The sequence below is a fragment of the Andrographis paniculata genome, unplaced genomic scaffold (genome assembly GCF_009805555.1).
Source record: "Andrographis paniculata isolate CXL003 unplaced genomic scaffold, ASM980555v1 Contig78END, whole genome shotgun sequence".
Classification (NCBI taxonomy): domain Eukaryota; kingdom Viridiplantae; phylum Streptophyta; class Magnoliopsida; order Lamiales; family Acanthaceae; genus Andrographis; species Andrographis paniculata.
In genome coordinates this window covers 1205822-1277910 of record NW_026137615.1, presented here as the reverse complement: position 1 = coordinate 1277910, position 72089 = coordinate 1205822, and the positions used below count along the sequence as shown (strand labels likewise).

The 72089-nt window shown below is 30.2% G+C and overlaps 3 protein-coding genes across 6 annotated transcripts; 1 reads left to right on the top strand and 2 right to left on the bottom strand.

Moving 5' to 3' along the window:
• The first annotated feature begins 21090 nt into the window (after positions 1-21090).
• LOC127239789 (palmitoyl-acyl carrier protein thioesterase, chloroplastic) lies at positions 21091-25374 on the top strand. Its single transcript, XM_051258108.1, has 7 exons — positions 21091-21343; positions 21980-22619; positions 22717-22850; positions 22974-23087; positions 23254-23425; positions 23514-23582; positions 24706-25374. The coding sequence occupies exons 2-7, from the start codon at positions 22104-22106 to the stop codon at positions 24952-24954; spliced, it is 1254 nt and encodes a 417-aa protein (XP_051114065.1). The 5' UTR covers positions 21091-21343; positions 21980-22103; the 3' UTR covers positions 24955-25374.
• Positions 25375-45299: 19925 nt separating this feature from the next.
• LOC127239712 (sm-like protein LSM7) lies at positions 45300-49576 on the bottom strand. 2 transcript variants are annotated; one of them, XR_007836218.1, is made up of 6 exons: positions 49430-49576; positions 49233-49314; positions 46998-47069; positions 46808-46860; positions 46532-46692; positions 45300-45836 (listed from the first exon to the last, which is right to left on the bottom strand). XR_007836218.1 is itself a non-coding variant. In XM_051257991.1 (5 exons), exons 1-5 carry the CDS (start codon positions 49430-49432, stop codon positions 46606-46608), a joined length of 297 nt encoding a protein of 98 aa, XP_051113948.1. In that variant the 5' UTR covers positions 49433-49575; the 3' UTR covers positions 46469-46605. The 2 variants fall into 2 exon arrangements, 1 of the variants encoding a protein (XP_051113948.1); XM_051257991.1 differs by lacking the exon at positions 45300-45836 and having other exon boundaries at positions 46469-46692; positions 49430-49575.
• Positions 49577-49607: 31 nt separating this feature from the next.
• LOC127239711 (arogenate dehydrogenase 2, chloroplastic-like) lies at positions 49608-64496 on the bottom strand. 3 transcript variants are annotated; one of them, XM_051257990.1, is made up of 2 exons: positions 63248-64496; positions 49608-49720 (listed from the first exon to the last, which is right to left on the bottom strand). In XM_051257990.1, exon 1 carries the CDS (start codon positions 64393-64395, stop codon positions 63286-63288), a length of 1110 nt encoding a protein of 369 aa, XP_051113947.1. In that variant the 5' UTR covers positions 64396-64496; the 3' UTR covers positions 49608-49720; positions 63248-63285. The 3 variants fall into 3 exon arrangements, with proteins under 3 accessions (XP_051113947.1, XP_051113945.1, XP_051113946.1); XM_051257988.1 differs by lacking the exon at positions 49608-49720 and adding an exon at positions 60128-60423 and having other exon boundaries at positions 63248-64495; XM_051257989.1 differs by lacking the exon at positions 49608-49720 and adding an exon at positions 62349-62566.
• Between the last annotated feature and the right edge of the window lie 7593 nt (positions 64497-72089).

Sequence of the window (72089 nt, the reverse complement as noted above, 5' to 3'; positions counted from 1 at the left end):
TGTATAAAACTTATAGATTTGTATTTACACTCAAATATCAGTTTTGAACGAAAAAAATATTTTGTGCAAACTTTAATATAATTGTTGTATACGGAAATCTGTATATTCAAGTTTTACAACAACTTTGATGAAGCTGGTTGGAGTACTGCCAAAGGGTTCCCTGGGGTACTAAAAAAAATTCCTAAGGTGATCTTTTTGTGTATACGAAATGGTTATCAGCAGAAAATCTGCCGATTGAAATTGAAAGAAAAAAAAAAAGGATTTAAAAATGAATTTTCATTAAAAATTGGAAAGAAAATACAACCTAAATCGAAAGAAAGCGATAAAGAAAACTGATAAACTTGCCGAAAGATAAATTGCAAGGAATGCTTTTGGAAAGAAAATAATAACAAAAAAGTTCTCAAAAGTCCAACTATAAAGACTCAAACTAGTAAGACACCATTAACTCTACAAAGTAAGATAACAGTTCATGAAGACCCAGAGACTCCTCAAACAAAATATACTGAAGTTTATGGAGATGCTAAATTATTTTTTTTCAAATCATGAAATTTATCACTCAATATAACAAGAATAATGTTACTTAACTGAAGAATTATTATAATATCTAGGTCCTATTTACCACTTAATAATATAATATATTAAATAAGGGCTCAACTTTCCACCTAAATAAAATATTATATATATAGATATATCTATCTCCAGCTACCACCATATATTATTACAATATTAGTATTACTAGATCCATTAGTCTATAAGGAGAAGTAATCTTTCACATTGGTTACGTGGTTATCTTGATTCATTTTAGTATAGTCTTGTTCATTATTGTTTTTAGATATTTTCTCTCACTAGAAGATCAAAATTCCAGTTTGTTCATTATTATTCATCAAAGTCTATCATAGTTCATACTCATCTTCGAGAAGTTCAATTAAAATTTTACATTAAAATTAGTTTATTGTTCATTTCTTATATACTTATTTGAAATTTTTTCTTATATTTTCGGGTTGGCATTGTCATCTAGCTCCTTTTATCTACTCCTCCATCCTCTCTCTAATTTTTGGATCGGCTTCGCTGCCTAATTCTATTGCTTAACTTCTAGGCTACTGTCTAGTCTTATCAATTAACTTCTAGACCACATTCTACTTATATTACTTACATTTTAAATTATTGCCTAGTCCAATTCACTAACATTTGGGTCGGTTTTGCCACATAATTTTTAATATTATTTGCACTAATTCCTGGGATGGCTCCGCCGCCTGGACCATCATTAACTTTATTCCAATTTTAATTTATAATTTAAATTTTATATAATTATAAATTATATAAATAATATTATATATAAGGTGGTGTGGGTCTATTCCAGTAATTTATAATTTATTCATTTTTCTATTTCGAGGATCTTTTAAACCTATTTCTCATTATTTTATTAATCTCATTATTTTCTTAAAAATTATCTTCAATTTGATTAATATTTTATGATAATTGTGATTCTAATTCAGTTTCTTTTGAAGATAATGAATTAGTTTCTTATTTTCTATTACATTAATCTAAACAACCAATTTTAGGTAATGAATTATTAGATGAACTAGATAAATTAGCTTCTATTTTATTTAGACTTTGATTAATTCTATTTAAAATCGTATTATTTGAAGATAATTGTATTGATTCTTTTATTTCTTTTTTTCTTTACAAATATATTTGTTTTAATATTTTCCATATTTCTGAGTTCATTACTATCTTTGCCCTTTTAAATGGAGAGCCTTTAATTTCACCTTATTGAGTATCGATTTGAATAAATTGAAGAAATGGATAAACATTAGTTACAGTAGTACCATTAGTTAAATTTCATTCTTTATATAAATTTGTTTGTACATTAATTTGAGGAGTTTCGTAAGGATTATGAATACCTAGTTTACTAATCTAATATGAAAACTATTGAAAAATGTCATATTAACCTTTCTAATATTCATTTTTGTAATCCATTAATTTCTTATTTGTTCTTTACAAAATGAATCAAGTTTTGAAAAGCATTTTCTTTGTCTTTATTTTTTAAACTATTTAATCCTTCTACTAAATCTTATAATTGGATTTAAAATTTAAATCTTATAACTACATTTATTTCACTTTTTTTTTTTTTTTTTTATCAGATACATTTATTTCACTTTTCATTTTAGAAAAAGTTGGTGAAGTAGAAGGTGAATTAATTGGTTCTGAAATAGGGATTTTATAATTAAATTTTAATGAATTTTCTAATTGAATTGATATTGTACTTCTGAAAATGAAAACCTAGATGGTTCTTATACTCTATTGTGAAGTTATAAATGTTGAATATGAAGGTGTTTATGTAAATGAATTAAATCTAAATAATATTGACACATTTGGTTCTTTTATAATTTTTTCTATTTTTCTTCTTTCAAATTTTTTAGGAATTTGAGGGTTTGATATTTAAAATTCATCTGATATTTTAATTTCATTTCATTTTAATCTTTTATGAGCAAATACAAAAAGATTGTTCAGCTTATATTTGTAATAATATTGTTTCTTCTTTATCAGTAGAATTTAAACTAAATTTGAGATTTAATTCAGAAGTCATTAATCTAAAATAAATTTTATATATTATTACAAAATTTTTACTTAATTTTTCAAATTCATCACTCTTTAAATGAATATTTAATACTAATGAATCTAATTTTAAAGGATCTATTAAATCAATTGAAAATTTTGGCGAACAATTAAAATATATTGAACCATTACAAATATTAGTTTGAATCATTATTAGTAATGAACTTTTATATCGTTTTAATCTTTTATCTCTTTTATTAATATATTTTTGTACGTTGATAATAAAGAGATTGTTTGATATTGTTTTTAAACAGAATGAATTTCTTCATGAGCTTTTTATAGAAAAAATAATTTTAAAATCAAATGAGTTTATAGAATAAATAATTTCTATATTTTGTTGAAGAATTTTTCGGTTGAAGTAATTAATGGGAATATGAATTTCTCTACTTTGATTTCACACTATCATTTTTTGTACCAGAGAAATGGGAACATGTTTTTTTTTTTTTTAAAAAAAATAAATTTGCAGTTAATTATGCTAGCATAGATGAGAAAAACACTAAAATCTCAATGGAACCACCTTATCACTTGGTAATGGGTGTAACTTTCAAGTATTCAATGATATACTTTTTTAATAGTCGAAATTGTCACTTTCGGACATAAATATGTCGGTTTTTAGCTTTTCCTCCACAAAAATGGGTTTCATAATTCACACTTGGGTAACCCTTTCTTTCTTGGGCTTTAACCGAAATAAGATAATTTCTTTTTCGTGAGCTTTTTCTTCGAAACTTGCTTTAGCCCAACATATGGTTTTCTACTTCCTCCTTTTGGACTAGCATCCACCTCCTTTGGACTTTAATTAACTTGGGTCATCTCACTCTTGCATTTGTACTATATAACATTTTTTTCGAGTCGGGATCCGCAACTTTAGTTATCATTTCCATCCGTTTAAATTCTATTTCTGCAACCACCACTAGTTTTTCACAGAATTGTCGAATTTTTCCACAGTAGGTTGACCTTCTTCCACCGGGCCAAATTCTGGATTGTTTGCTCTCTTCCTAGGCCTTCGCTCGATTTGGGCTTACTCCAATCAAATTTTTGCTAGACTTTATTACTCCGTAATTCTTTCGAAATCTTGCGAATTTCGGTATAATATAAAAAAAAATTTCACACAATAAATAAAATATGAAGTATTTTGTACATTTTTATTAAAATACAATGTGGTGTTATATTTTATCATATATTATTTGAATGATAATATATTATAATATTGCAAATATAGTTTAATATATACTCCATCCGTTCCAAAAAATTAGAATATTTGGGTCCGATACGAAGATTAAAAAAAATATTTTATTTAAAAGGTGATAAAAGTAAAAATATAGTTTAATGTATTTTTGAAAAGTAAGTTAGAAATTAAAAAAAGTTAGGGGAGATAATATAATAAAGGTAATGAGTAAATCAGTGTTGAATGAAGAATAATAGTTAAAATATTAAATTGTTAACTTTGCTAAAATTGATAATAAAACTAAAAAAAAAAAATGAGAGTAAATTTATTGGATGTAGGAAATATTAAATTAAAAAAATAATGATCATGGCCCGCATTGCAACGAAAAAGAAGGGAAAAAAATATATGTTCAGGGATGACCGGTTACTCTGTCAGATCAATTCTTTCTCTTTCCTATTTTAAATTGCAATTGGCTTAGTACGTTATGTTTGAATTTGAAAAGATTTACATGAATTATGATTTACTTCCTCCGTCCAGGTACCACGTTCATGTCGCAGTTTCTGTCCGTCCCACATACCATGTCACTTTCATGGTTTGGAAAATAATTATACACTTTAATCTCATTTTAAATTTTTAAATTTTATTTTTTTAATTTTAATTAAACTAATTAATTATCTTAATTTTAATTTATAATTATTTATATTATAGGATAATTATTTTGACTAATACATTCTTAATTATCTACTAATTACATCCCTTCTAAAATACCGTATCTACAATGTAGAAGACACGGTATCCGGGACAAAGGGAATAATAAATAATGATTAGTTTGATTTGAATTTATAATTTAATAAAAAATAATTTAGATTAAATAGAAAAAGAAATAATAATGGAATATTGTGATTGTAAATATTTTTTTTATATAAATTTAATAAATATTAAATTTAATTTTAAATTAAAGTAAACAAAATACATTATTAATGATATTGATATAACAGTTTAATTAAATATAATATAGAATAAAAAATTATAAAAATTAAAATATCAATATATAAAATAATATTATATTATTAATAATTATTTATAATCTATTAATATTGTGTTATTTTTTATTTTTATAAATATATGTTATAATTTTTTCAATTATAACAAGAATTCAAAAAATAAGACAGTATACATCCATAGTGCCCGCGCCTGCTACCTCTTTCTTCTTCTTCTGCCGGCCATAGTGTGACTTTTCGGTTAGGCCTGGTTTGCAGGGTATTAGGTTCGGTCGGGGTTTATTCAGTACGCACTTTCGGGTAGCGACTGCGGATTCTCACGTTATAAAAAAAAAATAAAAAAATAAAAAAAAAATAGAAGAGGCAAGTGATTGTAGGCATGGGCTTTATTCGGTGTCCTCACCCAAAACTTCAATGTACAATATTTCAGCAGTGGATTTTACAAAATCATGGCTAAAGAAACACACTTATAGGTTTTTTTTTTACAAATTGAACAATAATTGGGTTGAACATGCTAAATTTATTAAAAATTTGAATAGTATAACAATTTAAATATAAACAATAGTATATTAAATAAAATAATTCTAGAGGTTGATGATAACAATAATTTTTATTTAGATATTTATGATGGTAGAAATTAGAATAATCTAAATAATAATAAAAAATAATAATTGAAAATGAATTTAGAAGACAATTAGGTCTTATTTTACCATTAGATAAGAATTTTAGACATTTTTTTATATTTTTATTATTTTAGAAAATTAAATAATAGAGACATTAGTGATAGAAGAATGTGGCTAATTTATTCTAAATATGAAAATAAAATATAATATCTCCGTTGTTCAATTATATGTTTTTTTTTTTTTTTTTTTTTTTAATTTAAAAATTTCTCATTTCTTATTTAGTAAAAAAAAAGTACATCAACCCTTCTTAACTTTTATCCCCAATATTTTCATATATTTATAAAAATATCATTAATTAAACACTACTAATTACAAATCCTAAAATACATCTTAAAAATTAATAATCCAAAATTAAATTTGACCCTACCCATCCAATTACTCAATAACTCACTCATCACTCATTTTTTTTATTTCTCTCATGGTTGTCGACTCCCATCCTTCACTAATAATGTAGGAACCCACAGTAGCTACTCATTGAGTGTGCTATAGGTAAAATTTTTGACCGAATTTAATAACCTGCAAATTAGGTCTGACAAAGTAAGTCACATTAGGCGAACTATTTGTGGCAAACAAGATTTGAAGGGATTGCGAGGGTTTGAATTCATGATTTCACGAACATAAATTTACCTCTACACCACCAGGTCATAATTTACTGGACAACAATAACTATTTTTTTTTTTTTTTTTTTTTTTTTTTTTTTCTTGTGATTTTTGTTGGAAGGTCTTGAGGCCTATGGATTTTGCCTCTCTCCAATTGACGGGATTTGGATGAAGTGGTGACGGAAAGTTTAGAAAATATGGTTCATCACAATATTGATACTCCTTATGTTGGTATAATTTCTTTACCTATTACTAATCGTCAAGTTGATGTTGTTGCTTTCATGCTTGATAGTTCTCTGTATTCTGATCATTTCTTGAGAATTTGAGGCTGTTTTAGAGGGCAAATGCACTTGATTTGGGTGCCTAGTGCCACAACTCTACTTACTGATGTGGGGTATATTTAATTAACATATATCCCTATGTACTACCCATCGATCTAGTTATTCTGAGATAAAGCCTTTTTTGTGTATTTGTTTATATGTTTTTGTTTTTTTTTTTTTTGTGTGTATTTGTTTATATGTTTTCTGCAATTTGTTGGTGATAAATGAAGTTTCTGTCAGATGTTTGAAAATATAGTACCCTATGATGATTAGCGCCCATCGAATCTAAAGATTTTTTTGATTATTTATGATATATCCCCATCTGTTGTCCACAAATAAAAAAGTGTTGTAGATAGCTCTCGGCCTTTGTTTATTATTGACGAACATATTTTTTTTAAGTTCTTTACTAAAGTGGCATTTTACCTTAAAAGAAAAGACCAAGAGAAAAAGATTCGATGGTGAGAACTTCCAAGGAAGAACATTATCGTTTATGATTTCAACCACCCTGCCCTTTATTACATTGGCCTAATTTATTTTTCACTCTTGAGCCCCAAATAGGCCAAAATATATGTTCATTTTCCCACAATTCTCTATCTCAAATTCTTGTATCTTAAAACATCAACTAAGTATAAAATAAATTTTAGCCCAAAAACAATTGTCCGAGTCTGTCAAATTATGACGAACTTTCAAAAATTTATTTTACAGGATATTTACATAAATTGTTAAACTTTGTTGTGGAACGCTATTGTAGTCTATCGCTCTATTATTAAGCTGTTTTTGTTATCCAATATTTATATGGTGCAGACAATTGTTTCACAACAAGTCGTGATTTTTTCCAAAACTAAAATAGAAAACAAATGTAAATTAATGATCTGTTTAGCATGGAAAGTACTTTTATACATCATAGATATTCTTTTTGTAAGATTCCACTCACTCTTCTAACATACAAAAATAAAACATATATAGAGTTTAGATTACATAAACTACATGTATACAAATCCTCTTTGTAATAGAGCATGACAAAATCCTTCGTAGACTGCAATATTTTGGATGGAGTTATCATGTAATAAAACCTGTAAAAAGCAAGTCAATACATTCAAGATTATTGATACATCTATAATGGCAACAAGCAAAACTTAATTACCTAATATAAAAGAGCAAGATCAATTATCCTAAAGATTATATATATATATATATGTATGTCCTGCATGTTGTGGATTGATGCATGCCTCAATCTTGATTTATACTGTTAATTGTATATGAATTATATCGCGAAAATAACCAAACAATTATTGAAAATTTTATTATTACATCGAGTTGTGAATAAAACCTTTCTCCGCAAAACGAATTTGTCTCGGTAGTGTCTTCAGTTAGTGTTGTTACATTTTAAAAATAAAACGATGTATCGTTTTTGAATTAAGTAAAACCTCGATATTCTAAAACTCTGACTAACTAAAAAATGAGGAATAAAGTTGTGTTGGAAGGGAATGATGGAAGTATTAAATTAAAAATTTATGGTTAAATGTAACTATTTGGGCTATCAGTGATCTATTAATTTATTTGGATGAGATGTATTTAGTAAATGCGGGTCTTCTATGTGCAAAACTTATTAATTAGGTAATAAAGTCAATTAATAATAAGAGATATAAATTAGAGTTGTGATTTCAGGCCTAGGCGCAACGTCCATTTTTATATTTTAGATTAACTGAAAAAACCGTGGTTTTCTTACGAGGGGTTGCGCCATAAACTTGAAGAACACAATACCCCAATTAATTTGCAGATCCGAATCCGACACCGCTAATGGAATCAGGTTAGATTTACTAGCTTTATTTTATTATCTCAATTTTTACAATACGACAGATCCTGAACTTAGGATTTAAATGCTAATAAATTCTAACATCAGGAAGAGAAGAAGAGTAACCGAAATATTGACCGAAAATTCGCCAGAAAATATGATCAAGAAAAGAACAAGAGAAGAAGAGAGGGAGAAGGGTTGCTTTTATATTATGTTTCAAATGGACGATTGCTTGTTAGACATTAGGCAATTTGCACGACCAGGAATTCAAACGTATACATCAATATAACATGCACTTTGAATTATAAATTGCATTCATCAGGCATGCAGTTACACTTTGAGTCGTGCATGAAATGTATATACAGTAACACATGCAATTTACATGTCATTGTACCATCGGACGGGATCGTCTGTCCCATACAAAATCCTGTCCCGCTGTTCCATACACACATTGTGTATATACATATACACGTTTGTATGTATAAAATGTTACTTTATATATACATATGTGTGTATATATACACACTATGTATGTGGGGATAGAGGGATAGAGTTTATTTTGGGACAGGTGATCCAATGGGCTGTACCATGTATGTGCATGAAATGTGTGTACACTCGGGGGCTGATCTACATGCCAGATAGGGTAGTTGATCCCCTAGTCCCCAATATATATATATTTTTAGTGTAGAAATAATAAAATTTTGTATTTTTTAGTAATTTTATCCCTTCTATTTTTTTATTTTATAATGTAAAAAATCATAAAATTTTTATCCGTTTGTTGATCGATTTACACTTTTAGTCTTTAAATTTTATTTTTTTATAATAAAAAATACTTAATGTTATGTAGTTTTGTTGAAATTTTTTCTAAAATATTTAAATTTTTCCAATTTTTTGTTTGCCCGGGTGTTTTATGAATTAAAAAAACAACATTGAATCGATAAAAAAAAATCGATATTTTTGCCCTTCGAACTTTTATTGCTGGTTCTGTCACTGTGTACACTAATGCATGCAATTCTATGCAATTGTATTTGGGCAAACAGTTTTATTATCTCGGAATTCAATTTTGATTTTCTTTCTCTTTTCTTGATTAGGCTCCAAAGCAAAATGAATCTAGTCAATCCAAACATTAACCAAGTCCAAGACCAAGACCACGACCTCGGCCTTTGAGTCCGAGCCAATTCTCATGCTCATGTATTTGTCTAGTTAGCAACTGGTCAGGTGGACGGCGCACGTTTGTGATTTATCGGTATTCATATGACTAAACTATACTATTAAAAATCACTACACAATCGTATGTATTTCAACTCTTGAATAATTGGTTTAAAAAATTTCAAATTTAATTTATATAAAGAATTAAATTATATACTGATTAAATAATAACTACCATATATATGGATGTGATCAGGGCCGGCTTGGCCTGGACGAAAGGGGCGCCCGCTCAGCCCAATCTATTAGGTCCGTTATTTATTTATATTATATATAAAATAATTATATATAAAAATTATTTGATCATAATGTATTAATAGAAAAATATGTGTCGGTGGTTAATTGTTTTAATTATTTATATTTTATTAGAGGTAAAAAAAAATAAATAAAATTATTTATACATATTTGGGGAACCTAATTTTTGTTTTAAAATTGTTTAGACAAAATTAATATTAATATTATTATTGATATTTTATCTAAAATTACTAGAAAATGTTAATTTATTTCATTATCTATATTCTATTATAGGTTAAAAAAAGAAGAAGAGAGTATCATTTATATATATTTAGGAATAATTTATTTTTGTTTTTATTTTTTATTTTTGCATTAAAAAAATTATTAGACAAAATTATTATTATTATTAGGCAAAATTGTCAATAACTTCAATGTAGTTTCGAAACTTAGCATAAATTTCTATATACTTTAAAAATTGCATGACGCCCCCATATATTTTCAAAAATGTTGTAATGATACATTTTTTTATATTATTTGAGTAATGAGAAGATGATGTCTCATCTATATTTTGTATATGACGAGAGTTTTTTCATATAATGTTTGTTAAAGTATAAGGAAGGTTCCACACAATTTTTAAAATACATGAGAAATTTATGCTAAATTTTGAAACTACTTGAAAATTATGAGCAATTTTACCTTATTATTGATAATTTTTTAATAAAAAATACTATAATTTTTATTATTATTATTCATATATTATTATAGGTAAAAGAAATATTATATATATATATTTAAGGGCCCTGATATTTATTTCGCCCTGGACTCTTCAAAAGTTCGGACCACACTAAACGTGATTATAAGCTTTCTCAAATGACAAGCACAAAAATCACATAAAAGTATAGGAAAATAAAATTGATGACGAGCACCATACGAATCCATACCACATTTGATATCATATTTTACTGCACCATATTAATCCATATTCATGAATGCATTCATTTTGCATTTATTCTTCGTTAAAAAGATAAACAAATGACACCCAAATTTGGCATTAGATACACATGTTTGAATTCATTGGATTGACTGAAGCCAACCCAGGATCTTCCCAGAATCACCAATATGGTTGCTGGCTCAATTAATCGATATAAACCCCCATCATACATGTTGGATTTTTGGGTTCTAAGTGAGTCCACCCCAATTTAATCACACTACATACTCACTATGCAGCCCAAATTGACACCTTGGCCCTGACCCACTTCTCAAGCCCACGACCCGACCCCGCAATCCTGACCAGGTTGAGATTCGCGTCTCTTTGCGAGGAGAAGCGTTTGTCATCCGATGTAAGGGTTTAATCTCGGCCGTCCGTTGCTGTTTGACCTAAATATATATAGAGAGTGAGAGAGGGGACACAATTATAACATACGCTTTCACTTCCTCTCTCTAGATTCACCCTCTCTCTAGCATATCCCTCTCTCACTCTCACGTGACTTTTTCCGGCGATTTTCCGGTGTTTCCACGGTGGTGGCTTCCTCCTACCCTTGTGTGGAGTTTCCTTAGCACAATTACCCCTTGTTTTGTTGTTCGTATTCGCAAGGGGCTTGTTCAACTTGGTAGGCTTATGGTGTTGTTTCTGTAAGCCTTGTTTCGGTCTGTGGGGGTTGTTTTAATTTTGTCTTGTTTTGTGGGTCTTGGGCCGGTATTCATTTGTATAGTCGCTAGTTTGTGTGTTTATGTCGATTTTGTGATTTCGAGTTGGTTTGGGGATGAGCCTTTAAAAACCAAAATTAGTTCAATATTTTTACTCGATTTCGTTAATAAAATATTCGTTCCGTTCATATTTTTCAATTACAAGTGGTATCAGAGCATTTTGTTGTTTTTTTTTTTTGAAATCGAATTTTTCTTTTCGGTTTTGAGGAGTTTTGGTTGTAAATCGTTAGATCTACAAAAGATCTGGTTGAATCGAATTATTTTAAAGTGTTTCGATTCTTTTCCTTGTATATCTGCTTGATATTGGCCGAAATCTCACTCGATCTGTGCTCTCTAGCCTCGGTCGAGTGCGATTTATGTTGTACGTGGCTTAATCGTTGCAAATCTGTGTAGTTTGGTTAACTTTGAGTCTAGATTTGGTTAGTTTGTTACAAAACCGTTTTATTTTTGATAAACGAGTTTTGTTTTTGAACTTTCTTTAAATAAAAGTTGTATATTGGGTTGGTTGCCTCTGTTTTGGTATAGATCTGTTAAAATAAAAATAGATCTGTTTTTTAAGAGTAAAAAATCTAAAAGGATTTTCAAAATTTTAAAAGTTTTGTAAAGATATTTTTATATTCAAACTAAATCTCGTTTGAAATCTTTAAAATCTTTAAGCCTTGTTTTTTGTTCGTTTTCTTTTTTGAGTCGGTATTGTGTAATTTTCATCAGTTTCGAGGATTCTAACAATCTGTTAGAAGAGAAGCATAATTGTTGTTTTTGTTTTTTGGTGATATCGTTGGCTAACCCTGTTTTCTGAAAGAGAATAGGTTTGTTTTGTGTTTTCCACTGTTTTGTAGGAATATAAAATTTTTGTTGCTGTGCTACAAGGGTAAACCCTAAAACTCACATTAGTTACTGTTTTTGTGGTTTGATTTAATTTCTGCATTTATTTTTGCGTCCAAAAATAAATTGTAAAGGCTATTGTGAAATCAAGGTTACTAAACCCCGATCCTTACTTTGTGAGTGATTATCGAGTACCTCGATTGAATAGTCATGAATGTATGTTGTAATAGTTAGGTGAAATATTTCTTTGATTGCCTAATTGTTTGCTGTGATTATCTGTTGTGTGTGATAATATGTGTTTGTTTGCTTCGTGTGCTTTGTTTGCCATATAGTCTGTTTTGTGTGAAAATTAAACTAAATAATTTTCTAAAAAAAAAAAATTGTTTTGAAATTAAAATCTGTTTTTTATTAAAACAACAAAATGGCTGGTCACTCTGGTTTTAGTATTCAGCTTTTTGATGAGAATTTTGCAATTTGGAAACAAAAAATAATAAGTATTTTAGTATTCAAAGAATAATTAGAGCAATTGAGTCGGATCATGTAGCTCAAGTTCCTATAGAGATGAAGAATAAGTTAGATAAGATGACTTACTCTATTATAATACTTAATCTAGCAGATTATGTAATTAGAAAAGTAGGTAAACAAGAATCTGCTATGCGATTATGGAGAAAATTAGATAAACTATACATTCAAACTTCACTTCCTAATAAGTTGTATTTGTTAGAAAAAAGTTTTAGTTTTAAGCTGGATATGTCAAAATCAATAGATAAAAATTTGAATAATTTTTCAAAACTAATATAAGATATAAAACTTATTGGTGATAAAAAAATATTGATGATTACAGGCTATAGTGTTGTTAAATGTCATACCTAACTTATACATGGATGTTAAATCTGCCATTAAATATGAGCGTGATAATGTGACATTATATGTAGTTATTAATGTATTAAAATCTAAAGAATTAGATTTATAAATCCATGAGTCTAATAAAGGTGAAGTCATGTATAATTAAAACCAGAATAATACTAATAAACATATATCTAATAATAATGGTAGTCAACAATAGATCTAGAACTTCAAAGAAATGGGGTAAAAAATGTTATAATTGTGGTGATCCAAACCATTTTATACGTGAGTATCCTAAGAAGAAGAATAATAATATTACGAACAATATTAATAATAATGGTAGTCAACATGTTAATGAGTTAGCCAATATGACATTACTTGATCAAAATTGTGGTAATGCGTTTACTGTTACTGTCGACTGGTTGAATGTGAACAATGTATGTATAATTGAATGACTTATTGATTCTGGATGCACTTACCATATGACTCCTTTAAAATCGATTTTTTTGTGAATACAAAACTTTGGAAAATTGCACTATTTCCATGGTTGATAATAGTGTTTCTAATGTGCTTGGAATTGGTAGTGTAAATTTAAAATTTAACACTGGTTTTGGTTAAAAATTAAAAAATGTGAAACATGTTCTTGATTTATCAAATAATCTGTTATTTTATGTTGCCTTATTAGATTTAGAATTAGAATTAGAAAGAAACTGACAAATAATTGTATGAAAAGTACTAAGGGATCTTTAGTTGTGTTTAAAGCTGTAAAACGTAATAATTTGTATATTACTTGTGTTGAACCAATTAATATGCTTGTAAATACAATAAATTCTGTTAGTGAGAATAGTGATTTGTGGCTGTGGCATAAGAGATTAGAATACTTAAAGAATAACAGCTTAGAAATTTTACATAAAAATGGATCATTTGGAAATTTAAATTTAATCAAGTGTCATTTTGTGATAATTGTGTGTATTGTAAACACCATAGGGTCCAATTTCCCCATCTCCCTAGTGAAAAATGTGAATTATCTAAATCTGTGTTGAATTATTTGCATGCTGATGTGTCGGGCCCAACTAGTGAGCCCACACATGGTGGGTCTAGATATTTTTTATCTGTAATTGATTATTATTCAAGGAAAACTTGGGTATTTCTAATAAGAAATAAATCTGGTGTGTTTGAGATTTTCAAAAATTGAAAAATTAAAATTGAAAATCAAATTGGAAAGGAAATTAAATATTTAAGAACTGATAACGATTTAGAATTTTGTAACTTTTGGTTTGATGATTTTTGTCAAGAAAATGGTATAAATAGACATAGGACTGTCCATTACATACCCCAGCAGAATGGGGTGGTTGAGAGGATGAACCAGACTCTCTTGGAGAGAATTCGAAGCCTTTTGGTTTCATCTGGTTTGTCTAAAAAATTCTGGGGACAAGCTGTTATGACAACAACTTATATAGTCAATAGATTACCCTCAATTCCCTTGAATGGTGCCTGTCCTGAATTTAAGTGGACTGGTAGGAAAATTGATTTTTCAAATATTCGGGTGTTTGGTTGCTCTACTTTTACACGCGTTAATAATGACAAATTAGACCCTATAGCTGAAAATTGTATTTTCTTGGGTTATCAGGAGGGAGTTAAGGGTTATAGATTGTGGTTAAGATCTAGGTCTGGTTTTAAAACTGTTATTAGTAAAGATGTTATTTTCAATGAAAATGAGATGTCTTATTTAAATATTGAAAAATCTGTTTTGGATAAATTTGAAATTAATACTGAAAATTTAGACTACAGTAATATTCCAAATAAGGTTGAGTATAATGTTCTTAGCATAAGAGAGGCTGAAAATATTGAAAATAATGTTGAAATTCGTATAGAATCTGATGTGAGAGAGAAAAGTGTTTTTGGAAATGATAATAGCATTTCTGAAAATCAAAATGAATCTAATTTTGATAATGATAATCAAAATGAATCTGATTTTGATAATGGTAATCAAAATGAGTTAGAAAATTACGAATTAGCTAGAGATAGGATAGAAGAGTCCCTAGGTTGCCTTATAGGTTTGATTATTTTGATTTGTCCACTTTGACGTTTAGTGTATTTGAGAATTTAGATGGTAATGAACCTAAGACATTTAGGGAGACCATGAATTCTGAAAATAAAAATTAGTGGTTAAAAACAATGAAAGAGGAAATGAATTCATTATATGATAATAAAACTTGGTGTTTAGTTCGTAAACCTCCTTATTGTTTTATTGTTGATTGTAAATGGATTTATAAAGTTAAATAAGAAAATAATATAATTAGGTTTAAGGTTAGATTAGTAGCTAAGGGTTTTATCCAAAAAGAATGAATAGATTATAATGAAATTTTTGCCCCTGTTGTCAAATTTACCACTGTTAGAGTCATGTTAGCTCTAGTTACATTTTATGATTGGGAGCTAAAATAATTAGATGTTAAAACAAATTTTTTACATGGTGAATTAAATGAGAAAATTTATATAACAACCTAGATGTTTTGTTGATAAAAACAAAATGAATCATGTTTGTTTGTTAAATAAATCATTGTATGGTTTAAAATAGTCACCTAGACAATGGAATATCAAATTTGATAATTGTATGAAAAATCTTAATTTTACTAAAAGAAAATTTGATTATTGTTTGTATTTCAAAACTGTTAAAACCAACCAATTTTTCTTCTCATTTATGTTGATGATATGTCGATTACTAGTCCATGTTTAAAGCTAATTGATCAAGTGACTAAGTGTTTATTTTTTAAATGAAATTGTTGGGTAATGCCAAAGTGATTTTAGGCATGTGTATCACTAGGGATAGGAAAAACTCAAGACTGTTTTTGAATCAGTCTACTTATATTTTGAAAATTCTTAAAAAGTTTTCTGTGAGTGATGGTAAATCTGTTTCTGTTCTTATGGCTTCTAATTTTGTGTTAAGTAGGGATCAATGTCCTAAGTCGGAATCTGATTTTGAATATATGAAATATGTGTCATATTCTAGTGCTATAGGTTGATAATGTACGTAATGGTTAGCACTAGACCAGATTTAGCTTATGCTATTAGTTGTTTAAGTAGGTATATGTCGAATCCTGGTTTAGAACATTGACATGCATTGAAATGGATCTTCAAATACCTAGTTGGCACAATAAATGTTGGTCTTGTGTTTGGAAAACATATTGAAAATGTTAAATTTGAGGGTTTTGTGGATTCGAATAATGCAAATTATATAGATAGTAGGAAAAGTACAACTTCTTATGTTTTTACTTTGTGTTGAACTTGTATAAATTGGAAATCTCAATTGCAACACATTGTAGCACTATCCACAACATAATATGAATATGTGGCAATAACTTAAGCTTTAAAGAAAACATTATGGTTAAAAGGTTTAATCAATGAATTAGGTTATTTGCATAATAATGTTACTGTTCTTTCGGATAGTCATTCGGGAATCCAGTTATGCAAAAACCCTATATTTCATGACATAACCAAGCATATTGATGTGTGTTTTCATTTCATACGTGATATTGTATGTAAAAGAATATTAAAATTAGAAAAGATTCCTTCTAAATATAACCCATCTAATATGGGTACTAAAGTTTTATCTACAAACAAATTTGCATATTGTATGAAATACATACATTGTGAGATACCTTTGATTACCTTGTAATACTTAGAGTACTTGGTAGGCTAAGTTATTATTTTTGACTAACATTATGTTTTTCTTTTTATGCAGATAAATATATGGACGATGATGTACCCCAACCACTCGGACGAAAAATCAGATAGAAGATTTGTTGGATTTTTGGGTCCAAGTGAGTCCACCCCAATTTAAACACAATACACACTCACTATGCAGCCCAAATTGACACCTTAGCCTTGACTCACTTCTCAAGCCCACGACTCGACCTCGCGACCCTGACCCGGTTGAGATTCGCGTCTCTTTGCAAGGAGAAGCGCCTGCCGTCCGATTTAGGGGTTTAATCTCGGCCGTCCGATGTTGTTTGACCTAAGTATATATAGAGAGTGAGAGAGGCGATGCAGTCATAACATGCGCTCTCACTTCCTCTCTCTAGACTCACCTTTTCTCTAGCCCTTCTCTCTCACTTTCACGCGACTTTTTCTAGCGACTTTCCGGCATTTCCACGGCGGTGCCTTTCTCCTACTCTTGTGTGGAGTTTCTTTGGCACAATTACCCCCTATTTTGTTGTTCGTAGCCACAAGGGGCTCGTTCAACTTGGTAGGCTTGTGGTGTTGTTTCTGTATGCTTTGTTTCGGTCTGTGGGGGTTATTTTTGTCTTGTTTTATGGGTTTTGGGCTGGTGTTCATTTAGTCGCTAGTTTGTGTGTTTGTGTCGATTTTGTGATTTCGAGTTGGTTTGAGCTGAGCCTTAAAAAACAAAAACTAGTTCAGTATTTTTACTCAATTTCGTTAATAAAATATTCGTTCCGTTCATATTTTTTAATTACAATACAATCTACATAAAAAGCATAAAAAAGACATAATAATAATAATAATAATAATAATAATAATACCAAATATTAAATACCTTATATCACTACCAAAAAAAAAGAAATTCGGTCTCGAAAAATTATTTCGGAATTGATTCTGATACTGTAAAAAATACATATATAAAATATATTAAATGAACTTATTGGGTTGCTCTCAGATTAGTTAAAATAGCCTCAGAATTTTCGAGGCCATATTAAATATATATTTTGTTATTTTATAGTCTCCAAATTTTCGATGCTATATTAAATATATATATTTTATTATATTAAATGATTTTGAAATTTTAAAAGTCATATTAAATATTGTTGGACCTAAAGTCCAAACTACTCAAAATATAGAACGCAACTACAACTGAAAGTTCATCAAAAAAACAATGCTTCCATAAAACAAAAAATAATTACATCCGCAGAACTGTCTCTATAAAATTAGGGTTTCATTATCTATATATACTTAAGTTTTAATTATATAAATTGTTTTATTTTAAAATTTTTAGTTCTATTTTGAAAAATTATATTTTTTATTTATCATAATATAATTTTTTTTTTTGATTATTTTATACAGAAAACACAAAAAAAAATTATTATAAAGAGAATAAGAAGATCAAAAGAAAATTATGATAAAATATTGCATCGTTAACCATTTGATCAAGCTGAAATTTTAAGGGAGTGTTTATAATTCATTTTTTTTTAAATCCAACTTTGAAATTTTCGATCAGATATTTGTACTTAGACCAAAATTTTATAAAACGTGATAGAATTTTTGATTCGTTTTCTTGATATTAATTTTTTTTTTTAATTTGTTATTTTCATTAATTGATATAGTGATGATTGATTGAGATATATTTACACGCATTCTTGAATGACTCTTATATACGATTTTTGTTTTTTGATATCATATTTTTTTATATTTTATTTGCAAATATAATTCGTTATCGTTCTTTATGTTCTTACAAAGAGATTACATTTTTCTATTAATATATATAGTAAAATACTATCAATAAAATTTTTTATTTAACTTTAAAAATTTTAAACTTGATTATATATATTATATTATATTGATTATATTATTCTTATTTTATGTATTTTTTTTTTGTTTCTACTAATAATTATAATATTTATATTATTATGCAGAATAAATAAAAAAAAAAAATCAAAAAAAGGAAGAAACAGAGAAGGAATATAATGCATTTATCTCTTTAATGATTTATTGTATTTATTTACTAATTAATTTTTTGATATGTATAATCTTATTGTATATGCATCGATTTAGTTTTTAATATAATATATTAATATATTTTTCAATTTTATAGATTATATTCAAATTTTGAATATTTTGATTTGAAAGAATATTTAACAAATTCGTACAAAAAATTTATAATAAGTTTTAACGTATAAAATTTTGTTTCTATTGCAGTAGTTCATTCTTATTGTATATATTTTTTAAATTATCTATTTTTTATTCTTATTTTTTATAAATTATTATTATTTTTAATTTTTATCATGTATATTATTTTCAAATTGATTTGATTACTATAAATATTATCTTATAAAAAATATTAAATTAATATATAATTTAATATAATAATAACAGTGCATAGCATGAACTATACACTAGTTAATATATATTTGAAAAATATATCATCCGCCATACACAATATGAATTTTTTTAATTTTAATTTTTTTATTGCTACATATATAAGAGTGACTCGTACTAATATTTCATTGTCCCACCAAAAGTGTCCACGTTTTAAACATATCATTTCTTTTTTTTTAAAAAAAAAAAATTTAGTAAACAATTAATAATTATATTATTAAAAATATTATTGTATAATATAATTAATTATACCCCATCCGTCCCATTGAAATATTGTCATTTTTTATTTTCGTCCGTCCTAAAATAAGGTTATCATTTCCTAATTTAGTAATTGTACTGCCTACCTAACATAATAAATACTCTTCCAATTTACACTATATTACACAAATGCCATCACTTTTATATTACGCAATACTAATAGAAGCATTTTTGTCATTGTCACTACAAACCATTATAATACTAATATTAAAAAATCTACCTGAAAAAAGTAAACAACAATCTTGCATCGGAACGGAGGGAGTATATTAAGATTAAAATATTTAAGTAGTTTAATTAAAATGAAGCAAAATATAAATTATAAAATTTAAAATATAATTAAAATATATAATAACTTTTTTTAAAAAAAAAATAACAAATTATACGAAAAAAATAGACACTTTAAATGAGTCCGGGGTAGGAGTAATTATTTATAAAATTATATTTTGTTCAATTACTTTCAACAAAAAACATAGTTACTATTATAAAAATAACAATAATCAATATTAATTAATTTTTTTGGGTCTCGAGCTAGACTATGGTAAAAAATAATACTATAAATTTAAATATTGATACTAGGTCAATGATACAAATAATATTAAATTTATTATTTTGATTAAATTCAAATTTATAAAATTATACTATATATTTAATAATTTTTATAAAAGTGAGTTATACTTATAATTTGTTATAAAGCTATATTTTGTCCCACACTATTTAAGTAGATTGTTAAATTTATTTCATGTTATTATAAAAAATATTTTATTTTAATTTACATGTATTGTATTCAATATATATTTTTTATAAAGTAAATAATATTTTAATTTGAACAATTTATAATTTCAATTTAATTTAATTTAATTTATTTTTTTGATTGAATACATTAAAAGTTAATACACAAACACACCATTTATTAATTAATATATGATTCTTTCATTAAGTATTTCTTATAGTATTTTTTTTAAAAAATAAATGAAATTAATAAAAATATAATTAAAAACTATATTATTTGATATTACATATCCGTGCATAAAGTTATAAGCTCCTCCCTTCCTTTCGAATAACAAAAAGTCAAAATAATTATAAATTAAATTAAAATAACTAAATATTTTAATTAAAATAAAAAAATTGTAAATTATTAAAATTATAAAATATAATTAAAATATATAATTATATTTTCGAAAAAAAAAAGACATAATGTGAAACGAATCGAAATAAAAAAAAGAACAAATTATACGGAATTACTTTAAATAAAAATAAATAAATTATTATTAATACTTCATCCGTCCCAAAAGATTTGTCTTTGTTTTTCTATTTTCGTCAGTCCCAAAATAATTGTCTTGTTTTTTTATTTAGTAGTCGTGGTCCATACTATCCCCGATTATTACTGTAACGTACTTTTTAAAATCTTTAAAAAGCAAGGACATTTTAGTTATTTACATTCTACTTTATATCAGAATACTATTATTCCTTGATTGGGTGCCAATTCTCAATAAAACATTTCTTTTGGAACGGATGGAGTATATATTTAATATTGAATATGTACATATGTAAAAAATTTCAAATAGGTAGCCACCAAAATTTCTACAGCCCTGAATCAGCCGACCTCTAAGTCCCCTGCTTGTTTACTCATTAATTCAAAAAAGAAATTACACATGATTATGTGTATGTATATGTTGTCTGTGTTGACTATAAAAAGGAGGAGGAGAAGGATCAGCTGGATGCAAAGCAATTGCCTACCACCAAGAAATTCGCGCTGTCGTCTCACTCTTTATTGTCCTCTCTCTCTCTCTCTCTCTCTCTCTTCGAGAATTTTCTTCTTGCTCAAAAACAAAAAAAACTTTACCATAGAAACACCTCCACAAAGGAGAAGGGAATCCAATTACGTCAAAGAGGGCAACGCAAGAACGCTTCGAGCCAACGATCGCAAACCCTAGAAGAAAGAAGAGAGCAAACGGGTTTGTCGATCAGAAAGAGGTACGTCGTACGTCTGTTTTTGTTCTTTGATGCCTTTCATTTTGCTGTCAAGAGTTTGATAGAGATAGACGAAGCACCTCGTGCCTCTGCTTTTTCTTCATTTCGATTGATAGTGTTGGGAATCGTTTCGTTTCCATCTTGTTCTATTCCGATCTGGAAAAAAAAAATTCGTGGTCGTTTGTTCGGGCGCATTGTCCGAAGGGATGAGGGTTGGATTTCTTCCTTTGGCGAGGCGATTGCGTTGCAATGCCGTTGGGTTATCTCGACGTTCTGTGGTCGAATGCTCAGATCTGCTTTTTAGCTTTTGTTGGTTACGATTTCTGTTTTAATTTTTTTTTTTTTTTTTTTTGTTTTTTTGTCGTTTACTTTTTTAGATTTTCAGCTTCATTAAATTTCTTCCTGTATTAATTTCTGTGTGATTTTATGATTTGGTTTCTTCTCCTTGAACAAGAGTTGAATAATTGAAGGCCTTTTCTCTTGCTGGGAGTTTACAATTTTAATGTCGGAATATGATATGCTGTTGTTGTATAATCTCTCTGGAATCTATCTCATGATGAACAATGATAATATTTAGGGATCTTATTCTTACCTGTATCTTGTAACAATCCTAATTCTTCTTCATTTCACATTCTGCAGTGAAGACACGGCATCGGGAGAGTATTGTTGATGTTTGATTCCCAAATCATCTGACTGTTAAATTTAGTTAAAGTTTGAATCATTCCCGTCGATAACTTTTGAACAATATTCCAATTACGAGACGATGGTGGCCACAGCTGCAACGTGTTCATTTCACCCTATAGTTTCCCCATCTTCAGATTCCTCTGGAAAAACTCCGGGTGGGATTGGATCGACTGTTCCTGCAAGTGTTGATCCTCGTGGAACTAGTGCCAAATCGAAATCCACATCTTTGGGAAAATTACATGTAAAGGCTAATGCACAGGCTCCTCCGAAGGTTAATGGGACTAACGTTGGACTAATGGATGGACTCAAGCCTGAGGACGAGGTGACAGTGTCGCCTCCGCCGAGAACATTCATTAACCAATTGCCGGACTGGAGCATGCTTCTTGCTGCAATCACTACAATATTTTTGGCTGCTGAGAAGCAATGGATGATGCTTGATTGGAAACCAAAGCGGCCGGACATGCTCGTTGATCCTTTTGGTTTGGGGAGGATTGTGCAAGATGGTTTGGTGTTTAGTCAGAACTTCAGTATCAGGTCATATGAAATAGGGGCTGATCGAACTGCTTCGGTGGAGACCTTAATGAATCATTTGCAGGTAACTCCTGAATATGATATCAACTATGTATGCTTTCCATCTTACAAATTAATTGTTAGAATTATTGCTTGTTTATTAAAATAGCACATTTCGACAGGAAACAGCTCTAAACCATGTGAAGCATGCCGGGCTGCTTGCTGATGGCTTTGGTTCAACTCCAGAGATGTGTAAGCGGAATTTGATATGGGTTGTTACAAAAATGCAGGTTTTTGTGGATCGCTATCCTACATGGTAAATTTTCATTTGTGGTTTTCATAAAGTTTCTAACGTGATTACTTTTTTGGACAGAATTCTGTAAGAAGAAGCATTTAATCCTTGACCTAATTTGATGGGACGAGACATTTTGTTTTGCAGGGGAGATGTTGTTCAGGTGGATACATGGGTAGCTGCATCTGGGAAGAACGGGATGCGTCGAGAGTGGCTTTTGCGTGATGCTAATACTGGTGACACATTAACTAGAGCATCGAGGTATGGAAATACAAAATTAATCCAAGAAACTGTTTTCATTAGCCTTCTTTGAATCAATCAATGGGTTTTTTTTTTTTTTTCATAAACATTTGTTTTCTTCAACTGAATTCTTGTTCAAGTAAATGAAAATGTTTGTTATCTCATATGGTACCTGGAACTATGGCAGTTTGTGGGTGATGATGAATAAAGAAACGAGAAAACTATCTAAAATACCAGATGAGGTCCGTCAAGAAATAGGTGGGCATTTTGTGGACTCGCCTCCTATAGTGGAGGATGATAGCAGGAAGCTTCCGAAACTTGATGACAGCACTGCAGATCACATCCGCTCTGGTTTAACTGTGAGCATTCTTCATTCATTGTTATTGTCATTATTGCTCGTGCACTGTGACTATCACTATTCTTACACATTATGTTCTTTGCGCGCAGCCTAGATGGAGTGATTTAGATGTCAACCAACATGTCAATAATGTGAAATATGTTGGTTGGATTCTTGAGGTACATATTTTCTATTTTTCCTCTGTTTCTTTTAGTCGCTTCTATTTGGAGTTGTTATAATATTCTTATCTAATGGATTTTATTGCATTGAACACTGTGTGATCGGGAAACTATAAAATTAGTTGAGTTAGAATATTTATATCAGGATCTCCCAATTCTTCATCTGCGCAAAGTGGTATTTTAAGCACTTTCATTTGAGCATATTTAGAGAGGAACAGTACAGTTTTATCTTGCTGCATCCAAGTGTCACTTAAAATGAAAAAGAACGTTTCTATTTTCATACGGTGATTTTAAACTTCTCCATAGGCTGTTTTGTTTCTTATTAAAAATTCTTATGATGTTTTCTTTTAAAATTCAGCAACTAAACCATGGATGTCTGCCCCAACATTTGAAGGAACATCTCCTCTGTTTAAAGTTTCTTTACTTTCACTTGATAGGTCACTTGGTTAACCTTATTGAAGATTAAAACTTATTGCAAGATTTTATGTCTCAGATTTCATGTACTTGTACTATTTCATCCCATCATTTTCCTCTTGATTCTAGTTAACCTGCAATGGAAGTTTTTTTATTTTTCTTGTTTTATAGTCGGCATTTTCTACTAATAAAAAACCTGGGACAACTATTTGTGCTTGTGATTATCGATGGTAACCTAGAATCAAGAAAACCAAGAATCATGGGGTGTGTTTGTTTGGGAGTTTGGATTTTTAGTTGGGATTTGAATAGTAAAAATTTTGAATTTGAATAGTTGTATGATGTGATATAAATAAGTGTTGGTGTGATGTTCTGAATGTAAATTGATTTTTAGTATAATATAAAAAATGAAAAATAGGTATTTGATTTGATATTTTTGGGGTGAAAAAATTGGATGAATAGTGTAAATCCAACCCAATTCCCCAAACAAACACAGTTGATCCCCTGGAAGTAAACGAGAACTCTCCCATTAGTTTAGAATGAACTTCAACGAAATAATCAGGGATGGTCGACACTAATGCAGTTTTACTTCACTAATATCTGGATGGATATAACTCGGCATTTCACTTTTGAACATGAAGGTTTTGATTGTTGATCATTACATTACATTACATGAATTCAAGTTTCTTACAATTTTGCACATTGGTGGCAGAGTGCTCCGGCGCACATAGTGGAGACTCATGAGCTTGCTGGTATGACTCTAGAGTATCGTAGGGAGTGCATGAGGGACAGCGTGCTGCAGTCCCTCACCTCGGTGGGTGACATGGCCACCCCTGCCGGCTTTGTCGAGTGTCAGCACCTCCTCCGACTGGAGAGTGGGGGTGAGATTGTCAAAGGCCGAACCCAGTGGAGGCCCAAGCAGGTAGACATCATCGGACAGGTCCCGGCACAAAGTGGCTAGGCAGGTTAGCAATCTTGCTTTGCTTTTCTGGCTGGTTGGCTGTCTCTCTCTCTCTCTCTCTCTCTCTCTCTCTTTCTTCTTTTTCTTTATCATCTTATATATATATATATATATATATATTCTTACTAATTATTTTATTCCTTTGGATTGGTAAGAAGTATATTTATACATTTCAGTGAGTATTTGAAGTAAGTCGTTGTAAGTACCTCTCTTTCTCTGTGTCTTTCTTCTAAGTAAGTAGTGTTTGGAAGTCGTTGTAAGTATCTGTCTGTCTCTCTATATTTTTATTATATTCCAGCTCGGTTGTTGCTGGCTATCTTCTTCTCCTAACTAATTGTTCTGTGCTTTTATGGCTATGCATATGCATCATATGTAATAATTTATTTTTTAATTAATTATTTAATTGGTAAACTAATTAAACTGGTGGTCCACTACATTACATCACATACCATACAGACAGTTGTATTGTATTGGACGTCCATCCAGATTCAGTACTATCCAATCCTATCCTATCCTATACTGGCAGGCATCGTTAATTAATTCCAGGGATACGCCTTTCACCATACCTTTTATGGTAGCCAATATTAATTGTATTTTTCATATTATTCATTCAAAATATTTAAATAAATGATATAATAACAGTCTTATGTTTTATATTGGAAAAAAATTATTTTTGGTTTCAATATAATCAATTCATTAATTTTGGTCCAAATATAAAAATTTTATCAATTTTGATTTCAATATAACCAAAATTTATCATTTTTGGTCATAATATAATTAAAATTTATTATTCTTAGTTCCAATATAATCAAAATTCTATCATTTTCCAATATAAATTTTTTATCAAATATAGTCTCAGTATAATCAAAATTCATCATTTTTTGTCATAATATAATCAAACTTTATCGTTTTTTGTCCCTCCGTCAACAAACTGATGGAAAATGCTGACGTGGACTTGCAAGATTGTGCAATTTTTTCAAATATAAATATAAGGTTTGATTTCTTTTCACGTCAGCATTTTCTGTCGGTTTGTTGACGGTGGGACACAGTAAGATAAAAGTTTGATTATATTTGGACAAAAAATGATAGAGTTTTTGTTATATTGGAACAAAAATGATGAGTGTTTGTTATGTTGGGACTAAGATAAAAGTTTTATATTGAGACCAAGGGCGTGTTTGACAATTAGCTGATAGCTGTTAGCTGATTCAATTAGTTGGTTTGACTAGTTGATTCGATTAGCTGTTTGTATTAAAATGTTTGGTAAAACAACTGTTTGATATTAGCTGTTTATATGTAAAATTACAATTGAAGACATTTCTATTTTATTTTTGTTTCTAATATATTCAATTATGTTCTTTTGAGTTTAGAATGTTTAAAATTGTTTGTTATCAGTTATTGAAAATTGTAAAAGTGTTATAAAAATATTTATTTTTATTACAGTTAAATTTAAAAAATAATATATATTTATTAAAATATATAAATAGTTTTTTCTATTGAAAATGATGTAAAATATAAAATAATAATTTTTTCATATATATATTTATTATGTTAGTTATTGATTAGTTCATTATATTTATAATTTTCAATAAATTTAATTTATTTTTAGTATAAAATTTATATAATGTAATTTAAATATAAAAATAAATTATTAATATTTATATTTTCTATTTATATTGATTTTAATAAATTTATATATTTTATAATTAAAATAATTTTTATATAAAAATTAATTATTTTAAATTTATAAAAGTAAAATTATAATATAATAAAATATTCTAATATAATTAATAAATAATTAAAATATATTTATTTGTGTAAAATGTATAATAAATTTTTAAGGGCATATAAGGAATAAATTTTTTTTTTTAAAGAACAAGCTATTTCAAAATGCTAGGTAAGTTAGCTTTTTAGAAATTAATTTTTTGGTCCAAAAAGCTATTCCAAAAAGCTAATTTACCAAACACCTAAATTAGCTTTTTGACTGGTCAAACAACTAAAAGCTGTTCAATAAGCTAAAAGCTCTTCAAAAAGCTTGCCAAACACTCTCCAAAAATGATGAGTTTTAGTTATATTGACACAAAAAATGATGAGTTTGAGTTATATTAGGACCAAAATTGATAAGATTTTTATATTGAGATCAAAATTGATGAATTTTGATTATATTGAGACTAAAAACGATTTTTTCCTATTTTATATCTACATTTAAGCTTGAAATGTTTTAAAATTAAGAATAAACCTGTCAGCTTTAGTTTCTTTAACCAAATTTTCTCAAATAATACTATTTGTACTATGCGTTTTTCGAAAAAAACACAAAATATTTCATCAAATATTTTAATATCAAATTCAAATCAATTTTTTTTTTTTTTTTAATTACACGAGGTTCTGTTTGATTCACATACTTGTTATGAGTTCATGAGATTTGAATTTTAAAATTTAAATAAATTTATGTGTGTTTAGAAAATAGATAGATGGAATTTAAAGTGTTTGAAAATTTAAAATTTCGTAAAGGAAGGATTTTTCAATACTAGGTATTTCTGATGCTTTAAAATCTCATTTCATTTCATTGCATTTCAATTTTTATCTTTATACTCTTTTATCCAAATAAAAAAAAACTCTTTATCTTTTTTTTTTTTTTTTTAATTTTTATTTTTAATAGTATATATTTATATTTAAATCATATTTGATTGATTTTATAAAAATAGAATATTATTTATCTTTTTTATTTTTATTTTTATTTTCAATAATATATATTTATATTTAAATCATATCTGATTGATTTTATAAAAATATAATATATTATTTATCTTTTTTTATTTTTATTTTTAATAGTATATTTATATTTAAATCATATTTGATTGATTTTATAAAAATATAATATTTTATTTAAATATGTTAAGAAAAATACATATATTTTTTTTTTATATTTAATTATATTACTAATGATATTTTAAATAAATTAATAATTTAAAAATTATTTGATTGGAATGTTACACCACCACACCATCCCTTTGGGGGGGGGGGGAGTGGTATGTTAGTTTTTTTTTTCTAGTATAAGATGTTTTTTACAATAGGCATGAGAAATGATATATTATATACTTTGTATGATTTTGTATATCATTATATTATTTAATATCAATTAAAAATCATATTATTATTATTTTTTATTAGAGCACATCCAGTTAGTTTGGAAAAAATTAGATAACGTTATATATGAGTTTAGTTTATCAAAACAAATAAAATTTTTCGAATTATTTGATGAGATTTATTTTGAATTTTGAATTAATATTTTATTTTAGTAGATTGATTAGGTTGTTTTCATATTATGGTATTTGGTAGCATCGGTGTTTCAATAAAAAATCTCTAACAGTACAATTGTCGCGTAGCAAGTGGTGTCGAAGTCGATCAATAGGGACGGTAAAGTTTAATTCATGTTTTGTCACACATTCCAGTATTAGGAGAAATATTAGCAAATTCAATTAAGGTAATTAAAATAAGTAACAGGAAATAAAGTTCACATTTCAAAGAGATTAAATTTCTAGGCTAAGGAGTGAATAAGAAACCGAATTAAAGATTCGATCATCGATTTCAAATAATCTTGTTATTCAATTGATAAATTAGTTGTAGGTATTACATACGATCATAATGCCTAATTTTTTCTTACTTTAGTGGCGGCAATGGTACGGCCGATTGACCACATTCCTAATAAAAAAAGTAATCTAGGTATGATCATAAATTAATTTTTCCAATTGAAAATAGCACGAGAAAACCCAATTCAAATATTCAATCAATTACGAAAAGATTAAATTATTTAATCATATAATTCCTAGACTAAACTTGTCAACCTATTTACCACTTTATTAAACAAGTGCACAATTACAGATGCAAATGTTCGATTGACACATAATTGCTAAACTAATCTAAAATTCGGCTGCGATAAAAGATTAAATAAAATAATTGTAGGTATAAATCACAAAAATTGTACAAATACCAATTTAATAAACAAGATTCAATTTAAATCAAAATATAATATCACAAATCTAAATTCAAAATCTAAATTTAACATTGGTTTAGAATAGAAAATCAGCTACTCATGCTTAGAAATAAATAAAAGCGATAAAAATAATGATGATCATTCGGTAGCACTTCATCTCAAACCGTCGTTCTCAATCCCCAACTTAAACTATGAAAGGTGAGCATAAATTATGTTATCTCATCAAAGGCATTGACCCCCATTTTATAGACGATCAAACTTTCGATTAGCTTCTTAATCTCTCATCGATTACTCATTGATTGTTCATTTCCAACTTTATGTCCAAAATTCACTCAATCATTGACTGAAAAATTTGGCAAGGGCGTACATTCCATTCTGCCACGATTGTACCAAAATCAATATAAATCTTATCCAATATATTAATTATAAATTATAATTTTCCTATAAAAATACATAACAATATATACTTATCAATATTTATTTGTTAGGCTTGTATATAAGTAAGTCATATGTATGATAATTTATTTTTTACAAGAAATTCAACATTCAAAATCACTATCATTTTATATTTCTTATGCACATTTTAGTTTATTTCCGTCTTAGTTAGTTTCTTAACTTAATTAATTATCAATTCATTTTCAGATAGATATTCATCTAGATGTCGGAGCTTAGGCCATCTGTAACTTTTGAGGCCGGCCTACTATTTTATACTCAAGTTGCCTTATTTGCTTGAATTCAGGAAGACTCTTTGAAGTTCTTTCAATACCTAACATTGAGTTTAAATCCTTTGGCCAATAGAAATCGTTTTAATTTTTTGGGTCTTAAGAAATTTTTAATTGAATTAATTTTAAAATAAAAAATTATCACACCTGGTGAGACTTTATTTTGACGTGTATACACTTTTGTTGTGGAAAAACCATGAGAATGGCGAACACAGATAAGGAATGATAGATGGTGAATAGGGGGAAAGCTTGAGAAATCCCCAAAAGCCATGACGAGAACTCAAAAAAGAAGGGTTATAAAAAAACATGTTCGGGATAAAATTGAAAAATGTAAGATGGTGGTCGATCAACCTGAGCAATTCAAAACATAGGCTAAAGCGTAGTAAAGCAAAAACTAAACCAAGATTGGTTATATTTTTGCCTTCAGGATACGATAGATAGACTGTCTCGAAATTTTTGGAAGATATATTTAATAGATAAAGACATAATGTGAATTGAAGAAGTTAAAGGTCAATGCTTATTGGTAGCAAGTTACAGTCAAAATTATCTGAAATTACTTGAAATTTATTTTGAATTTCGAATAATCCTTTGTTTTAGTAGGTTAGTTAGGTTGTTTCCACATGGTATTTCTTAATTAGATTTGCATATAAATAAATCGTAAATGTGATAATTCATTTCTTACAAGCAATTAACACTCAAAATCAGTATCATTTTATATTTCTTATGTATTCACTCCGTCTAATTCTAAGGGTCTCATTTACTTTTTGCGTAATTGTATTTAACATTAAAAATATTCTTATATTTGTATTATTTTTTGGACAAATATTATTATATTAGTATTATAAGACATTAATAGAAGTATTTATGTCATTTTTCCTTAATTTGTACTATATTTTTATATAATAATTAATAATTAAATATCAATATGCAAAAAATAAATGAGACCTTAGAGCCGGAAGGAGGTGGTATATTTTAGTTTCCTTCTCCCTTAGTTTCAGTAGCTTAATTAATCATCAATCTAGCTTTGACTGTCTTACTTTCTTGGATTAAGGTCGTTTGTACCAACGTTGGCTTGAAATTTTTTTATCCAACACAATTGTTTGATTGGGGCATACTATCTTAAGTTTTAGACCGAATAAATTTTGAAAAACCAAATAATAATTAATAATAATAATGATGATGATGATTATGATAATACTATTATTGCAGTGTATACGTTGTTTATTAATAAACTTTGTTAGAAGTCAAATACTTATATTAGTAATATCGCATAGCATACTATAAATAAATATTGAAACAACAAATATTTTTATAATTTGAAATTATTATATATATAATATCATTAGTTGCTATACTTTTTTTTAGTGCAGTACAAGAAAATAAAATTATAATTAACTTTTATTATGGCCAAGAAACCTATAATAATAATAATAAATCAAAATTAACTTTTATTATGGCCAAGAAACCTATCATAATAATAATAATAATAACAATAATATTAATGAATGAATGAATGAATAATAATAATTAAATTTGATTAATAATAATAATTATTATTAGCAAAACTGATTTTTCAGTTCCGTAACTCAACTTTATTATTTTAGTCATATAACTGGAACATGTTACAAACTAGTTCCGTAAGTGGAGGATTTTCGCATTTTTAGTCCTCCAGCGCCGGGGATGCCTACGTGGCACCCATGTGACTCACTGAAGGACATGTCTCCGTCAGTTACGGGACAAAAAAATCAATATACCCTTATTATTAAATTTGAGAAGTCTTTGCCTATCATTGTAACGAAACAATTTATATTTTGAATTAAATTTCACTTTTATAATCTTCTAATGTTAGAGAGTGATTTTTTCGCATTGAGAGTCTTAAATCGGATCTTTAGAATGATTCTACTGGTACTGGAATAGCTGGACCGTTGAGAGATGAACACTTAGTGAATTTCTGGAGTGGTTCACTCTCGCTTCGCTGGTGAATGTCTGGTCACTAGGGCTGGTACAAGCGGAAATAGCATCGCTTGCCAAGCCAAAACGTCGTCGCTTGACTCAAAACGTAGCTTTTCTAAACCAGAAACATCGCTTAAAAAGGCTAAAAATATTAATAATCTCAACAGACGCGCTCTGGATCATACGAAGCGGAACAATTCAATAAAGTATGTCATAAATCAGATATTGTGATGGTTTACACAAGAATTCAAATAATACATAGTTTTGTCAAGCGAAAAATATGCTAATTTTATCATGTAACTCATGACATACTCATCATAAAGATCATACAAAACTTTCTTGATCTCACTCACATAATTTAAAGCTTCATCCTCACCATAAATTATCGGAAAAGAAAAATCAATAAGCTTCATCTTATATATTAGATCTAAAATAGCACCCAAAGATATAACACATTACTGTCTCCCCAATACTTGTCAATTTTTTTTTTTTTTTTATTTTTTATTTTTTATTTTTTATTTTTTCTATTCTTAATGTCATGGACCTAATATGAGAAGAATGATGTGTGAATTTTTCATTAAGAAGCTCTTTAATCTGATGCAACTAAGGGAGAATAATGTTAGCACAGAGCCAAAAATTATATTTTTAATCTCATGAAAAACTCCTAAAAACTAACAAACATCTTCCACTTGGCTCCACTCAAATTCAGTAGGCACATAAAGAAATCCAACATCAATATCAAACATATCTAGAAAATACATCTTTAAACTACAAAGTTGAAGCTAACATAATATATGTTTCATTCCATTGTGTTGGACAATAAATAAATAAATTCTTAGGAAACAAAGATGGTTTTTTTTTTTTTTTTTTTTTTTTTATCTTGCTAAATTTAATGAGACGCGCTTCAGAGTTACACAAATACTTTATTCCATCCCGAACATATAAACCACATAACCAATAAATTCAAAATATGTGCACAATAACAAACATGAAATATATTTCTCCAATACTTAATTCTGTTAAAATATATTTAAAAAAATATATTATATTTATAGTAATTATCTTATTTGAGAGATTTGTAGGATTCTTGTTTTATTTTGATAATTTATACTTCATTATAAATATGTATAAATTCTTATGATTGAAAAAGAGAATTTTTGTTTCGTATTCTAACATGGTATCAGATCCAAATTCTCTTCGGGTACATCCATAACCTGTTACATCCCGTATATATTTTTATATTTTATTGATGTATTTGCTTCTATCTACGATCATACTGTCATTTTCATGTCGTCTTCATCTCTACTACTTCGATCTCCATTAACAGAGTTAAAGTTTTTATTATCATTATATACATTCAGTATATATATATATATAATATTTTATATAAGATTATTTTAGAAAGGTGTTAGTCTTCTAGATCGTCATAAAAGGTGTTGGAGAATAATTACTAGAAAAGATTCTTATTCCCTAATATTTGAGATGATCGGGTAGTTTTTTTAAGTCACACTTAGGTTTTTCTTTTGCAACTATAGAGTTTTTGGGTATTGCTTCACAAGGGGAATCGGTGGTCGCTTTTATAGAATTTTCAACAATCAATTAGCAAAGTTGAAGAGTACTGCAATTATTCATTTGTATCAGGCATTGTTTGACTTTTAGCTATTGTATATTTCAAGAATGTAGCATAGGTTGGCATCTGCAACAAGACATCAACAAAGAGTATGGCAACATTAACTTACTGTAACAAAGATATAAACTTAGAAAATTACTTATCTGAGTCCTTGCGTTTGAGTGTATGGGGATACAGAATTTGCGAAACCATTTAAGATGGTTTTTGAGAATATCGAACCTCACCTTTATCGCATTCAACTCACAGATTTTTCTTATGTTTAATTTATTTTTCTATAACAACACAATGTGTTAAAGAATCAAGATCAGAAGAAAGATTTTAACCCTGAGGTGGTGGTTGAGTTTGCTTCATGCTCCTAGTTTCAATCGCCTTTGTTTCTTTTAGATTTTTGCCCACTGCGCTGGATAATTAGCTTAGAGTGTGAACCTTTAGCTGCTCAATTATTTGCCCCAGCTTAGCCTCCAACAATTAATTGTTGCAGCAATATTATATTAAAATTCGGCGTTGTCCTATATTTGGTGGCATATCATTTTCTCTAACAAATGGATGGATTTCTAAGGAACTATCAGTTATAGTAAAGGTTGGTAAGGATAGACGGTTGTGGCTGGTAATACACTCTTTGAGTTACCAGTGGTGATGGCTCTTGTTGGAATTGTGTGGAGTGTTGTTGCCCTTGTTGGAATTGTGCGAAGTGTTGTTGGATCTGGGGTTGAGATATTTAGAATTTTTGGTAACCACATCCTCTACTTTGTTGTTTTTTGTATTGGTTATAAGAGGAAGATTGGTTTGTAGATCCTACAAAATAGACAGTCTCTAGGTTGGGTGAAGACTTTGGTTCGTATTCAGATGACATTTGTAGCTCTCCCTCAGTATTTGCGCTTGTAATTGGTTTTTCCTCAATCTCAAATACTTGCTTCTTCTTTTTTCTCAGTACATTATGCTTAATCAGCCTTGCCAGTTCTTTAACATGCATATTGAGATTATCAAATCTAGCCTCTTGCGAGACCATGCTTGGTATCTTATATTATAATCCCTTGCTCGGCGTACGATTAGCTTTTAGCAAGTTTCTTCGCTTGGCTGACATCTTCTAAATTATTTCCCATGCATCCACAATATCTTTACTCATCATGGTGTGCCCTATAGTGGAATCTAATACAACTTTGAGTTGAACGTCCACACCATTGTAGAATTTTTGAATTTGGAGATGGTTTGGGAGTTCATAATGTGGGTAATTGCGGAGCATAGTTTTGAGTTACGATGAGGCCTGAGGTAACGTTTCATTTGCCTCTTGCTGGAGATGTTCATTCTTTGTTGAGTGATTTTGCTTACGGGATAGAAGTGACACAAAAATTATTGTACTAACTTAGTAAATAATGCAGTAATTGGAATTTAGTTGACCCACTTACGAGCTTCGCCTTGGAATAAAAAATAGGAATAAAATTAGCTTGGTGGAGTCAACAATACTCCATTCAACTTAAAGTATAACATGTCTTAGAAAAGCTCTTGAGGTGATCATAAGAACTGTTATGCTAAAGGCTATTAAGAAATCATGGCCTACAAGAAAAACTATAATTGACTTCAATTCAAAATGGCCATCCACTTTGGATGCATCATCCCAAACCAGAGTGACATCTAGTAAAGCTTCATAGTGAGCATACATTGGCATATTCTCGCATAGAGATTCAGGGTTCCTATTTTTGTTCTATTCGCTGGCTGAGCAACAGCTAGGCGTTGAGGGCGATTAACAATGTATTTAGGATTTTTCGGGTCCTTTTTTAAATGCTTGATTTTGCAGAACTTAGGCTTACTCCACCCTCTGGACATGATTGAGCTAAACTATTCGCTGCTATATAGTTATAAAGAGTTTGCAAGAGAATAAATTTAATAGGTAATTGCACTAGTTTTGCTTCTAGTTGAGAAATTTGTGGTACCTGAGGGACATCAATGTTCTTGTTAGTGGCCACAATCCCTTTCTTGCGTTTCTGTTAAGACGACATTGAGTACAATCGCTAGTTCTAGTAAAATTTTACGTGGGAAAAAGTCCTTATATTATCATAGTTGATTGAAGTTAGCATATGAAATGAAATTCATTAATTATAATAAATTATCATAAGGCTCGTTATTCTTCTTAAGTACATCCTCAAGAAAATTGCCCCATAAACGGCACAAAAAATTGATGACTTATTTTTTAAAGACTTATTTTACTTTCCATTTTAATCTTGGCGAGAGATGGATTAAGAGTGATTTAAAGAATGTCATACTATATTTCAAAAGTGTTCATAAAAAAATAAGATTTTTATGATAATAGGTGAGTGCCGGGTTGAACTCAGGGCATTAGTGTGAAAAAAAAAAAACTTAGGTTGAGATAATGTACGAGTTTATGAAATTGAGTTGGGAATTGAATTGTGTTAAAAGTAAATGCGTAGAAGTAAAGAACGTAAATGCATGGAACATATATGAAAGAAAAGTGGTTGAAGAAATAAAGTGAATGATGGTTGCATGACTAGTGAATGTTTGGGAAATCACATGGTGGCAATGGATGAATGTTTTAATAGTGTGCATTGGTGTAAAAATATAATATAATGGAATAGAGAAGGGAATGATGGCTGAGTGAAGTGAGAATATGTTTACGATATATGTGTATACTTAGTACGGTAGAATATCGCATGCTGGTGATCATATAAGACTTTTATTTACTAACCGCGCCATGTCCATAATAGTTTGCTAACCTAGAGGTAATATCGGAAAAGACAGATTAAATTTTTAATTATTGTGCTAATGATTCATTTTTGAATTCATTATTAAAGGTCATGCGAGCCGTTCTCCTCGACACTCGCAACTGATTAATTTAGGAGATTAATATGCTCCCTACCTATTGTCAATTATTCTAAGTCAAATTATGTCCAAGGAATTATTTTTGCGATGAGTCCTAGATCAACCTAGTAGGGTGAAGTTTTCTCGAAATCTCCTAGCTAAATTTGATTTAATGACTTATATTCACTTTTAAAGAGGTCCTACATGAACAAAATAAAAAATGGTGAAAAAGAATCGAAGCCTCACCCGGCAGTGAAGTCTTAAGGCTCGAAGGAGGTTATTGATGAATAAATCAAACGAGAAAATAAAAAAATGGGGTTGTAGAGCTCATTGAAGAATAAATAAACTTTCACAAGAAGTAGCTAAATAGATACGAAAATAAAATCACTCATGTCAAGGAGTGGAAGAATTTGATAGGCATGTTTTCTAAAATTTAATTGTGAATGGTTTGACAAGAAAATTAGGAGAACGTTTGGTCAGCAGTTGGGTTTGAAAGTGATTTATTTAATTAAAATTTTATTTATGATGACCGAATTAAAATCAAATATATATAATATAGATATTATTTTGTTGAACAAAATTTTATATAATTCAAATAAATAAAAAATATAAATATTTATTTATAATTAAAATAAATTTATTTTATAAATAAATAGGGAGGTTGTTTATGAAAAAGACATGTAGAAATAGAAAATTTTAAATAGATATTAAATGGATCCCACATGAGTATCTTAGAAAAAAATTGGAAGCATAGTGCCAACCGATGGCTGGATGATAACCAAACATATCAAGTTTTTTCGGGCATAAATAGATGAATCTATTGAAAGGATTATGCTGTCATTCATAAAAATAAATAAATAAAAATTATTTGTATTTTATTTTATTTATTTTCCTTTAATTTCAATTATATTGCTAAAATTTTATTTTCCTACATTGTTTTTGGAACATTTTCTTTAATTTCTTCCTACACCCTTTTATCTGCATTTTAATTACTTCCCAAGTCGAAATATTTTTTTTACTAGACCGAGAAACTCACCATAAAGACCTTCGGACTTGTCCCAAGGTAAAATTTCGAGAGACAACAAAACTAAATATAAAATATGATTATATATGATGTTAACCTATTGAATAGTAATTTAAATATATGAAAAAAAAATCTTAAAATTCAATTGTGATTTGAAATTTTGTATTATTTTTCTTTCATAATTTTAACACAAGTCTTTCTAATGTTTTCAAGAATTGTAAATAATAATTTTTAGAAAATTCTATGCAATATTTTTGAAAATGTTATGAAGTTTCGTTCAATTTTAGAAGATTATGTATAATTTTTATAAATCACAGATTTTTTTTTTATACAATTCCAAATCATAAAAGCGAATAATGCAAAATTTTCAAACTAAAATTTTTTTCCTAAATATATTGAACTATTATATATGTTAAATCATATATATTGTAAATATATCAAATATTTATTTATGGAACAACAATATATTAATATATCTTATCTCCGTCCGGCTCTAAGGGTCTCATTTATTTTTTGCGTGTTGATATTTGAATATTAACTATTATATCAAAACATAGTACAAATTAAAAATAAAAAATAAAAATTACTTCAATTAGTGTCTTATAATACTAATAGAAGGACATTTGTACAAAAAAAATTATACAAATATAAGGATATTTTTTATGTTATATACAATGACGTAAAAGGAATGTAACCCTTAGAGGCGGATAAAGGGAGTAATATATATTAATTCAACAATTAAACGTTAGATGATAGATACATTATAAGAAATATATTACACTATTTATCGATACAGTATATTGAAATTATTAGGAAGAAAATATATACTTCATCCGTCCGCCTCTGATGGTCACATTTACTTTTTACGTCATTGTACTTAACATTAAAAATATTTTTATATTTATAATATTTTTGTACAAATGTCATTCTATTAGTATTATAAGACACTAATGAAAGTATTTTTGTAATTTTTTTTTTAATTTGTACTATATTTTGATAAAATATTTAATATTCAAATATCAAAATACAAAAAATAAATGAGACCAGTATCTTCGGATGGAAGTTGTATAACATTATATTAAGATGAATGTATTACATTATACACGTAATGTAATGTCGCATTGATAATTATGGCTACAATCGGTGATGCACCACATTAAAAAATATAAAAAAAATTGATGTGGCCAAACTTCATTTATTATTAAGTTATTAATAGCCATCCATCAATATTATTTAATGTGCCAACCCAACCCGACTACGTGTTGATTGAGTAGAATGATATTATTGGGGGCTACGCACACAAATACTACATATAATACACGTATTAATTAATATGTAATGATCGTGACGAGATGTTTGCAATTTATCAACTACTATTTCGGTGATAATAATAATAATAATAATAATAATAATAATAATAATAATAAGGTAAACTGTATTTTTTAATCCCGTAACTGGAGTCTATTGTAAATTAATTGGGTAAACTGTTTTTTAGTCTCATAACTGGACCTCTTTATCATTTTAGTCTCGTAAGTGGAGCATGTCGCAAACTAGTCCCATAAGTGAAAAATTTTCGTTGTTTTAGTCCTGCGGCGCCGGAGACGCCCGCATGGCTCGCCGGAGGTGACGTGTCCGCCAGGTGTTCCGCCAGGTCAGCGACACCTGGCGGACACGTGGATTTATTTATTTTTTTAAATTTTTTTAATTTATTTTTAATTGGACAAAATAAAAAGATTAAAAAAATACAAATAAAATTAAACATAAATAAAAAATAAGTTTTAAAAAAATTTAAAAAAAATGAAAATAAAAAATAAAAAATCCACGTGTCTGCCAGGTCAGCGACACCTCACGGACACGTCACCTCCGGCGAGCCACGCGGGCATCTCCGGCGCCGGAGGACTAAAACAGCGAAAATTTTTCACTTATGGGACTAGTTTGCGACAGGCTCCACTTACGGGAGTAAAATGATAAAGGGGTCCAGTTATGGGACAAAAAAAACAGTTTACCCAAATTAATTTCATAAGTGAAAATTTTCGTTGGTTTAGTCATCTGGCGCCGGAGACGCTCGCGTGGCTCGTCGGAGGCCAAGTGTCCGCCAGGTGTTGCTGATCTGGTGCGGACACGTAGATTTGATTTGATTTTATTTTATTTTCATTTTTTAAATTTTTTTAAATATACTTTTAATTTATTTTTAATATTATTTGTTTTTTTAATTTTTTTATTTGGTCCAATTGAAAAAAAAATTTAAAAAATAAAATAAAATTCACGTGTCCGCCCGGTATCGCTGACTTGGCGGACATGTGGTTTCCAGCGAGCCACGCGGGCGTCTCCGGCGCCGGGGGACTAAAACAACGATAATTTTTCACTTATGAAATTAATTTGCAACAGACTCCATTTACAGGACTAAAATGATAAATGGACTAAAATGATAAAAAGTCCAATTACTAAATTAAAAAAATAATTTACTCTAATAATAATAATAATAATAATAATAAATTATGTTTAATTAAAATGAATATTGTGTTCGCTACGTCTTGTTCTCCTTTTAGAAAAGTAGGCTGTATTTTTGGGGAACTAGCGAGAAATAGTTATAAGTTTGTTTATTTTATTTTATTTTTTTGATAAATATTGAAATAAAAGACCCATTTTTAGTCTCGAACTTTTTTAGGATCATGAGCAAAAAAATTGATAGGTCCTATGAACAATTTTTTTTTTCAAAATACTATCAACGAATAATATAGTAATAAATTTTACAAAAATAAAAATTATATTAATCATATATCCAATAAATGAAATATATGTGTCTAGTAAGGAATGACGACTGGCGTGAAAGTGAACTGTCGGACCTAGTTTGTGATATATATTTTGACTATTATAAAACTTTACAATATTTTGACTATTATAAAGTCAATAACTCAATAATAATAACTACAAATTTTAAAGGCGATGAATATGAAATTAAAAAAAAATAAAATTGTTAGAATTTATTAAAATTAGAATTAGATTGGGTAATTGTAAAAATGGATAAAATTTAAATTAAATTTTAACATATCTAATAATAATTATGAGCTTTATAAATATTTACGAATTTTAAAGGCAAGAAAGATATAATTTAATTTTAGAATTAAAATTAAACTAGGTAATTGTTGAAAAAATTTTGGGTTAAAATTTAAGATAAATTTTAATATATTTAATAATAGCTAAAATTTAAAAATATAAGCCCCTCTTAGAATAGAGGCCCTGAGCAATTGCTCAGGTTGCTCCTCCTAAGAGTCGGCTCTAATTTAGTAATAAGTTGAATTTATCCTTTAATATAGTAGTACGTAATTTAAAACAAATTTAAAATTTTCTAAACAGTATTGTTCTATGATTATATCACCTAAATATAAATTTAAATGGATACATATAATTAATTGTTATATTAATAATTGTATAATCAATCAACGTGTCTTTGATATGGTAGATTGATTTACCTTACATATGAATTTTGCATGTATGGACGATTTTGAATTTAAAATTTTAAGTGAGATAATTCATTTAATATTAGGAAATAATGAGTGTATTTATTTAGTATTTAGTTTCGGGTGTTTTTGTTATGCGGTATAAATTTTTTTATTATTTTTCAAATTTCAATTAAATTCAAATCCAAGCCCTCAAAGAATAGCGAGTGTGTCTGCTCGGTATTTATAATTTTATATTTTTTGTTGTAATGTACGAATAATTGTTAAAATATTAGGTAAAATTGCTTGTAACTCTCCCGTGATTTCAAAATTCAGTGTAAAATATTCCTGTACTTTAAAAATTGTATGGTATCCCTTATACTTTAAAAAACGTTGCATGAAACCCCACCACCATGAAACTTTCCTTGTGTGATAAGAAGATAATTTCCTATCTATATGTTTTGCATGGAAAATGGGGTTTTATGCAATATTTTTTAAAGTATAAGTGAGCGTCATGTAATTTTTTAAAGTAAAATGGGGATTTATGCTGAGTTTCAAAACCACAAAGTGGTTTCATGCAACATTTTTTAAAGTATAAAGGGACGTCATGCAATTTTTAAAGTAGAGGGAGAATTTAAGTTGAGTTTCGAAACCACAAAGGAGTTATAAGCAATTTTGCCAAAATATTATATAAAATATTTTGTTATATATATATATATAGTTTTGTGCGCGTGTGTTTTATTAAGTTTTACTCCATTAGTCTCAAACACCCTACAATATTTTTTTTTTCTGCAACATTTCTAAAATAGAAAATAATTAAATATATTTAATTTCTACTTCACGTTTTATTCCATCACACCACTAAAATAAACATACATATTTCTCTCTCATCATATGGTTATTCTACGTTATCCTATTTAATACTACCAACTTAAATTCTCATACGGAAAACAAATATTGCACCGTATTTGAAATAGAGAGAGTATTTTATATATATATATATATATTTTTTATATATTATACACCACATTATGTATTTTTATTTAAGTGATGATTACGATGTTGATTAGGTCAAATCAATATTGCTAATTTGAACTACAAGACATATAACGAATATAGTATTGTGCTATATAGAAATATGTCATGCAGTTAGATGTATTGTATTGTATTTTATATATAAATTTATCATTATTGAAATTAATAAAATATTATATTGTATATTGTATTATCAAATCTTGTCGCAATATGTCATATATATTGTATTAACGTTGTATTATCATGCATATGTTGTATGTTTTTATAAATATATGGTAACTTGCTTATTTTATATCTTAATTTTCATAGATTGGAATATTTTTTTATATATATATACTTTACTAAAATAATTATTTAATTTGATAATAAATGTTGACTATAATATATTGTTATGAGTAATAATTATAATAAAGCATACATCTCGGAAAATGAAAATAATATGTTTATATTGATAATGTTAGAGGCATCAAATTAATTTGGTTAATTGTAATTTATTTGGAGATAGAAGTGTTTGCTAGATCGAATTGAGTTTTGGGTTGAGTTTTAAATAATAAAATTTTAAATTAAAATATTTATTTGATTTGTATTAATTTAGTTGAAAGAATATGTCCAAAAGTAAAGTGGGTTATAGGCTTAAAGTATTTGGGCTTAAAAGACATAATGGATTTGAGAGGTTAATACATTAGATTTGGTAGTGCCGACAATGGTTTGGATTTGTGTCGGATTGAATACTTTAAACGAATTAAATTACTCAACTCTAACCCGACCTGTTTATTATCGTGTCGGGTTCGTATTAACCCGTTTATTATCGTGTCAGGTTCGGGTTGACTCGTGTTGACCCGTATATATAATTAAGTCTAATTTCTTGATTCAAATTAAATAATTTTTTGTTTTCTTGTCGCGTGTTATGTTAGTTTTTATTGGTTTGAGCTTAAATTATGTTAAATTTATTTAAAATTGAACTTAGTTTAAATTAATTTATGAAAAAATTATTAAATTATGATTATTTTATATATATATATATATAATAAATATATTAATCAATATTAATATATTATAATTGGGTTGTCGTGTCGGGTTCGAGTTGAGAGCCTCAACCCTAACTCGACCTGTTTATTATCGTGTCGGGTTCGTGTCAACCCGTATACATAATCGGGTTAAAATTTTTTACTCAAACTGAATTATTTCGTGTTGGATCGTGTCGAGTTATCGTGTCAGATCAATTTTTGCCACCTTTAGAATTTGGGATGAGTTTGACCCAAAGGAGTGGAAGTGTTTGTGGTAACGATGAAAATTATAGTGTGACATTAATAAAGTTTATGAGAAAGTCATAAAATCAATAAATAAATTAATGAAAAAAATTACTATAATTTAATCAATAAATAAACGATGAAAATTATTGTAATTATTTTGATTTAGTTATTCAAGCTCATTATATTTTATTTATAGTTATAAATAGTGAGTTATTATCCATGTTTGTATTACTAATATATAAGACTAAATTTTATTACATCTGAACTACTATTAAATGATTTCAAATACTAGTACATCTTAAAATCTTTAATACACAGTAGTTGTGTTTGTTCGGGGATTTGGATTTTGAATTGAGATTTGAATAGTAAAATTTTTGAATTTGAATAGTTGTATGATGTGATATAAATAGGTGTTGATGTGATGTTTTGAATGTAAAATTGATTTTTAGTATAATATAAAAAAATAAAAAATAGATATTCTCCCTTAAGATTCGATTTTCTTTTTAGTCCGTTCCACCAATGATGGTTTTATTTTTATTAAATTTATTTATTTTAAAATATAATTAACAAATATAAATTAATTTAATTATATTTTTAACTTTTTATACATAGAGGTTACTCAAAACTTTTTTATTTTTATATATTACAAATAAACAAATACTTTTATCTACAATTAAAACTCAATATTTTTTATAAAACTAATTTACGTTACTACTTATAATAGATAAATACTATATTTTAATTATTTATCTTTATTATATAAACCTTTATTATCTAATATTCATATGGTATATCTTCAAATATTTATATACATATTGTAAATTTTTTAAATTATATATATTAATTCATATTTTAAAAATCAACAATTAAAAAATAATAAAATAATATCATAACTTATTATTAATAAATTACATATTTAAGCAAGTTTGGACTTTTTTTTTTTTTTTTTTTTTAATTTTCAACGGAAATTATACTATTTATTAGTTTATTTTTTTCCTCTAAAGAACCTTAAAGTAAATATTTATCTTTTACTTTTTATATAGTAAAATATAATTTTATATTTAAATATCACACGAACATGTATTGATATCACATTAAATTATTTCAATTTATATACTAAATTATTCAAATCCCAAAATATAATTCACAAAACCAACAAGGCATTAAACATAAAAAGCATAATAACCGTGCAAAGTACTCCCTCCCTCAGTCCTAAACACTGTGCAACATATAATTATATAATTATTTATTTTTTTATTTAAGTGATGTAATAGAATAAAGTAAAATGTATATTAATATATATATATAAATATTATTAATTATTTCTAAAATTTAAAAATATTGTGGTAAATTTGGAACAAATAAAAAAAATAATAGTGCAAAATGTTTGGGACGAAGGGAGTGCATAGTAACACTAACACCAATACAAGGTAATGAAACACGTTCCAAAGAGTTCATAACAAGGAATTCTATATTGCGGTAGACCAGCTAATGAGAACAAGATTGGATTGGTAAATAAAAAAGGATAAATTATATAATACATCATCTCCTTATCCAAAATTAATATTTGGGTCTAAACGTCAAGTTTTGTAAGAAAACAAAAACAAAAAAAAAAAAAAAAAATGTAAAATCCTATATTTTATAATTGGATACAAATTATTATCTAATTTTTACAAAAACTTTAAAAATAAATGATTAATCAATTGTTTATTTATTAATTTTATTAAAATAAAAAATCATTTAAGATATTTTAAGTTTCTTATTTATATAAAATTTGCGTAATTTAAGTCTTGGGTGTTTCGTGCAAACTTTATATTAAAGTAAGAGATTTCACGCAATAAATAAAATATAAAGTATTTTGTGCATTTTTACTAAAATACAAATAAGTGTTATATAGTTTACCCAATAAAGAAAGAGGATCAACAAAAAAAGTAAAAAGAAAAAGAAAAATGGAACTAAATTGTAATACTAATTCTGAACTCAGTCCCTAATTATTAGGGGTGTCCAAAGTAAACCCGACCCGAAAAATCGAACCCGTTCGACCTAAAATTTTTCAGGTTCGGATTTGGATATTTCGGGTTTGAAAAAAATCAGGATGACCAGAACCTGAAACAAAAAAAATTCGTGTCGTGTTCGAATCGTGTTTCGGGTTGACCTAAAATTTTTATTATTATTATTTTAATTTATAATATTTATATTATTTTATATATAAAATAATATAAAAATTAAAATAAAAATGATATTTTTTAGGTCAATTTAATTTTTTTTTTTAAATTTTCGGGTCTGTTTCGTATCGGGTTTGTTCGGGTTTCGGGTAACCTGAAACTAATTCAGGTCAACCTGAATACGACCTGAAAGAATTCGTGTCGTGTTCGGATCTAGGGTTTCAGGTAAGAATCGGGTTCAGGTTGACAGTTTTTTTGTTATCCTCGTGGCTCAACCCGACACGAACACGACCCAAAAACACGAATCGACACCCCAACTAATTATAAAACTAAATCACTTTGGCAATCAATCAAATTCGCTCTATAATGCATCTGTATCAGAGGTGGTAAATGTTGATGGAGAGTTTTAAGTAGGGGTGGAAATAGGCCAGGCCAGGCCAGACTTTGGTTAAATAGGCTTGGCCTGTCTTAAAAAGATATGGCCTGAGCCTGGCCTACCAGCCTGAAAAAAAATATTTTTAAAGCCTGAGCCTGGCCTTTTTAAAAGCCTGGCCTGGCCTACGAGCCTGTTTAAAAGGCTACATAATAATTTATTATTATTATTATTATTTATTTTTTTTTGTAAATTTCGTACTATAAATAAAAAATAAAACAGATACAATTATTTATATTATATATAAAAAAATAAAAAATTCTGTTTTTTAATGACAAAAATAATCATTTTTATTGCCATATAAAAATACAATATATTATACTAATAATTTGCAAAAAAACGTATATTACAATTCATTCAAATATATATATAATTATTGGGAATAAGTCTTGCAAACTCCAGACAAAAGCCGATAGAAATTACTGCATAATGACATTAAAAAAAAAAACAGTTTACATCAATCTATTGTCATTAAGCTGATTGTTCTAACAAAGAAATAAGCAACGCTAACTCAGAAGCAATATTAAAAAATTCGACAAAAATATTTAGAAATTAATAACATAGTTTTTCAAGTTCACGTCACCCACAGCGGTGGAAAAGGAATATGGACAGTTGTTGTTCAGTTTACAGCGGGATAATATTTGAATTATGATAAAAGAAACAAAAAAAGGAACATGTGTGCAGTAGTTGTTCATATTTGAAATTTTTTATTGGGATAAAAATTATTTTTATTTTTGTTTTTTTTTTAATAAATTTATAATTAAATTTTTTTTTTATATATCATTATTATATATAAAACTATTCTTATTTTATAATAATAAAAAATAATTTTATATAATAATAATATTATTATTAAACAGGCCGGCCTGTTTAGTAAATAGGCTTTTTCATAAGCCTAAGCCTATTCTGTATATATAAACAGGCTTTAACAAAAATCGGAACCTGGCCTTTCTAATAAATAGAACAGGCCAGGCCAGGCTTGATATAGGCCAGGTCATAGGCACCTGACAGGCCGCCTGGCCTATTTCCACCCCTAGTTTTAAGGCAACTCAACTGTCATAACATAACCCACATATGAGAAAAGTAAAAGAAAAAGATTCAGCAGATTTAGCTGTACCTAAGAACCAGGAGTGATGAGGATGATGATGATGCACAAGGTATCCAATCCAATCCAATCCTATCCTATCCTGTCTATGATCCATCAGGCAAAAATGGATTGGCAATTTCATCTGTACCATCAGTTGGAGACACCAGCATCACAGCAGTTCCTCGGCAGACCTGAATGAAATCACATGTAAACCTTTGGCAATACCATTGATTCGATCGTAATTACAAAACAATTTGGAGACATAATGCAAAGAAATATGTACAAGGTTATCATACTAAGACATACAATTAACCCAAGGCGGCGGGTTTGATCGGTAGTCTTCAGTGGGTCCTCTGGATCTGCAAAATTTATGTGAATTGTAATGTAAAACAACAGATGCAGCATAATCGCCTTTGTCCTTAATTTACATCAGGAGATGAAATAAATTTGTAACATATAGAATGTGATGAGGAAGCCGAGACAATGGTATGCTTACCTCTAAGAAATTCTACGGCTTCATCCAAAACAAGATTCAGCAATTGATCATACCCTTTCAGTGTTCCAGTGACTGACATAAATACACAGATATTAAAGGACCATGGAACATAATAAAGGAATTTCACGCAACGATTCATGCACTTTAGCCATAAGCACTAAACAAAAGATAACGAGAATAATGTCCTGTGCAGCAGCAGATAAATGATCAACACACAAGAATGTCCAGAAAAGCGAATTACAATCACAACTTTAACAATCAAATCCCAATCACTGAAGATTCAATTTATTATATATATATATCCTTCAGAAACTTGGAATGGAAGGGAATCAGATGCACGTCATCGTATTCACACAAAAACGCTAACACAGCTTCAGGTAAAAAGGTTAAAGGCATGTTAGGAAAAATAATTAAGTTTGAAAAGTTATGCTCAGTAAAAAGTGGACAATAGAAACAATCCTTAATTATTATACCAGATTATAGAATCAGAATATCAGTGCAGTATTTTGATATGGCATATAAATATAAAGGATGCTCACTGCCGCAGACACATTGATCTTTATGATGCCAGATAATCAATAATTGATAATTAGCTCTAATAAGCTGCTCTTCCATATCGCATTGATATGATTATCATAATAACCATTGTCATGAGGGAAATAAGAGTGCATCATTATTTTATTTATCTAAAGTGGTTTAGTAATTAGTCATGCATATCCAGAATCTCGCGCTGCATTGTATAGCTCAGAAAATAGAGAATCAAAATTCAAAAAGTTGAATTCAAAGGGAAATATATACAGAACTGCAAGATTGTAACCAAAATACAATAGAGACATGGAATGGACCATATAGCTACTAGCTAGCAGCCGAGCCTTCCATATACAGTTTGGTGAAGGCATAGATATTGATGGCTCAAATATCATCCAGAATGAGTAGAAGATCAGAGATCAGACATCCAAAGAAAAATTTAACATCAGGCAGTTGTTAAGTTTATTTTTTCCCCCAAACCGCAAATGATCATGCAATATCTTCAAAATACTACTAGGAATTTAAAGGTTAAAGAAATGAAAATAACTAAATAAGATCAAAATATAGAATAAAGTGGGGAACAAAAAGCCAGATTTGAGAGAAAAATCAAGTAAACATCATAGCAGTGACTTCATTTACACTTATCAAGAAGATAAATCAATCTGGAAGTGCACTAACTTTAACATTACAAATCATAGCATGTCGTCGATATTATCATATGCAACAAGCAGGCAAACTGATATGCTAATATACACACCAAATATTCAGAAAAATGGTTTCCGTTCGTGTGCGTATAATTAAATTTGTGCATATCCTACAAATCATAGCATGTCTTCGATAATATCATAAGAGCAACAAGAAGGCAAACTGATATGATGCTAATATACATACGAACATTCGGGAAAATGGTTTCCAGTTGTATGGATATTTATAATTCGAGTATATCCTACAAATTATAGCATGTCTTTGACAATATCATAAGCAACAAGAAGGCGAACTGATATGATGCTAATATACACACGAACATTCGGAAAACTGGTTTCCATTTGTATGCATATAATTGAAAATATATCCTACAAATCATAGCATGTCTTCGATAATATCATAAGCATCAAGCAGGAAAATTGATATGCTAATATACACACAAACATCCGGAAAGATGGTTTCCAGTTGTGTGCATATAATTAAATTCGAGTATATCCTATGTATATAGTTGAGTTTGAATTAATGTATGGTAAATAAGTACCCATTCTCCTAGTTTGAACTCAGATTTTCCATTCTTACTATATGCATAAGTGGTGTGGTAAAAATGTAAAATCAAACACACATATATAGGTGCTACAATAACTTACCAAAAGTGTATGTTTTGAACATCACATCGAACTGGAGAAGTTCAACACGATTGGAAATTGGAATATCTAACTCGTCTAACAACAGGAATAATTAGATACCTTTAATATTCCCAAATACTTTATATCGACGGATGTTCAACTTTTTCATCAATAACACTCTTTCCATTTACACATTACGCATTCAGGGAGAGAATGTTCTAAGGGGCAAGGTAAAGACGAAATCGCCCAACGGAGAAACCTTTCAACAAAGTATCAAAAACTCTCCTGGCGGAACTTCAAATTACAACAATAAATTGGAAATCGGAAAAACAAAAAATAGCGAAAATAAACCAAATATTAGAAAACGCTGGCTGACCTTGCCTTCCACCAGTAAGCTTGACTTGAACACCTTTGTCGACGAACTTAGACAAATCTAAAACTGTTTCTTTTCTGCCAGACTGAAACATACAAAATAAAACACAAAACAAATCGAACGATATCCATAACTAGATTTTCCCAAACTTGAAATCAACAGACCAGCAAAAAATAAACAAACATAAACACCAGATTTACCATAGCTTCGGCCGGCCGACCGACAAGAGTCACTCGCTACTCGCTGCTCCGCTCCGAGAAAAAAACAGAACGTCGTAGGTTTTGGCCAAACAGGTCAAATAATTTACATGGGATCGAAAGGGGTCCGGATATACCCGAATCGCTACGGGGGGGACGTGGGATTGGCTCTTGGATATCGGGTCGAATATAGGTAAGTATGGTGTGTTTTTGTCTGGTCCGGGTCGATTTCGGGTCAATGAACCTACGCGGATCCAAACCTTACCGGAACTTCATTAATACTCCCTCGGTCACCTGTAATATAAAAAGATATTTCTAATATTTGGGATACAGTAATTACTGCAAAAAGAAATTGATACTTTTGTAATAGGATGGACCAAAATAAAAAAATAGATAGATTGTTAAGGAATTGAGGGAGTATATCATTTATATACTCCATAAAATACTTCTAACAATATAGATTATATTTAGGGAAAATTGTCAAGGTTTCGGAACTCGGCGTAAGTTCCTTTTATTTTAAAAATTTCATGGCGTTATTTATACTTTAAAAAATGTGCATAAAACCCCTATAGTTTCGAAACTCATCGTAAATTCTCTATTTACTTTAAAAAATTGCATGACGTCTTTTTATATTTAAAAAATATTGCATGAAACATCTTCATTATGCATAGATAGGAAATCATCTTCTTATTACTGAAAAAGGGAGTTTCATGACCGTAGAGTTTCATACAATATTTTTTTTAAGTACAAGGGGCAACCTGCAATTTTTAAAGTATTTGGGTCAGAACTCAGGTCCGACTGAATCTGATTCATACCCGACTCATTGCCATTACTATTTATACTTATTAGTCTCACATTTGTTTGTATTTTCAATCCATTCATAATTTGTTTTATTTTTTTTTTTTAAAAAATAATAATATACATTAATGCATTTTAAAATTTAAACTTCCTCCGTCCCAAATTAGAGGATCGTTTGGAGTTTTGTAGCAGATTAAAGAATGATAGTATTTCATTAATCGATGAAAGTGCGTAAAAATTTGACATTTTTGTTATTTGTCTTTATATATAAAGTAATTGTATGTGTAATAGTATGTTTGTAATTTAAGTTAAAGTTAAATGTACTTTAATATTATTGTATAATTACTTTTTATAAAATGAGAAATAATACTTTGAAATGAGAAATATAAAAATAGTAAAAAGAATATTTTTGAATTGAATATGTTTGTAATTAATTAATTATTTTTTTTAATTTTAATTTTAATTTATAATTATTTGTATTATACAATAAAAAAAATTATTATTATAATTTATTATTATTTATTAATTATAATCTTTCTAAATTTGTGGACAATTCAAGAAGAGGGAGTAAATTGCAATAAATATCACGCACATAAACTCCATTATCACTTTTGTCCTCAATCTATCGCCCTGACAAAATAAATCCCGCACTACCCATTTATATCCTCCCGCCACGCATCATTGTCATGTGACAGTTGAACCACGCGCTCTCGTACACGAAATTCACGCGGCATTGTTTTATTGGGTGATTAAATTAAAATATTAATATATATAAATTAAATTGCGATTTGATCCCCGTGTGAAATTGCAATTTAACCCATCACAAAAGCTCTAACTCACTGACGGTGAACTTAAAAAAATTTATCGCATTCAAGTGGAGGAAGTTTATAAAAAATTGATCGCATTCAACCGGGGAGTTTGTCTCTCTCGTCAATCTTCCAAAAAGGTCTGAATTTGAGGCTTTTGTTTTCGGAGGAACAAACGTAACTATGATCTTGTGCTTTTTTATGTTGTTGATGATATGAGCAACGCTGAGGATAAGGGCAAAGGCAAGATCAAGGAAAAAAGAATCGACTTTGGGGCACATCATTTTTCACTTTAATTTCATATAATATTCTTCTTGTGGAGTACCGTTGTCGGAAAACTCCAAATGTTTCGATTCGAACCTTGGCCCTATATTTGCAATACTTTATTGTTCTATTTTGGTCCTCCATCCCTTGATTCTGTCAATTTGATACAAATTTGTGGTTCTGTCCAAATGCATTGAAGTTGCTGGAGAGAAATGCTCGGAGGGTATCTGACTGCATTCCTATCAAGTCTTATAATACGCATTATGAGATTTCTTGCTTCGATGGGAGCCAACATGCTATTAATCTTCGGGAAAGAACTTGCACATGCAACAGTGGCAAGTAATTGGAATTCCTTACAAACATGTCATCTCCACCATCTCTAACAAACGAGAAGAGATTCAAAACTATGTTGATAAGTAATACTTTGCGGAGACATACATTAAGGTATATGCTCTTGCTATAATGGTTATCACCAGTGGCATGTTTTAGGAGGTAACAGAGTTTGATCTACCTAAACCCCCAATAGAATGAGATCGATTGGGAGACCTACCTCATCGAGGCAAAGAGAACGGGATGAACCTATGAGAAAAACAAGAAAGAAGGCTAGAACTTTAATGTTAAAGAAAAATCACCAGTGGCATGTTTTGGGAGGTAACAGGGTTTAATCCACCTAAACCTCCAATGGAAATGAGATCGATTGGGAGACCTACCTCATCGAGGCGAAGAGAACGGGATGAACCTATGAAAAAAACAAGAAAGAAGGTTGAAACTTTAATGTTAAAGAAAAATCAAACGACTGTTCATTTCAGGGGATGTGCAAACTCTGGACAAAATGTTAGAAAGTGTCCACAGTCACTTGAAAACTGTCGGCTTGAGGAATCATCACCAATGGTATGAACTATAGAAGTGTGTAGTTGTTGTATTATATTTGTGATATACAATCATGCATTGACTCTTCTTTGTACATATATGTGGTTAGGGAAGACACCACGACAATATCTATAGCATAGGCCACGACGGATGTCTGTAAGTACAACCTAACACAATACATAATATATGTCATTTCTCTTACGAAGTAAGTTGAATCTATATTACATTATTCGTAGACGCGAATTCAAGGAGCTCCAGCAAGGAAAGCCACCAGATCAAGTACCACTGTTCTAGTTACTCAACTTGGGGTAATTCCCACACAAGAATCCATTATTACGATCCAACCAAAACGTCGAGGCAGGCCACGAAAGGAAAAAAAAAACCTTGTAAACTGCAACAAGACTCAAAGCCAACAAGTATATACATTTATTAATGAATTGTTTACATACTAACACTATTAATTATCTAATGATTGTGTAGGGACCATATATGTGGGAGCAATTACATAACACGGGAGCAACCCGCATCCTCCCAACTGTCTCAGCACTAGAACCACCACCACCACCACGTATGGATAGGGTCCCGAAACATTATAAACAACCAATGTTCACAAGACGACCATTAACTAGATCACAACCTGGGGAAGCTATAGTTCAAGGGCAGCAGTTCGTGAGCATGGAGTGGCTCATTACAGTCCTTTCTATAGAGACAAAAATATGAAGCATCTTGTGTCCAAAATTTTCTATAGAAGTTGTCATAATTACAACAATTCTACATTGCAGTACCTGTTTTTGAACTATGTTTTGAATATCATAATTTATTTGTTGAATTCCGTTGTTCTACATGTTTTGAATTATGTTAAGGATAGCACACCTTTGTTTGTGAATTGGTGGACAATTTCGATTTGCGTAAAAACAATCAAATATTGATCTATAAAAATAAGATAAATAAATAGATAATATATTTTTATTATATAAATATGCATATATTAGGTATAATAATTTTAAAAAGTTATTTGGAGCAGGCGACTAATTGAATTTTATATTTAAAATTATTTAAGTAAATAAATAATATATTTTTATTATATAAATGTACATATATATTAATTATAATAATTTTTTAAAAAATCCGAGTTCGGATCTGGGTTGGGGCGGATTTTTAGTAAAACCCGCAACCCGCCTCGAACCCGGCTGGGTTTAAAATTTTAAATTCACAATCCGCCCCGAAACATATTATTTAGACCCGAACCCCACCCCATTAAGAGCGGGTCCGGGGCTAACCCGCCCCATTTGACATGCCTATGTGCACTTGCTGTGCACACAGTAAAATGGGTGCCAAACCTGTTTATTTTTTTTCCTTTTTTTTTTCAAATTTAAAATTTTATTTAATATTTATTATAATTAAATGCAAAAAATATATACAATATATATGTCATTTTATAGAAAATAAAATTTTCTATAATATAAATAAATAAAATTTTAAATATATATATGTTGGGTATAATATACATTCATAATCAAATTATACAATATAAATTTTATAAATTAAATTTAATACACATTTATATTATTTTATTCATTATCCATCAAATTAATACATATCAAAACTCCCCAAACCCCAACCAAACCCAAACACAAAAGAAACAACAAAATTCAAACTATCTCAAAATTCAAATAAAAACCAAACTCAAACCCAACTTTCTCCAAACTCCCTTAAAGAAACACGCCCTAAGTATTTAGTCTAAATTATTCTTTTTATTATTTTAAATACTATTACTTTAATTTTTCTTAAATATGTGAATAATGTTTAATGATATTTATATATTTATTGTATTAGTTATAAAGATAAAAGTTTATATATAAAATATGTTAATAATTTTTTAATTATTTTTATTTGTATATACTTTTAAAGTATTTTTTAAAATATTTTATATTAAATTTGTGGGTACGATTCTCAACAAATAAAAAAAGTAAAATTGGATTAATATCGAATTTGATATTTTGGACTTGAGATGATGAGTTTTTAAGTACCCGCACTAATGATAAAAATGAGTAAATAAAAATATACAATAAAATAAAATGATGATCCCAATGAATTTCTTGTGAAATTTTGATGAGTTGAAGATGATTTGTGGTTGTTATTGGAATGACTTTAAATAGGCGCCCCCTCGGAAGCGCTCTTAACCTTTGCATGTTCTGTTACTTTGATCGTGTACTTAACTGTTGGAAGTTCCCTGCGTCATGGCCTTCGAAATCAAAAAAGCAGTTACAACGGCTGCAAAACCACCTGGCATTCGGCTCCTATTTCTGACCCTCTGATCTCACTGAAACAATAAATATTTCGGTTACTCATACTAACGCTTGATGTTCGGTCGCTTGGGTTTCCCTTCAAGTTCGACTGCCTAGGCCCGCCACTAATTCGGCCAAGCCCTTTTCGGGCCAGACTAACTTTGGGCCTGTCTCCCAATGAGTCGCATCTGTAATTCAAAATTATGGCTCAATAACTTGCCGCTCCCCATTCTAATTTCAACAGTTATATCTCGATTGTCGCAAGACATGACTACTAAAATAGTGTCGTTTCTTGTTTTGAGGTTGCCGGTTCAGTAATCATTACTTCATTTGTCACCTTATCCACGTAACAAAACCCTTCATCACTGACGTGGACGTACAAAGGCCTCCCGAACCACTTAGACCAATTACCCGAATCCGAGCCCGTAAACTTCAAAATCAATTTTTCGGTTCAATCCGAGAGATCGAAATGAAGAATATAAACAAAGATGAAGCATGGAGACCTATCGACCCAAGCTTAACGGTTATACAAATAAAAATGATTGAAAACATGTGATGATGTCATTACTTACATCATAAACATTGACATCATTGTTTACATCACATGCGATGATGTCATCGCTTACATCATAAGCATTGCCATTATTGCTTACATTGCCTTATGAGAATATACTACCATTAATTACAATCTTGAAAATATATTCTTTTGAAAATGTATTGCCATTATTGTGATATTGGTAATATATTTTTGGGAACATGTAGTAATTATGTATATTGAGATATTATCTCTATGAGAATGTGTTGCCAATTTAAATTTAATTGGACTTGCGATCCGGATATTGGCAAGTCCAAATTGCAGAAGGTGACGAGCCGAAGATGACTTACATGACGAGGTACGGCTTATTTGAGTTTTTGGTTATGCCCTTTGCCCTAACTAATGCACCCGCTACATTTTGCACCTTAATGAATAAGATATTTCACCCGTTCTTGGATAAGTTTGTTGTGGTGTATTTGGATGACATAGTTATCTATAGCGAGTCCTTGAACGAGCATGCCGAGCACTTGCGGTTGGTGTTCCAAGCCTTGCGGGAGAGCGAGCTACACGTGAAGTTGGAGAAGTGTTCGTTTGCCCAAACGGAGGTGATGTTCCTTGGGCACAAGGTGAAGCAAGGCGAAATCCTAATGAACACGAAGAAAGTGTGGGCGATCGTCGAGTGGGAACCCCTAAAAATGTTTTCAAGCTTCGGTCGTTCCTTGGGTTGGTGAACTACTATTGTCGATTCATTGCGGGATACTCGGCGAAGGCGACGCCGTTGAAGAATTCGTTGAAGAATAAAGTTTCTTGGGAGTGGAGCGACAAGTGCCAAGCATCTTTCGAGAACTTGAAGGCGGCGATCGTGGAGGACCCGGTATTTAGCCTCCCGGATTACTCGAAGCCGTTCGAGCTTCACACAGATGCCTCAGACTATGCTATCGGATGGGTGTTGATGCAAGATGGGCATCCCGTGGCATATGAGTCTCGGAAACTCAATGACATGGAACAGAGGTACCCAGTCCATGACAAGGAGATGTTGCGATCATCCATTGTCTTTGGACGTGAAGGCACTACTTGCTCGGGAGTCACTTTGTGATCAAGACGGATAACGCAGCGACGAGTTACTTTCAAAATCAAAAGAAGATTACCCCGAAGCAAGCACAGTGCCAAGACTTGTTGGTAGAGTTCGACTACACGTTGGTGTACAAACCGGGCAACGCCAATGTCATGGCGGATGCACTTAGTCGGAAGGCCTTCTTTGCATCGATCACTCAAGTGCAAGGAGACCATGCCAATTGGATCAATGAGGGATTAGCCAAGGATTCCTTAGCCACGAACTTGATGGAGATGGCTAAGAAGGTCAAATGAGGAAGTTTTGGGAAGAGAATGACATACTCTTTACGGTCGGGGATCGATTATACGTGCCGCAGTGGGACAAACTTCGGCGGGATATCCTTAGAGAGTGCCACGACTCCAAATGGGCGGGACACCTAATTCACCGTATTAAGGCATTGGTCGAGCAATCATTTTATTGGACTAACATGCAAGACAACATCAATGTCTACGTGCGGACGTGCTTGGTTTGCCACAAAAAGCCAAACCGGAGGGACTTTTGGAGCCATTGCCAATTACCGAGCAGCCATGGGATAGTGTGATGATGGACTTCATCTCGGCGTTGCAAAGGTCAAACGGGTGTGGATCAATCATGGCGGTGATCGATAGGTTTTCCAAGTATGGGACGTTCATACCAGCAACGAAGGATTCCAAAGCTGAGGAAGCCACTCGACTATTCTAGAAGCACGTGATCAAGTATTGAGGAGTGCCAAAGTTTGTCACCATCACCTGCGTTTCATCGAGAAGTTTTGGAGAGAGCTTTTCAAGCTTTTGGGGTCGAGCCTCCGCTTCTCGACGAGCTTTCACCCGCAAACCGACGGCCAAACCGAGCGGATGAACCATTTGTTGGAGATCTACCTCTGACACTTTGTAAGTTCCAACCAAACTGATTGGGCTCATTTACTTGATGTTGCACAATTCTCGTATAACTTGCAGCGTAGCGAGTCTACTAATCGAGGTCCTTTTGAGTTAGTGACGGGGCAACAACCGATGACGCCTCAAGAGTTGGCATGGGGATACGATAGTGCGAGTCCGGTGGCGTACAAACTTACTAAAGGATTATATGAGGAGCACAACATAGCAAGGGCGTACATGGCGAAGGCCGCCAAACGAATGAAGAAGTGGGCGGATGACAAACATCGTCCACGGGAGTTCAAGGTCGGGGACCAAGTATTGGTCCGAATGTTGGGGAGAAATGTGAAGGCGATCCGTCAAGTGCCAAAGGCTTGACACGGAGGTACGAGGGACCGTTCGAGATGGTGAAGGTCGGCACTCGATCCTAGCGACTCAACCTACCCGACGACTTCAAGATACACCCGGTCTTCCATTTGAGCTTGTTGAAGCTGTACCACAAAGACGAGGAGGACCCATCCCGGAACGAGTCACACCGCGCTCCATCGACTACAACGATGTCCTACGAGAAGGATGTTGCGAAGATATTGGCAGATCGTGTGATGGGCAAACGAGGAACACCCCGTTGGACCGAGTACTTAATCTGGTGGAAAGGTGAGCCGGATAGCGAGACGACATGGGTGAAAGAGCAAGACCTATGGCAATTCAAGAACCACATTGAGGCGTACCGAGCGAGTGCTTGACGAGGAGGTCAAGGCTTTTGTGGGGGAGAGTTGTCACGGTCGGACTTTCAAGCGGTCGCGATGCGGTGGTTTTTCTATGCTTAGTACTTTTTATTATACAAAACACTTCATTCAAACTCACTAGAATGTGCTAGACCCAGAATGTTCCGGAATCCTTCCGGAAGATGGTAGAACTTGGTGAGACCTTTGGGTTCAGCTAGGTAGTTGGTAGAACATTCTAGATTGTTGTACTTTTGGCTTTGAAGGTTGTACACTATAAAATCATCTAGGGTTGTCTCTTGGAGTCCTTGGCCTATAAAAGGACATGCACCACTATCATTTGTATTATCCAAGTTTTGGCAATCAAAACATTTCTCTTCACACATTCTCTCTCTAGTAGTTTTTCTCTCAAGAAAGCATCTGGTTTTTGTGATGCTTGGACGAGCTTGGAAGTCTGTCTTAGTAGCCGACGGGGAAGTTGCTAAAGAGCACACGATTACTTCAAGGAAGTGAAGTTAACCCGTAACACCTGTCTCTTCTCTAAACTTTATCTCAATAACCCTTCACGGCTTGGCCCGATTAGACCAAATAAATCCCTACATCGACCAGCTCTTCGTTTACATCACGTCCAACTCCTACACCCCCTTCATACTAGTCTCAGAGACTGTCGAAGACTTCCGAGAATGGTGGGAACTCACTTGGGCGGTAGTTGGGCACCCTATCGCCGAATGTATGGGGACTTTATTCCCCACTTTAGTCATTGTTCCTGGTAAAGTACCTGCTGATCCACTAGCACCTTCTTCAAAATGCAAGTCCATGAAAGAATGCGGGACAAGCTCAAGTGCCCCAAAAAGACAGAAGACAATTCCCAAATCTTTTCCGTCCAATGTCTCCCCGACCAACAAGCAAGAAAGAGAGAAATATCTAGCCTCCATCCTGGTGGACCTAAATTTGGTTCTGAGATGCACCACTTGTTCCGAACTCCCTCAACTGGTACATCTCATTTTCTTGCCGCCTTAAAAGTCAAAATTTGTACAAGTCTAATTATGTTTTTGTTATAGGTGCTGCTGATCCTCAATCTGAACCGACCGCTCTCGGGCTGAACTTGGATGCTAAGGCATTATTTTTCGGACAATCTACTCAAACTGTTGTACCAACAACAGAGCAACCTACCAACATGCCTACCGAACCGGTCCCCAAGCCTACTCAATAGGATGTCATTCTAGCTGATCCAATTAACACTCCCGTTGCCGCACCAAATCGGCCACTGTTTCCCCTTAACCGCAAAAAACAACCGAGTCCACATGTCCACTAAGTGCCGTCTACTTGGCGGACTCGTGTGTAGCGGTATGCCATGCGTTCATTACTTAAAATAAGGGAAATTAACATTTTCTATACAAAAATAAAGGTTTGTTAATGAACGCGTGGCACACCGGAGCACACATGTCCGCAGGATAGGCGCCACTTTGGAGACACGTGAAATTATTTTTTTTCAATTTTTTATTTTGGTATTGTCCAAATTTAACAATTAATAAAATAATAAAAAAAATTTATGTATTTGTTAGGTGATATCTACCTGGCGGACACATGTTGCTCCGGTGTGCCACGTGCGTATCTTCTGCATCGGGAGACCAATTTTGAAGAAGAAAAAGGCGGTGGAGGGCAGTAAGGTTTGAGGCGGGGTGGGGGTGAGGTAGATATGGAGGTCAGTGGAAGTGAAGGGTAAGTATCAGCATAGGTTGAATATTAACATATCAGTATCTAATCCAAGTCCTGAATTAATTATATTGTATGATTGATTGTACACATGCATAACTTGTTTAATAAATTCAATTTTAAATATAATATTTCAAATTAAAATAAAAAATTTAATAGAAACACATTGGTTAAATATATTGTACTGAATAAATAAATAGAAACACCTTAGACACGAGAGTTTTAGCTTATTTAAGCACAAGGGGTAAAGTAGATTTTTTCAAAAAGGTCCAATGCGCCTATTAAGGTTTGAAACCGCCAATTTTAATTTGTCAAAACGTTAAATTAAACTTCATTTTTTTAAGTTAAAATTTTATATTGTATTTGTCATTTTCGATCTCAACTATTTCGATTTAACAAGTGTAGGTTTATGTTTGAATCAATGGTTTAAATTTATTATTTTTATATTTCTTAATATTTTAATTTTAATTTTAATTTTATTCAAGAACGACCTATCTCAAATTTTTTTGTAATTCAAATTTCAAATTCTAATTTTTTGGCTTTAATTTTAATTTATTGTCTTTAATTTTATTTTTAAATTTAAAATTGCTTAGTAAAATATTTAAATTCATACTTTAAAAACTATTGGGGATTATAGAAAAAATAAAATATCGATAAATTACCCATTTGATTAAGGGAAATTGGAGAACACACTGTTCTTATTTCTATTCCTAATAGAGCACCAGTGTGTATATATATATATATATATTCACTCTTTGTTTTCTTGTTGTTTCATCCAAAACACACAAAACCCAAACGTTTTCGAAATGAAAACACCTTTTCCTTAAAACAAAAAATCATGGAGAACAAAGCATAGACTATAGTGTATGCTCTCTCTTTCGATACAGTCAAAAATAGAGATGTCAATGGGGCGGGTTCGAGACGAGTTTTGCAGGGCCTGAGACCCGTCCGCTAGAAAATATTATAATCCAAGACCCGCGCCGTCCTGCATCAACCTGGCCCCATAACCTATCCCGCCCCAAACCCGACAAACCTGTTTTTTTTTTAATAAAAGAATAAATTAATTTTTTAAAAAATAATTTAATACTAAAAAAGATATGCGGAAGTACCAAAAATTATAGTTCTAAAAATAAAAATAATCAAATATTGACAATAGTCCGCAATGATGACAGTGAGCCAGTCTCAATTATAAAGAAAATCGTAGGATAAACAAATGCGAATAAAATTTTAGTTTAAAATTAAAGTTCTATTTTATGTTTAAAATTTTTTAAATAAATAATATAATTTATATTGTATAAAAATATAAATAAATTATAATCTAGTAAAATTCGTAACCCACCCCTCGAACCAAATTTTTTAAACCCAAATCCGTCCCATTAAGAATGGGTCAAGGCAAGTCCGGGGCTAGCCCGTCCCATTTGACATCCTCAGTGAAAAGGGAGAGTTTGGATATGCTTTGGTGTCGGAAATAATAAGAAGTTAATTTTTAATATAATATTTAAATATAAATGAACATTTATTTAATATTTTTAAAGAGAGAAAAATATATATATAATAAAAAGGTGAGAAATAGTAAAAGTACGTGAAAAACTTATATAGTAAAACACCCTAAGCCATCTCCAATCCATCATCTCTATTTATCCGGTTTTAACTCCAAATATATAGTTATTTTACTTCAACCATAACTCTATTTTTCACTATTATTCTTCAAATATTCAATTTTTCCTATTATTTTAAACAACTTTTTATTTTTATCATTTAAAATAAAATTTTAAAAAATAAAAATTAGATTTATTATTTTAAAAATTAAAAAAATAAAAAATAAAATAAAATAAAATAAATGGCTTACGGTGTTGCACTTAGCAAACTCCAAAATTGGAGCTTGAAATGGCTCTAGATTTCTAGATTTGGGCAGCGTGGCGGCAAAAATGGTGAACGCCATAAATACGTGGTTGGAGATGCTCTAAAAAATCAGCTAGTTAAAGACAAATATTCACAAGGCCAACAATGCTAGATGAGTAATCAAATAAGAAAATTAGGGGTATCAATGAATGTTTAAAAGAACATGATAGAAATGAATTGCTAACAAATCGTGTTTGCATTCATATTCATTTCTGGTAAAGTGTTGGGGCTCATTTCTTAAGTTGTTCATAAACAATTTAAAATCATGTTTGTTTCCTCAATTAACACAAAAATAAGCAAACAGGATGGAATTGTAACTTATTACTATACAAAAGAATCAGAATTTATGCAAAGAAAAGAGAAAAACTACCAAGTATGAAATTACAAATTTTATACTCCTTCCGTCCCATAACAAACTATCTAATTTTTCGTTTTAGTCCGTCCCAAACAAACTATCTAATTTTCCATTTTAGTCCGTCCTATAACAAAATATCCATTTTTTTTAATAACTGTATTATCTACCTAACATTACAAATACCCTTACAATTTACAATATATTATACAAATGTCGTTACTTTTATATCATACAATACTATTAAAGTTATTTTAGTCATTACTACTTTATTCCTACTATATCCCAATATAATACTAATATTTTTAAAACTACGTGCAAAAAGCAAACAGATACTTAGTTATGGGACGAAAAAAGAATAAGTTTGTAAACTCCAAAAGAAATATGGGACCAAACACCTAAGTTAAATAGTGTGAAAAGAGACATAAATAAATTACAAAAAAAAAAACATCAAATTACTTCTACTTTCAATACTACTTTCCCTCCATGCTTTAACAATCTATCAATTTTTCTATTTTGGTCCGTCTCGTAACAATCTATCAATTTTTTTTTTTTTTTTAGTAATTGTACTATCTACCTAACATTACAAACTCTTTCAATTTACAATATATATTACACAAATGTCATTACCTTTATATCACACAATACTAATAACAAACTATCCATTTCCGTAACTGTACTTTCTACTAACATTAAAAATATCCTTAGAACTTACAATATATTACACAAATGTCATTAATTTCGTACAAAAAACAAACAAATAGATAGATAAATGACAAAAGGAGTATATGATCATGTTTGCGGTCAATAAGCAATGCCCTTAATTGTGTAAGTTTATTTAATTTTTTTTTTCTATAACTTGGGAACTCGCAGCCACTATCCGAAAATGCGCACTGGGTAACCCTCGGCCGAATCTAATACCCTGCAAATTAGGCTCAACAAGACAAGTCACACTAGGCGAACCATGTGTGGCAGGTGGACCTAGAAGCATATGGGTTTGAACCAACGACCTTACGGTCACAAGTTCACTCCCCACACTACCGGGCCATCCCTTACAGGCCTCTCTTACAGGACTCGTTTATTTAATTTTTTGTTCTTACTGAACTAAGAAAACAGAAACGATTCTAACCATATTCATGTAAACAAGCACTTCATGAATAGTCCACCCGAAAACAAATTAAACCCGTCCATAAGGCTGTAGTTGTCATCCCAACAGGCAAGCCTTAAAATTTCCAACTTCCCCTCAACATCCATTCCTTCACCAAATTATTCTAAACAATATATACAACTAAGGTATATTTAGACCATTTGAACCAACTTAAACTTCATCGACCTACTGCACAAATCTTTGGTTCCTTCAGCCTATACTCTGATTTTACTACTATCAGCATAAGGTATATTTGAATCAACTCCAACTTCATCGATCTACTGCATAAAATAACATAAATATTGTGTTCCTTCAGCCTATACTCAGATTTTGCTACTGTCAACATAAGGCAGAGTTCATATTCTATTTCATCAACTCAGCAAATAATTTAACCACATCCACACAAACTATGATAAAACGTAAGAGCACCATGGTCGAAGAAAGATTCGAGATTACCTAACAAGCAGAGCTAGCTCCTCCTCCTCCTCCTCCTCCTAACTGCTTCCGAAACCCTCAGATTGAGATGGCAAGAATGGAGTTCCATTCTTAGGCAATTTCGCCAGCATTGGCCTTTGAAGGCCACCCTCCTCCGACTTCCCAAAAAGCTGCTTCCTCAACACTTCGTGCAAGTGTCCGAACAACTCCTTCTTCAAGGATTCAAATGCCAAATCAAGCCTCTCCAATTGCTCCATTGCATTCTTGTTATACATAAAAAGCCCGTAATACAAGTCGAAACTATCACTGGCTGTATTCTCCACCAATTTCAGCAGAGTCTCATACCCCTTAGTGTTGATGGGAGTAGTCTCTAGCTGCAACTTCTCAAGAATCCTGCCCATGGTGTGGGTAATGAACTGCGAGCCAGCTGCGTACTTGTCGTGCTCGGCGCACGTCATCTCTACCATTCCACAGCCTTCCTTCTCGAAAATATCCAAGAAATTCTTAACCCTGTCTACCCTGGAATCCTCCTCGCCAATCCTGACCTTATCGAAAACAAGCGGTAAGTTCTCCCAGCTGTTTTTACCACTCTCAGGGCCGAACATCGGGTGAGTGCAGAGAATGTCGAAATGGTCGGGAAGGACTTGGAGGAAGATGTTCTTGGGGAATTCCTTTACCGACAGGACATCGACGAAGAGGGTGTTCCGCCGGAGGCGTTGAAGGGGTAACGATCGGAGGACGGATTCAGTTGAGATAATGGAGGTGGATAGGAGAATGACATCAGGGTGCTGCTCGCAGAGATCGTGGACGTCGGAGAAAAAGGCGACGCCAAGGGGCTCGGCGACTGTGCGATAATCGCGGCGCGAGTGGGCGTAGACCGTGTGGCCATGGCGGACGAACGCCTTCGCTAGGAATTGGCCGTAGTTTCCGAACCCTATAATGGCGATTTTGAGTTTCGATGACTGGTCGAGGCGGTCCAAAAGGCGCGACTCGTGATCGTACGGTTGAGCGGCGTCGATTGACCGGACCAGTAGACGGTCGTGCCGACGAGTGGAGGGCGGAGGAGGACGGTAGAACGACGACAAATGTAGGGAATTGCGGCGGGGGAAGAGGGCGGCGGGGGCGGGGGCGGGGGCGGTTGCGCTGTGTATGGAAGGGAAGGAAATCATACCCTTTCCCTTTCCCTTTCGAGTGAGTCAGCAAAGATCAGATCTGAGCTGATGAGAGTAGGGATGGAGTCGGCGGAGAGGGATTCAAGTTCACAGCGACGGCGGCGGGGAAGGTTATTTAAGGTTCAGTGCGATTTTTTATTTTACTATTTTTATTATTATTTTTTTAAAAAAATATTAAATTTAATATCTATTTTTTTATTATATTATATTAAAATTTATTTTATATTAAAATATCAAATCAATAGATATTTATATTTTATTAAACTATTATTTCAACTCAAAATTTTATTGATAAAATCAAAATTCATAGCTAAAATTGGCTAGCAATGTCTCTCTCACGTCCGCTCTTGCGCACGGAAATTAATTAATAAATTATGATAGGGTTTGTTTGTTAAGTATTTTAATTTTGATGTGAGTTATATGAAATTTATTTAAGTAATGTAAAAAATAATGTTACTCTCTCATTTTCAGCTAATTTGTTACATTTAGTTTACACACCGAATTTTAGGTATGATACAACTAGTAAATAATTAAAAAATATATTGGTAAAAATAATTATAATTTAATAAAATAATTATAAATTAAGATTAAAATAACTAAATAATTTAATTAAAATAAAAAAACTTATAAATTATGAATTTTAAAATGTGATTAAAGTGCATTATTATATTTTAAAAAAATAAATAAATTATGTAAAATGGACGAAAATAAAAATAATTCGACAAATCAAGTGAGATGGAACAAGTACTATTTTTATGTTAGTTGGCTATTTTTGTAAAAGAGTAAAAAATATATATTGAAATTCATATCAAAAAAATATTAAAAAAACAAAGCATAAAGTATATTTGTTTTGTGATAGACATTAATATTTTTTTCTTATTCATGGTATTTATATTTTTTCTTTTTTAAATATAAAAATTAGGGAGATTATGATATTTATTAATGAAATAATATTTTTGACTTTAACGGATAGTAAACAAATACTTTAAATTAAAACGAAAGTAATATAAAAACATATAGGTAAAAAGAACAATAATATAATTATAATTATAATGAAAAAAAAAATTTAGTTCAATTGTAAATTACAATAATTAATTTTGATTCTATTAATTTTTTTCATCAATTAAGATTTTATTTAAATTAAAATTAATTAATTTTAGTCCTATTATATTTATAAGGACCGAACATAATCATATTGGCTTAAATAAAACGGTATGATATGATTTAGAAAGCTTATTAAGCTTCACACACCGTTAATATGTTTATATTTATAACCATGTTTTGAGCATGATCATATTCATACGTGTGTTCAAAATTATATTTTGAATACATACATATTCATGCTCATATTCAAGACCCTCACTGAATACAATTATGTTCATATTCGTGTAAAGTCCTATTATGTACACAATCATGTTCAAATATTAGTTACAGACACAATTTAGGTTGTATTTACTTTTATATACAAATTTTTTATTACATGTATTTCAGGGCTTGTTTGATCCTGCACCCGGAACTCCGGGTGTACAAATTGCAACACGTGTCGCAATATAGACAAACTAATTTTTTATTTTTTATTTTTAAATTTAGAATTATTATTTAAAACACCAAAATGAGATGGAGCATTTTGAATAATATGCCATTGGCATAATCGATGATGTGATAACGGAAAAACAAACTTAATGGCATTAATCATAGTTTGACATTGATTTGAAAAAATTGTTTCAGGTTGTTTACCACTCATGGATGTAAAAAATATACTAAACAACGAATGAAAAGAAGATTCAGTTTCATCCGACTTAAAAGCTAATCCAAACATCACGTTATGCATATGATGTTTTATGCCAACGAAAGGTGGACATATTAAATTATCTTTGTTTATTCGATAAGTGGTATCAATCGAAAGCACATCACCAAATGTCTCATAATCTATTCTACAACGACCGTCTCTAAAGAAAAAACTAAACATCCTACCATCGTCATCAACTTGAAAATCCCAGTAAAATAATTTATCTTCATTTGATTTTTGTTTAAAATACCGAATTAACTTTGAACATCACCATTCTCAACTTGCCTATGAATTTTACTAAGACAATTAACATAATCATATGCATCTTTTTTAAGAAACCCAATATTTTTCCATCCAAGTGATTTTCTTGTAAATAAGAATAAACATTAGAAATTGAAAATCCAGCGCGTATTAATGACATTAATGTATTTCCTTTAGCATCAGAAATACTACGTGCCGTTCTTAAAATGTATTTTTGATCGGGTAAAGCCAATTGATGATTATGCTCAATGTTAAAAATAGTTACTCTTCATTCTTCATTTCTTTTACGTCCAATTCTAAGTCTCGCAGTACACCCAGTTCGAATTTCTAATTTTCAGTAATTAAATCGGTTATTTTTACCAATATATTTTCTATCTTTCATCCCACTACAAGAACAAACAAATTCTTTCATATATAATTCTTTGCTATTATCATGAAAAATATCTTGTTTCCGTTTCGGACACTTAAACCCTTACAATGTCCATATTCACAATAAATTACGTATGCATTTTCAGGATCACTTATAATTTGCCAATTGTTTTTCAAATTCAACAATTATGGAATCATTACTTACATGTGATAATGAACCCGAATGTGTAGATGTAACTTCTTGTACGTTGTCATTTGCTTCAAGTACTTCTTTATTTCGATCTTGAGAACCTTTTTTTTAAAATAATAATAATAATAATAATAATATTAAAACTACATACAAAATATATTATATCTAACATTATATATTTTTATTCAAACCTGTGATAATAATATCATTCTCAATAGCATGTGAATCATCTGCCATTTCGGTATCCATTTTAAGATGCTATCTTGGAACCCAAAATTAAAAAATAGACAAATTTAGTTGGAAATTAAAAAAAAAAAATCTAAAAAAGTTATAAAAACAAGAATATCTGAAAAGTCTACAATTTGTCAATTCTTTTTGTTTTTTCTTACCAATGAAGAAAATGAAATCCAGTGACTAATCCTTTCCCAAGAACTATGAAAAAAAAAAATGATAAAATATCCAAAAAATTTCTTCCCGTTAATGACCGTGGTATCGAAGAGTCTTGTTTGCAAAAAAAAAAAAAAAAACAAGAAAAAAAAAGAAAATATCAAATAAATCTGCAATCATGTAATTTTCTTTAATTATATTTTTTTGTTTTAAAAAGTTTTTCCAAATTACCACGCGTGTTGCAATCTGGACACCCAGAACACATGTTCTGGGTGCATGATCGAAAAGACGGTATTTCAATTAATTTTTTACAATTATTTAAAAATATAAAAAAATCATCAAATTATAATATTTTTAAAAATAGTTGCAAAATAACAATAATACTTATATATTATTTAAAAACTTTAGTAAAGTAACTTTAATTCATAGTTTATGATTATAAAAAAATATAAAATATAAAAATTTTATTTAAATTTTTTACAATATTTTAATTAAAAAAATTATAATTATCTATTAAAATATAAATCATTCATTTTTTTTTGCTACATATATTTTTTAAATTATAAATATATACTATATTTTTAAAACAAAATAATTTATATATTTAATGGATGATTATAGATTTTTTTAGCTAAAATACTATATATTTTTTTAAAAATAATATTTATATTTTGGTATTTTTAAAATTAAATTAATTTAAATTTTTTTCGAATATATATATATATAATTATGACTATAAAATATATTATTAGTTGTTTCTTATTATTGTTATTTATAATTATTTTTTAAAATATTAATCTTTTATTTTTTTAATATTTTTTAATTGTAAAAATATTTTAGTTAAATTATAAATATACTCCTTTCGTCCCAACTTAAATTATATTTTTTTACTATTTTCGCTTGTCATACTTAAAATTTCTATTTTCCTATTTTATTAAAAATAATCATACATAAACCAAAATACTATTAATTTTTAATTGCATTATAAAGATATCATTACACATACAATTACTTTATATATAAAATCAAATGACAAAAATAGCAAAATATCTTACATATTTTCACTAATCAATAAATAATATCATTTTTAATTTACTACAAAACTCCAATGGGGTACATTCGAATAAGACGGAATGAGTACATTAAAAAATTTAAACAAATAATTTAATATAGCAATGAACATGATCTAGAATATAGTCATGTTCAAAACAGAACTATGAACATGTTGTGTTTAAAATATGATTGTGAACAGGGGTTTAAACATGACTATGTTCAAACAAGAGGTCATGAGCATGGCCGTGTTGACTGTTTGTGCAGCTTAGTCAGCTTTTTGAATCATCTAATACGACTATATTCAAGCCAACACGGTCATATTTAATCTGTGTCAGCTACCATGAGATAATAAAAAAAAAAATAGTTACAATCAATGAGACTAAAATTGATTATTGTGATTTATAATGGGATAAAAAAATTCTCTAAAAATATTAAATTTTTACGTCCGTTGAAAAACTGTGAATTTGTAATTTTTCGATCGGTTTAAAAAAATCTTCAAGCTAGTCTCACATAAAATGGATGCATGGATGGGAAAAAAAAAAAAGAAAAAAAAAAGCAGATCGACAAGAATAATCTAAAAGAAGGCAAGAAAAGTTCGTAAAAACTTAAGGAATGCAACCAAAAAAAAAAAAAAAAAGATAAATTTCATATAATTTAGATAAAGAAAAAATGCAATACAAAATAATATGAAGAAGAAAAGTAAAACAGACAAAACATAAGGAAAAGATAAATTTTAGACTCCGATCAAAAAAAAAAAAAAGATAAATTTTAGATGTATTGTGGACGTCTTCTTCTTACACATTTCGTTTTTTCCTTTAATCCCTCGTAATCCGTTAAAAAATTTCCTTATTAAACCCTGTAACTTCTAGTCACATTAATGTAGTCGGACTAATTTCATACTCTTAATTCCCCTTGTAATATCATTCATAACTTTTTTTTAATCAATTTTTCATTGAGCATTGTAACTCCCATATAACCTAATAATGAAGACTTAATTAAATCTCATAAATATTTCTTGATCTTCCATCTTGACCAAACTTTTAACAATCCTTCTAAGTTCTATGTATATCATTGCAACTATAGGATTTTCTTTCTTCATTTTTTTTTTTTTTTTTTTTTTTTTTTTTTGGGTTTGACAGTTTACACTTGAACATTGCTTTGGGCTATTCACAACTTACATTCTCACTTTTTTTCTTTACAATTTTTGAACATCCTTAAAAAAATTGGCTCTCCTTACAACAAGACCAACCAAAAGTAATGGATTTTTTTACCAAAATAATAGGTTCATTGGACTTCTTATCGGACTTTGTACATCTCGAAAGGGGCTTCTTATGTTGTAAGCTTCTACCAAGTTGGATTCTTCTTCAATTTCTCTGTGATTTTTCAAAATCTGTTCAATGGTTTTGGCCAATGATACAAATGCCCCCTTCCCCTAGAAAAAATGTTGGATGAATTCGACTTCTCAAAAATCCAATATTTTTGTCAAAATGCACCATCTTGCTTCACAAAGGCCTTCCTTGCAAGTAATTGCATCTTTATTTGAGGAAACAATTTATTGGCAAGAAGTCACATGATTTCGTTAGTTATTCCAAGGAATGTGGAATCACCAAGTGGTGAAAGCAATAGCTTTCTGATCCGGTCTTCTTTATTTTTTTTGTGTTTTCTCCATATCTTGGTCATTCACACTGATAACTAAACTTGCTTCTGAATCCTCATGTTTGTTGATAACCAAAATTTGTTTTATAATTTGTACAAATCCACATGGAATTTATATATGAAAATCAATGAGTGATGTATATAGAAAAGTGATCAGATATAGCAAATTTTGTGGTTGTAGACCCTGAGTAGTTATCACAATCATTTATACTCTTTTTACTAGTGAGTTTCCAAGTTGAACACACTGATTTTAATTCATGAATTTCAAATGGTGAAGATCTTGAAAAAGCGATGACAATTGCAGGAAAGGATCCGCTTGCGGCGGATCAAAACTTCTAGTCTATTTGAAAGCAGTAAATAAGCGGTAAAAGAGGTGAGCGGAAGTGAGCGAAGCGAAGGCGTAAAGTGAAGTGCCAGCGGTAGCCAGATGATCGGGACATGAGCGGAAGCGGGGACCGAGTGAACGGGACATGGATGAATGACGGTTACCGAGTGAACGAGACATGAGCGCGTGGCACATTATGTTATATATATATATATAGGTAAGCGACAGAGAGTGAAGGAGAGGTGTTGTGTCTGACTTGTGCGTTACTAAATAGATAGATTCCCCTGGATGTAATGAGCGAATGGTGCAAGTGTGTTAACGAAAATATATGTATATTACGGAAACGGTTAGAAGAAGATAATGTAATTATATAAGCTGAAATGTAAAGAATTCATAACACTGGAATTTGACCTTAAGGGATTTACAACAAGACTTTAATGACACCCAGAATCATAATATTATAAGAAAGAAACCCGACTATTACTAGGAATCTCTATGACCTAATAGACCACCGTCTATGCCCCATTAATTATCCCAATTTCTGCCTCATTAGAGGCTTTACCCTTCTGTTACCTCTTTTTAATCAAAATTAAATTCAGAACAGTAGTTAAGCAGGTCGACAAGGCTCCCGCGTACTTAACTACATTGAACTATCTTGAAACCGCTTTTAGCGTAAAACAAGGCTCAGATTTATCAATTTTTCTCATGCTCTAAACCAGTGAAATGAAGTTCTTTAAATTCAAAGTTTATATAAGTATGGATAAAGTGTGGAAGAAATGAGGATGGAGAACTGAATGATATTTCATTACTTACTACTAAAGCTGGTAAAACTAAAACTACAAAGCTGTAATTGAAAGCAGTAATCTAATTTAAAAAAGCGGTAAAGACTTGGCCAAGGGAGAAGAGGAATCCCTACTCCCTTGGCCATTCATGTGGAGAACTCCCTTAAAGGGTTGGAGCTCTCGGAGACAGGAAGACAACTGGAATGCAGAAAGTAATTGCTAGAAGTACTCTAAAATCAAAATTCTTTACATAGAGATATCTGGCCCTATTTATAGTATGTGAATTTGGACGGTTGCAAGCAGTTGCTGGGGGGTTCCAACCGCTGGGCAGTTAGGCGGTTGCTGGTAGTTATTCTGTTGAAGTAGTTGCTGGCCATAACTCCCAGGGTGCTCGCTTTGCTTGCATTGACTTGTAAGGGCTCAGATCTTCCTCGCTTGCCGGAGAGCTGGAGGGCATCAGCGCAGCTAGGCTCGCTTGTGCTGGCTGGAAATGAAATGGCTGAACCGCTGCAGTTGGAACACTTAGTTGAAATTTGGTGACATTCTGCAGCGGTGGGTGTCTGGGCTATCGTTTGCAAGCGGGAGGGGCTATCGCTTGTGAGCGGTGGAAGCTACCGCTTGCCTCTCGTACCTTAGTCTTTTTCAGTAGATATTCTGGGCGCTTGCGAGCGGAGGAGGCTATCGCTTGTGGCGCATGCCTTAGCTTTTCTGGTACCAGACTACCGCTTAAAAAGGGCAAAAATCGTTAATAATCTCAACAAAAAAATCTGGATCATGCCAAGCGATATAGATCAATAATGTATGCCATTAATGGGTTATTATGATGGTTTTTATACAGAAATTTGAGTAATACACAGTTTTGTCAAACTAAGAATATGC

Coding starts and splice junctions, on each gene's coding strand:
- LOC127239789 (XM_051258108.1), top strand. CDS start 22,104: ATGGTGGCCACAGCTGCAACGTGTTCATTTCACCCTATAGTTTCCCCA. Junction 22,851..22,973: donor GTGGATCGCTATCCTACATG/GTAAATTTTCAT, acceptor TTTGTTTTGCAG/GGGAGATGTTGTTCAGGTGG. Junction 23,426..23,513: donor ACATCCGCTCTGGTTTAACT/GTGAGCATTCTT, acceptor CTTTGCGCGCAG/CCTAGATGGAGTGATTTAGA.
- LOC127239712 (XM_051257991.1), bottom strand. Junction 47,070..49,232: donor GCTTACTGGTGGAAGGCAAG/GTCAGCCAGCGT, acceptor TATTTATGTCAG/TCACTGGAACACTGAAAGGG. Junction 46,861..46,997: donor AGCCGTAGAATTTCTTAGAG/GTAAGCATACCA, acceptor TAAATTTTGCAG/ATCCAGAGGACCCACTGAAG.
- LOC127239711 (XM_051257990.1), bottom strand. CDS start 64,395: ATGATTTCCTTCCCTTCCATACACAGCGCAACCGCCCCCGCCCCCGCC.